General features: G+C 33.4%; 2 protein-coding genes and 1 non-coding gene across 18 annotated transcripts; all 3 read right to left on the reverse strand.

Moving 5' to 3' along the window:
* Positions 1 to 22,007: 22,007 nt before the first annotated feature.
* LOC114266691 (large ribosomal subunit protein bL12c-like) lies at positions 22,008 to 36,748 on the reverse strand. Of its 15 annotated transcripts, none has more exons than XR_014347880.1 (4): positions 36,151 to 36,748; positions 31,794 to 31,853; positions 31,090 to 31,215; positions 22,008 to 22,491 (listed from the first exon to the last, which is right to left on the reverse strand). XR_014347880.1 is itself a non-coding variant. In XM_082900506.1 (2 exons), the coding sequence occupies exon 1, from the start codon at positions 36,703 to 36,705 to the stop codon at positions 36,178 to 36,180; it is 528 nt and encodes a 175-aa protein (XP_082756632.1). In that variant the 5' UTR covers positions 36,706 to 36,748; the 3' UTR covers positions 26,255 to 29,949; positions 36,151 to 36,177. The 15 variants fall into 15 exon arrangements, 2 of the variants coding, with proteins under 2 accessions (XP_082756632.1, XP_082756623.1); XR_014347874.1 differs by lacking the exon at positions 31,794 to 31,853 and adding an exon at positions 29,883 to 29,949 and having other exon boundaries at positions 36,151 to 36,747; XR_014347876.1 differs by lacking the exon at positions 22,008 to 22,491 and adding an exon at positions 26,255 to 26,747.
* A 146-nt stretch (positions 36,749 to 36,894) lies between these two features.
* Positions 36,895 to 36,966, reverse strand: TRNAP-UGG (transfer RNA proline (anticodon UGG)). The gene has a single exon. It is a non-coding gene; the product is annotated as a tRNA-Pro (tRNA).
* Positions 36,967 to 37,569: 603 nt separating this feature from the next.
* On the reverse strand, positions 37,570 to 46,465 carry MDAR4 (monodehydroascorbate reductase 4). Of its 2 annotated transcripts, XM_082900516.1 has the most exons (8): positions 45,696 to 46,312; positions 45,177 to 45,512; positions 45,032 to 45,083; positions 42,948 to 43,028; positions 41,557 to 41,675; positions 39,396 to 39,615; positions 38,645 to 38,763; positions 37,570 to 38,458 (listed from the first exon to the last, which is right to left on the reverse strand). In XM_082900516.1, the coding sequence occupies exons 2-8, from the start codon at positions 45,324 to 45,326 to the stop codon at positions 37,730 to 37,732; spliced, it is 1,470 nt and encodes a 489-aa protein (XP_082756642.1). In that variant the 5' UTR covers positions 45,327 to 45,512; positions 45,696 to 46,312; the 3' UTR covers positions 37,570 to 37,729. The 2 variants fall into 2 exon arrangements, with proteins under 2 accessions (XP_082756642.1, XP_028078432.2); XM_028222631.2 differs by lacking the exon at positions 45,177 to 45,512 and having other exon boundaries at positions 45,696 to 46,465.
* Positions 46,466 to 72,089: the final 25,624 nt, after the last annotated feature.

Below are 72,089 nucleotides of genomic sequence, written 5' to 3' on the forward strand. Positions count from 1 at the left end.
TGGAAAACACAGTGAAGAATGACTTAGCAAGAATAGAGCATTTATCCTGAAATCCCAAAAATTCATTTTTTTCGAGCTATCCAAAGTTGCAATCCAATTTGAATGTTTTTTGGCAAAGAATGGCTCCAATTGTGGTAAAAACAGAGCTGGAATGAAGAAACTACGAAGTCCCAGCTTTTGTAGAAGATAAGGCACTGAGTGGAAGACAAGTGGCAACAATCTGGAGGTCCTACACATTGATGGCCGACCGGCTAGTGGTGATGGCCAACAAGCCACTTTTGTAGCCAACCGGCCACCACTGGTGGCCGATAGCCACCACTAGTGGCCGACAGTCTCTATGTGTGGCCGATGGCCTCTTGGTCTATCTTGTCATCCACCTGTATATTGAGAGTGCTAAGAACTTGTGCTTTGTTTTGATTTTTGCACATTTCAAGGTCTTGTTTTTAGTCCCTTTGGGCTTGAGCATGTTCATTTGAGTTGTATTTGTCTTGTTTTGCTTATCGAGTTGTGTTTGTGTTGTTTATCAAGTTGCTGTGTTGCTTATCGAGTTGTATTTGTTTTGTTTTTTCTTGTCGAGTTGTTGCGTTGTTTATCAAGTTGTTATTATTAGTTATTTATCAATTTGTATTGCTTTGTTTGTTAAGTGTTGGTCGGTTCATTTCCTGATTAAGAAAGTGCCAACATAATGTGCAATTTTTAATCCAGATCAATCTTGTTTTTATGCTATGCGATGTTATGCGGTGCTCAAAATGCAAAATATAACACTTTTTCATCAAAAAGCTGTTTTCATTCTGATCATGGTTACTTTTTACAAAAGAGTATAAGTTTTAAAGAAAAATAAAATCCGTCTAAAGCTGTACAAAGCGCTAACACCACTAATAACAAGAAACAAAGCCAAAAAAGAAATAAATCAACGCCAGCTATCTCAGGCTCAAGAGGTCCTTTTCGTCATTTTCCTGGGCAGGGTCTCAGAACTGTCTCCGCCAGCGCCGCTGTCTGCACCTCCCTCTGAACCGGAGTCTGAACCAGAGTCATCACTGCTCTCTGCCTCAGAGCCTGACTCAACATCATCTCCACTAGCAGAACCCGAGCCAGCGTCATCGTCTCTATTCTCGGATGACTAGGCGTGCTGACCCACAACCTCCTTGGTCTTGCTAGTCTCAACATCGTCATCGCTCAGAGTGGGCTCTGAAGGGCTCCTCCAGTCTCGACCACGATGTCCTCCTTGACCGTGTGTCGGAGCCTGTCTCTCTCTCCTCCCTGCTGCTGTAGGAGGTACTACTGGTGCAGGTGCTACTGGTGTTACTAGTCCCATCGGTACGGGTGGAACCTGAAAAAGACAATTCATATTAGTTATAACATGAGTATCAGATGCGATGCAGAAGTCAGAGACAGTGTGTGAATGCAGGGTGTCAGATGTGGTCTACAAATGCAGTATATCAGTGCAAATATGGAAAGTTTTGAGTTGAAATGTCAGTGTCTGTATGTCATGGGAAATTTGATGCCTGGAATGAATACCTAAATACCGTGAAGATTGAGTAGTGCCTCTCTCCTCAATTTCATCCCCTTGAATGAAGCGACCAGCTCGAGCAATCCCTCGGTGTACCTTGCCGGTGCCTGCAAATGTATTGGGAATGATCAATGTCCGGAAGGAATGAATATCTTAGAGAGAATGAAAAATGAAAACTGTGGTACATACCAGAGGTGAGTCAAGAGCTCTGACATATCTATAACCAACCGCTGAAGGCTCAATCGGAATCCGGTATGCCTCTCTGATGTACTGCCAACATGTCAACTCGGTCGGAAGCTCTGGCCAACCGAAGCACTGTCTAGCAGGGGGCACCCCTCTGGCCTTACCCCTCGATACTCGAGCCTTGTTCATCGAAGGGACGTCTGCTACCCTCTTTGTACGAGCAAGAGTACCCGTCAGGGGAGGCATGAGATGCGTCTGGATAAATGTCGCATAGTCCCTCTCTCCGAGAAAGTAGTCAGCGTCCACGTCTCGAGTAAAATCAATTACCTCTTGAGGGGAGAGGCACTCTGTGGCTCGCATAGATGGCGGAGGCGGCATGGGAACTACCTGCTGTGGTAAACCCAACATCTGGCGTATGAAGCGCTCACCTAAGAACCAGGCTCGACAGACCGGGCCCTCGAGTACAAGTCGACAATGGGAAGCCCCCTGAGTGTTAGCAAACTGGTCCCTGACTCCCTCAGGCATTGTCGCCCAGGGCTACCACGAGATTTGCAAACAGAGAATGCACAGATTATTAGTTGCCATTAGATATACGATATGAAGCAAAGCTGAAGTAAAGTAGCAATAACCATGAGTTTGAGTTACCTCTGCCGTGGTCACGGTGTCAAGGTAACGGCGAAAAAACGGAAAGGTCTACTTGCCGTCGTACCGATGAGAGTAAGGTACAACAGGAGGCATCTCCATCTCCGGCTCTGGGGCAAGGGTGGAAAAATATGCATATACCTACAGCTGCAAAAAGCAAAAGGGCAACAGTGAGTATATAACAGATAAACACAGGCAATGCAGAAAGCAGAATATGTGTGCAATGTGCAGAGAATACAGAATACAGAGAAAATGCAGAAAGTAGAATGTGTAGTGCAGCGTACAGAAAGTACAAATGCAAAGTAAAGATCAGACTATGTGTGTGCAGTGTACAGAAAGTGCAAAGTAGAAAGCATAACAGGAAATGCAAAGCAAGAAAGTAAAGCATACCTTCCAGGCTCTCCAGTAGCCATCGACTCTGTTCCCGCTCCTGCGGGATGTTGAACTCATGTATCCGTATAAGGTGGCCAGGCCAGCGTCGCCCAGTCGTAAATTCGAACCTGAGACAAATCCACCAAGGCACTTAAGAGATATAGTTCGATAGTCTTCGCCCGGTCAGCGAACAAAGTGATGTCAAAAGGGAACATTAAAAAGCCTCGGGCGTACTGCTCGATCTCCTCTAGGGTCACTGGGTCTGTCCCTCTGAAATGCTCTGAGAACCAAGTGTATCGCATCATCTCCAACCGGAAGATACGCGGACGAGCCCCCAACAAGTAGATCCAGACGGCCTTTCACTCGCCCATGTCTACATTGTAAGGGATCGGACGACCCTTACCTCTATGCCAGTGAGCATGGTGAAGTCATGAGGAGTCATCGTCATCTCCCCCGTGGTAGAGAAGTAGAAAGAGTTAGTGGTATCCCACCACCTCTCTACCAATGCGCCAAGTAAGGGCCTACTCGCTATGAGGCGCGATTGCCCCATACAGAACAAGCCGAAGTTGACCTTATCGATAATTTGGCAAATGCCGATGGGAGCTCCATGTACTACTCCCTCGTGGATGTGGCTCCGTGTCCTCTGATAGAGTGTGAGTCATTCTATAATCAGAACAAACAGATGAAAGGCAGTGTAAGAACTACAATGCAAGAGGATGATCTGTGCAAGAAATGCAAAGTACATTAAGAAAAATGTAAGAACACAGTGTAAACCTCGGTGGCACCGTAGGATAAATGAGACTTCGGCTCTCGTAGCAAGAGATCCTCTGGCACGCCTCGTGTAAACCCTTTGAAATGATGGATGATGTCGGGCGGTAGTACATGTGTCTCAAGATGATATGTCTCTGAGTCAAAGGGTCGAACCCTGGGTGGTAGTGGTATAGGCTCGGGATCCGCCTCCATTCCTGGGGAAGCTATGTCATGTGGTATGTCGTCTGCCATCTGGAAAGAAGATGAGAAAGTGGGCGAAAACGGAGAAAATGGGTGGAAAATGCCAAAAGTCAACCCTAATAAAGAGAAAATGGAAGAAAAAGTCAAAGCCCGAGAAAATGCACCAAACCCAAGAGAAACTTGAGGTAAACAAGCCTCAAGTGGTGAAAATGAAGAAAAAAACACCGAAATCAAATTTCAGTTGGTTCAAAACGAAGGAAATTAAGAGGTTTTAGCGAATCAACTTTGCGTGGGGCATTGGAAAACACGTATAAAGCTTGGATCTGGAGAAAAGAAAGGTCTAGAGTGAGAGAGGGATGAATTTCGGCTAGGGAGGAGTGAGGAATTAAAGTTTTGGGGGTGTAAATATAAAGACCCAAGGCAAAAAGACCAAAATGGCCCCAAATTGCCATCAGTGGCCGACAACCTTCAGGTGTGGCCGATGACCTCCCCTTGTGGCCGACAGGTTCCCAGTGCTCCTACATTAGGTCTTGATGCTGTATTATGTCTTCATTTTTCATGAAGTGCAAGAAAAGTTCACTTTTGAGTTCAAATTGCCACTGCAGAAGCTCCAAACCGTGTCTTCGGCGCACGATGGTTCATCACTGACCCACATCAACAAGGTGTATCCTTTTTTAATATATTGCAACTTTTTCGAGAGGTAAATCAGGAGTTGCTGAGTTGGTTTTATCAAGTACACTTTTGCCACTGCATAGAATATGCATTTATCTATTTGCTGCATAGAACATGCACTTCTCCATTATTGCATAGAACATGCTTCTATTTTTTCATGCATAAAACATGCATAGGACATGTTTCCAATTCATCTCGTATAGAACATGTGTCACTACATTTGCATAGAACATGCTTTGTATTGTGCATAGAACATGCACTCTTACTATGTTATGCTTGTTGAGTTTCTTTTTTATGCAGGCACGATATTGTATGTACGGTTCATTCAGAGGAGTTCTAGGTGAGTTCTTTCTTGTCCTTCGATCACCTTGTATTGGTTAAAAATATTTGGATGTGTTCTGATGTTTATCACGACCCCTGTTTTGGTTAAAAACATTTGGATGTGTTCTGATGTTTATCACCACTCCCTGCTTTGGTTAAAAACATTTGGATGTGTTCCGATGTTTATCACCACTCCCTGCTTTGGTTAAAAACACTTGGATGTGTTCCGATGTTTATCACCACTCCCTGCTTTGGTTAAAAACATTTGGATGCGCCCCAATGTTTATCACCGCTCTCTTTGGTTAAGAACAGTCGGGTGCGTCCCGGTGTTCACACCATCCCTTCTCTCCTTCCGCGTGCAATGCGTTACGATCTTGTTTGACACCTCGGATGCGCCCGACAGTTGTGTTATTCTTTGCCTTTCCTGCGTGATGCGTAGTTAAGTTTGTATAATTTTCTTACATCCTTTCTGCATGAAATAGGATTTGGCTCGTGATTCTCACGCGTGGCGTGTTTGATTATTTCTTTTCATGTTAGAGGTTGCTATACCTTACTTCGGTTTGTTTGACTGTAGCATTTCTTTGCATAACATTTGCATCTAGATGTTTCATTACAGCTTTATTGTATGATCATAAGTTATGTTTTTGCATCGTGCATATCACTTGCATCTTGCCCCAGAACTACGCTGGTTTGATTCCTTGCAAAGGGATACGTAGGCAGCATGCGGGAGCAACCGTCTTTGTCTTGCTTGTCTGTTTGTCCAAGTCTTTGACCTTGTCAAAAATGGGTCATCTCTAGACTTTGACATTCACTCCCGTCATTTCATGACTTCCAAGTTCTATCAAAGAGGGGCAATTGTAGACACCCCATTTTTGACCGTCCTCAAGACTTGGACGTCATCGTTTGTGCACTCGATGATTGTCCTTGTTTGTGTTCGTTTTGAGCACCTGAAGTCCTCGGCGGAACGCCCTGACTTTGAGCCTTGAAACCTTATATGTTTTGTGCATGTTTTTGGACCAAGAGCTTGTTGCCTCCAGTCTAGAAGAGTGGGTGACCTGTCGGCCAGCCCCGTAGGCTATCGGCTAGGGCTTGTTCTTGTCAGCCACCAGTGTTGGCCGATAGCCATTCGTCTCTTTTTCCAAATATTTGTTGACAACTGTGCCAGTTGTTGCTCATTGAGCTGCATCTTCATACACGTGTATGGTGAGATGTTCACAAGCTCAAGACTTGTTTTTCTATATATAAGGGGTGTCCTCTCCCATTTTTTAGGGTGAGCATTTTTAGAACAAAAAATATATCTCTCTCTCTCTTGATTTTTTATACATCTTTGCCTAGTTCCTCTTAGCTTTTGCATACCAACCCTCAATCAAACACTCTCACCTTTGGACTGAGATTACTTGGAACCTCCTTTGAGCTTTAGAAGGTAGTTTAAGCTCAAATTTGTGTCTATTTTGTGCTTTGCTTCAAAGGTATAAAACTTACCCTATTTGAGCTTGCTTTGTATACTTGTTTTGTCATCATTTTTAATTGTTTTTGGGGCTGGTTTTGACATGAAAAAAGTTCTGTTTTGGTGACCTAAAAGTGGTGGTTAGAACCCTTTTGAGTTAGGGAGTTATCCACCCTTTTTGCTCCTTAGCTTGTTAAGCTCTTTATGCTATTGTTCATCACTTTCAAATCAACTTTTTTGGACCTTTTAACCACTGAATTTCAGAAGTTTTTCAGTGGTAAAAATCAATTTTTGAAGTCCAAAATTGGAGGGGTTAGCCTCCCCTCCTTGTGTCTTGTTTGCATGCCTAGTTAGCTTCATGTGTTAGCATATTTTTTTAGCCTAACTTAGCTTTAGTCCAATATCTTTTTGCCTCTGTTTTGATCTGTTTCAGTTCTGTTTCTGGCTGTCTAGGTCATTTGAGCTTTGTATTGTATAGTTGTAGTGTAAATTCCTTCACTAGCTTGGTGTTTTACTGCTTTAATCACCGTTGTTTTGAGTTGAAAGCATGTTTTAGTGTTGTTTTGCACTTCGTTTCAACACTTTAATCTGTGCAACCTCCCTCCATTCTTCACTCTTTTGTTTGCTTTGAAAGTGATTTTAAACCCTTTGTTTGCCTAAGTGTGAAATGGAGGTGCTACACCTAATGGTTTAATCCCTTAGGGGGTTCATTACCAACAGTGTAATGCATCTTTCATACCCAAAGTAACTTGTGGTTTGAGCCATCTTTCCATTAAAGGACACTCACTTTTGGACTTAATCGATTAAAGAATGAATCGGTAATGTAAAATGAGTAAACAAAATGAACAAGTAAAAGAAAAAAGATAAGCATCTTTTGTGTCGCATTGCATGTGTTTGAATCGGACGTTAATTCGAACACTAAGGAAAATGGGACATTTCATACTCAAAAGTGATGAAATGTACCACTTTCCTTGGTCACCATTGCCTTTGATCATGTATGATAGGGTGGTCATCATTTTGGTCTTATTTGTGCATTAATTAAACTTGTACAAACTTGGTTCTTTGACCATCACGCATGGAAATTGCTTGGTTGATGGTTTGAGAGCCAAGAGTTTCACTCATTTGAGCTTGTTTGATGATAAGGGGTGTAAACAGTACAAACAAACCTACAAAAGTACACTGTTTTGCTCTGTTATGCTCTCTGTTGCAACAGGGAATTCCAAACCAGTGGTGGCCGACAACCACCACCAGTGGCCAACCGGCCACCATTAGTAGCTGACCGGCCCCCTTGTCGGTCACTAATGAAATTCAGCAGAATGTTCCTGAGGCAGAACGGATTTGATCTGGAGAAGAGGAAAGTGTAAGTGCTTCTATACAACAAAGGCTTGCAGCAGCAAAGCAGTGGCCACTCGGGTGGAGAAACTGAGCATGCATGCATCCCTCGCTTCTCGAGGCCATTTTTGCTTTGTTTAGTTAATTAGCGGTAGCTAATTAATTAGTTTAATTGCTTTGTACTTAATTAGCTTAGTATTTAGCTAATTAATTTGATTTGTATTTAGCTAATTAATTTGATTTGTAATATTTAATTAGCTTAGAATAAGTTAGTTAATTCGTTTCAATTATTGTAACAATTAGTTAGCTTAATTAGCGTAGCTAGTTGGTTAGTTTATTCATTCGGACCCTCCTTCTCAAGAGTATAATGTTGTAATAAGTGTGCGTGTATGTGTGTATGTCTTCCAACCCCACATCTTCTCCCTTTTATTTAATCGCTTTTGATGGTTAGATTAGGGATATGTTTCGATTAGCATACCTTATGCTCGCATATTTGCATCCAATCATTTGTCTTGCATGCACCGAGACTCAGCGCGTCATTTAAACTGCATTGTTATTTCAATATCTTCTTTGAATATGTGTTTAATCGCATGTTGTTCAAATTGATCCATATGCCATACTAGTAGCCGAGCCTATTAATTACATTATTGCATGCGTTGCATTAGACATCTTGTACAGTTAGGCTTATGCATTTTTCTAACTAGTTTATGTTTTGGCATGGAGTATTAGATGAGTTTTTATGCTTTAGCATACTTGCATAAGTGTGAATGTTGCCATGATTAGCATGCTTACCATGAGGCTATGTGATTAAATGCTAAACTGCTTGATTGCCTGTGGATAAAGGCTTATTGTTTGAATTGGAACAATTCATCAAATGTGTGTTTTAAGCCCACTTTGTTGAGTAGCAAATCTTGTTTTAAACCCATTATGTTTAGTGGCAAATCCGCATCTTTTAAGCCTACTTGAGGGTGGCAAATTCAAATCATTTTTGCAAACAAATATGAGTTGAATTGTTCCAACTTGAGCAAACTAGTCTATACTTGCGTGTGTGCGTCCAATAGTAAGCTAGTTTAATAATCAGAACAAGAACACATAATGTTTATAAAAAATCATATCATGATTAGTAGAGGCTGATCTTTGATCGGGCGAACGGGGGTGCTCAATTCATGACCTTCCCCTCTCGTACCTAAGTTCCTGAGCCGAGGCAACTTTGTTGATGACAGTCCAATTTTGGCATTTTTGATTCAAAATCGATTTTCCAAAATGATTTGCTGGATTTAGATTTTTTGGTATTTATCAGTTTCACATTGCACTTGTGAGACTAGATTCAGAACCGTGGGAGTCCGAATTGTGAAGCCTTCTTTTCAAACCCTTTCTGAAAGGCGGGGCACGAAAAAAAGCGAGTCCACAATGTGGTTGAGTTCTGTACTGTTTTATGCAAGTATGCTATTGAGGTTGGTTTTCAGTTTACGTATGTTAAAAATGACAAGCTGAGGGTTACGATAGAATGTGCATATAAGGAATCAAGGGGATGTATGTGGCATGTACATGCTTTAGTTGAATAAACAAATGGGTTCTTTTACATAAGAACTTTGAACAATGAACATACGTGTGGTGTGGCGGTTGGTACTAGTAAACATACTAGGATGACTTCCAGCTTAGTTTCTAGGCTGATACTTGAAGAGGTAAGTGCAAAACCTTTAACTCGTCCAGTGGATGTTGTCAAATAAATGAAAGACAAGTATGGGGTCTCAATCAATTATAACTGGGGTTGGTTGGGGTTTAAAAAAGTAAAATGTAGTACATATGGTGATTCTTGTTTGTCATTCGATCAATTATGGTGGTATTTGGATGAGGCATTGAAGAACAATCCAGGTAGTCGTTTTGAGTTAAATTTTGAAGATAACAAGCGTTTCAAAAGAGTATTTGTGACTTTTCATGTATGCATTACTAGTTTCAAATATTGCCGGTCATTGTTGTTTCTTGATGGAACATTTTTGAAAGAACGATATAAAGGAGTTATGCTTGCTGCGATGGAGAAAGATGGGAATGAAGGTAATTGTAAATATATCTAATTTTTTCTAAGTATGTAAATTTTCTATACATGTAGGAATTGAGTGAATTTTCTATGGTTTTGGCAGCTGTTTGAATTTTCTCTGGTTTCGGCCACAGTGTGAATTTTTTCTGGTTTTGGCCACTGTGTCAATTTTCTTTGGATTTTGGTTAGTGTGTGAATTTTCTCTAGATGTTGTCATTGTGTGAATTTTGTCTATAGTTGGTCACTAAGTGAATTTTCTTTGGATATTGTTATTGCATGAATTTTCTCGGTAGTTGGTCACTAAGTGAATTTTCTCTAGATGTTGCCAATGTGTGAATTTTCTCTGGAGTTGTTCACTAAGTGAATTTTCTCTGGAGGTTGCCATTGTGTGAATTTTCTCTAGATTTGGCCACTGTGTGAAGTTTCTTTGGATGTTGGCAGTGCCAAATTTCTTTGGTTGTTTATTGTTCTAATTTTCTCTGCATGTGTATATCTAATATGCTTGTTCCTATTTGTTTTGTAGGTTTTTATCCTATAGCTTTTGCCATTGTTGATGCTGAGAATGAAGACAATTGGTGTTGGTTCCTTAAACATTTATGTGAAGTATTGGGTCAGAGAAGGTGATAAGTTTCATATCAAATCGACATTATGGTATTGTGGAAGGAATTGCTAGGTTTTTCCCTAATTGCTATCATGGATTTTGTCTTGAACATCTAAAGAGAAATTTGAGGGATAGGTTATCATGTAGAAACACAAATTTGGTTAGGGAGACGATTGTGTCCAATTTTTTAGAATGCACATATGCGCTAACAAAGGCATCATTCCATTTCAAGTTAAATGAATTAAAAAGTGAAGGAGGAGACATTATGAGTGTTTTCTTGAGAAGTTTACCATATGAAAATTAGAGTGCTGCATATTTTGAGGGGAAACGTTATAGTGAGATATTTTCAAATGTTGCTTAGTCATTCAATTCATGGATACCATAAGCTTGGCGCTTGCCAATAACAAATTTGGTGGACATGATACGGTTACAAATCATGAACATGAGGTCTGATAGAAGGCTGCTCTATAGTAAATGGAATAAATTTCTCTGAATTTTCTAATAGCAGTGAAAATTACTTTTTGTATTGTGTTTTTAGAAACATACTTTCGGAGTGCCTTTATAAAACCAGTCAAATTCATCTAGAGAAATTTCCCAATAGCAGAGAAATTTACTATGGGCATTGTTTTTGTTGAAATGTGCATTGTGTTTTATGAGGTCAAATTCATCCAGAGAAATTTACCAATAGCAAAGAAAATTATACCGTGCATTGTGTTTGTTGAAACATACTATAGGCAGTGTGTTTATAATACCAGTCAAATTCATCCAAAGAAAATTGCCACTAGCAAAGAAAATTCTCTGTGCATTGTATTTTGTGAGGTCAAATTCATCCAGAGAAATTTGCCAATAGCAGAGAAAATTACTGTGTGCATTGTGTTTTTTGAATTTGATGATTGTTTTGTACTAACACAGTGCATTACAGATTACATGATCATATAGGCACCTTCTTGGCACGATACAAGTTAAATTTCTTTGTGAATTTCTGGTAACTTCATACAAGTCAAATTCATCCAAAGAAATTTTCCAATAAAAGAGAAATTTACTATAGGCATTGTATTTGTTGAAAGGTGCATTGTGTTTTGTGAAGTCAAATTCATCCAGAGAAATTTGCCAATAGCATAGAAAATCACAGTGTGCATTGTGTTTGTTGAAACATACTATAGGCAGTGTGGTTATAATACTAGTCAAATTCATCCAAAGAAATTGTTACTAGCAGAGAAAATTCTCTGTGCATTGTGTTTTAAAGCTTCAAATTCAGGCAGAGAAATTTGCCAATAGTAGAAAAAATTACTGTGCGCTTTGTGTTTTTTGAATTTGATGATTGTTTTGTACTAACACAGTGCATTACAAATTAAATGATCATATAGGCACTCTCTTGGCATGATACGAGTTAAATTTCTTTGTGAATTTTTGGTAACATCATACCAGAAATTTCTACAGACAATTTTCTCTACGTGGATTGTGTTGACAATCACCACTTAGTATGCATTATAAAAAAAAAATATATTTAACCATTGATAGCTATGAAATTTACATTAGTCAAAAAAAGATATATACATATATGTCAAACATCATTATTCCTTCAATGTATGAAAAAACAAACTGAAGGGTTATTCCTAATTACATTGTGTGCATTGTCTTCCTTTTACTAGTGTGCTTTCACTAGTGTGTTTTCACTATTATACTTTTGGTTCTTCTTTTGGTGGTATTTGAATTGGTTCTGTCCATGACCGGCCAACTTTGGTTGTAAATCTCTCTATGATTTCTGTCATCATCAACCTTACGTCTTGTGTCAACAATTTTAAACAATTTTGAGCCGATAGGTTCATGGTTGCTATATTGTCTCATTATGTAGCATACAAATAGGCCACAATCCATATTGTATACAAATTATATATATAGTTAGTTTCAAGAAACATTCAAATTAGATTATCTTATTTATAGATGTATGAAACTTACGAATCACTGTCTTGTTGTGGAGCATTGTTAACATATTCAAAGTCATAATTTGTGTTTTGTGAGTCTATCAATTTGAAAGAGGGTTGTGATTGTGCCTCTCTTTCAAGGCAAGCTTTCAAAAAATTCTCCACATAATCTTGCTGCAAAAAAATAATTTTTAAATAACAGAGAAATTTACACACAAAATAATAGGATTCTATGAAAATTATCATCAGATAAACATTATCATGGATCAGAGAAATTTACATTCGTTACTAATTGTTTTGCATCTTTGATATATTTATCTTGTGCATCATCCCTCCTTGGCCTTAGTGAGTTGTAGTACCTCCATGAATTGTCTTGTTTGTCCAAAGACCCAGTGATTTCTATCTGTTGACTTCTTATTGCCCCCGGTATTTATTGGGAAATGGAGGAACCTTTAGTTCATTCATGCTGTTTCAAGATACTTGTCAAATAATAAGACTAAAAAAGTTTGATTTTCTGTTCTCTTGATGAAGTTCTACGGTCAGAAAAAATCAAAAAATGGTTATAAAAAAGTTGAAATGACAGGAATTTCAGAAATATACACACAGAGAAATTTTAAATGCACACAACTAGCCAAAGAAAATTAGACTAATGACACAACTGGCTTCAAGAAGTATCTTAACAAGAGAAAGTAGTAAGTAAATTCTAGAGAAAATCAAATAAAAGAGTAGTAACATACCAAGATGAAATTGGTTGTTGTCCTTTTCTCCTTTGGTCAGCAAATAGGATCTCTCCATAGCCATCAATGACCTGAAAAATATCATGTGTAATTGTAACATTGGTTTATAAAGGCTGATGGAACATTGTAAAGAAATTTTGATGAAAGACTTACATTGTTGGCAATTTCTTTTTCTTTTATTAGGTTTATAATATCTTCAAAGGTAATGAGATTCAATTCACTTGTCTAGATTAAAGCCCTACAAGATGACAAATAAGGGATTTAATAATTGTTAATACAATATCAGTTAGTAAATTATTGTTTGTTATCTTATATTTTATTTGGTGTACTTACTCGAGTCCAAATACATTTGATATGTGCTGCAAGATGTCTTTTACATGTTCTTTTACCAATTTTGCAACTGGTAAAGTTTGTGAAAAAACTCAAGATTTTTTTATGCTTGTTAGTTGAGGCAAGACGTACTCGTCGACATCAACTGCTTCTTTGTCTTTGGTGGTTTGCTCTGTTTGTTTTGCAGCTTACTTTGAACCTCTAATCACCTTCACAACTTTGGGATATTGAAATTCTGGATCTTATTGCTTTTCTTTCCTTGTTTTTGCCTTTAAATTCTTTGTCATTGATGTAGGATCTTTTTTCACTGTAGACAGTGAAAACATCAATAAAAGTTAAATTTCTTTGAAGTAACAGATCATATTTCAATATGTAAATTAATTTGATTCAATATTTTCCAGTTACCAAAGACTTTTGTTTTTTGTTTTGGTTATTGTTTGTGTGCCTCTTGTTCTTGCTGGGTTGTTGATTGTTGTTCCACTTCTATTCCAACTATACACAGTGAAAATCAAACAAAGCCCAAAAATCAAATAAGTAAATAGACAGAGAAAATCAAATAAGCAGCAGAAATCAAACTGGCCAAACTAATGTGGTCAGAGAAATTTAACTTCTAGAGAAAATTACCATTGACAGAGAAAATTGTAATAAATAGAAATTTCTTTGAGTTATGTTGACACAAGAATATAACTTTTTGTGGCTCAAGATTTTCACTGACCTTGGGGTTGAACTTGTGTTAGTATTCGGTAAGGTTGTGTTGCTAGTTGGATGGATAAATCTTGAATTTGTTCATGCAATCTAGCATTTTCAGTTTTAAGCTCTGAAATTGAATATGTCAACTGTTGAATTTTTTTTGTATCATCTTCTTTTTGAACCTCCAACATCTTTAGATTCATTTGGTTTGTTCTGTCTCTTTCATGAAGTTCCGAGTTATATGATGTCAAGGTTCTTATTGCAATGTCGTTTTCTGCAAGTAATTCATTCCAATTTTTCTCTTTTTTTATTTTGGATTTAGAAAGTGCCTTTAGTCTTTGATGTAGATTAGCAATTTGAGCATCCTTTGATTCCATAGATTCTTAAGGCTGATGCATTGTTAAGCCACAAATGCTATCATGATATTGGTCGATCGACTCATTATGTTCTACTTCGTCCCTTTCCTCATTGTTTTCTTATTCCTCTTTAAATTCAGTGCCTTCATCTTCTTCTTTCTATTCATTTTCTTTTTTGTCTTCTACTTCTTCATTTTCTTCTTTAGCTTTCGCTTCTGCACTGCTTGCTTGATCTTCATCTCCATTGCTTGCTTCTTGTTCTTCTGTGTTGCCTTCTCTTTCTTCATTTCCCCCTTCTTCTTCAGATGAATCTTCTAATGTCTCATTGAATTTGACCAATGCCTTTTTTGATTCTTTCTTCTTCTTTTTACCAAGACAAAACTCTTCTGATGAGTTTTTAACTAGCTCCTTGTTATCTATCTGTAACAGGGGGCTCTTTTATTAGAGAAATGTTAAAAATTCACTGAGAGAAAAATTCAAATAAGGTAGATAAAATTTATCTAAATCATACTAATGGGAAACAAACTTCAGAGAAAATTATATGGGCCTGAGAAAATTACACACAAGAAGACATAATTTTATGGGTTAGAGAAAATTATGAAACAAGCAACATAATTTAGATATCAAAGAAAATTAATCAATGCAGATAAGTTAATATCACTATAATTGTGGTTAGAGAAATTTAGATTCTAGAGAAAATTCATTACAAGGGCAGAAATAAACAGTGTTAATCAAAGAAGCAACATAAATTGAAATTTCAGAGAAAATTGACCTCAATCAGTCAAAGCACATAAGTTATGAGCCAGATAAAATTACACACAAGGAGAAATAATTTTATGGACCAGAGAAAATTATGAAACAAACAACACAATTTAGATATCAGAGAAAATCCATCAAGGCATATAAGTTAATGTGTTACAATTGTGGTCAAAGAAATTTGGATTCCAGAGAAAACTCATTACAAGGGCAGAAATGAACCAGTGGTAATTAAAGAAACAACATAAATTGAAATTTCAGAGAAAATTAATGTCAATCAGTCAAGGCACATAAGTTATTCCATATAAGATATTGCATCGTAGAGGAAATTGATCTCAATCAATTAAAGCACAAGGAGAGAAACAAAGCAATGATCAGAGAAATTTTGGAATTTCACTGAGAATGCAGTGGCGATAGAAATCTAATTTGTCGAGGTGCAAGAGAGTGGATTAGTGTTTTCTACAACTGTTTGGTCAAGCTTTGTAGGTTCCACTTGGTACATCTTGGGAAATCAGTTGTGTTATTATCTTCCCAGTCAATGATATTCGCATGTTCACATAGCCAATACTGTTATGGAAATTGAAGTAATTAAATTTTGCTAAACACACAAATTTGTAAGTATCATAATTGTAAATTTGAATGGAAATTCTACTTACCAACAATGCAATGACACACCCCGTAACTTTTTTTAGAGTTTTGTGCAATACCGTTATAGAATCGATCAATGTTGTTGTGATTGCTTCTAGCCAATCATACCACTTCATTGATTCAAGAGGCTCCACATACTTGATATAAACTCACCCTATTGAATTCCCATTTGTTGCAAAAAATAGGATGAGACACAAGTACAAGATAACAATGATTGCTACATCTTTAAAGTCAGTTGGTTGCTTGCCTTTCATTGCTTTGACCAACACATTCTTAAGAACAGGACCAGTGAGCCTTGTGTCCTTTGGGAATGTTCGCTTTAGAAATGCAATCTTTGGTTTTTTTGAGTATCTTAATGACATGGCTTCTTTACCATCTTGCAAATCAAAAATTAAGGTCATGTCATTGGTTGTAAAGATCAAGTTCTTTTTACTAGCTGTGAATGCTTTCGTTTTTTCATTGTAACGTTGGATTATTGCACCTACATCATCATCAGATTTCCTAGACTTCCTTAGATCCATCCTTCCAGTGGTTAGAGCTTGGATCAAATACCATAATGGAGTCTTTTGAAGCTCTACAAGTTGGTTTGAATTGAATTTAAGGGTTTGAAAAAATGAGACAATAGATGAGAGGTTGGATCGGTATTGGATGTTGTAATGAGCTCTCATTTTTTGGAGTTTAACAGGTTTTTCCCCTCTTGAGCTTGAGTCTTTTGAAGTTGGGGTATTCATCTTGATTCTTGTTGCTTCATCACCTTGGACTTGTGTTTTTTGGCAAGGAGTTTGTGGTGTTTTGTTGCCCTTTGATCTAAGATCATAAGAAAACTCAGAGAGTTTCTATTTCTTTTGTGGTGTTTCTAGTGTTTTGTTGCTTTTGCGTTTCGCCATTTCTAGACAATGAAAACATAAAGATGTCAACATTAAATCCCAAAGAAAATTAAACATGCTACAAAAAATTGAACATGTCAGAGAAAATTACACATAAGGGAGAAAACTAAGGTGGCTAGAGAAAATTATACATTGAAAGTTAAATGTCACAGTACTAATTATTTTCCTGTGGAATACATCTAGCCACAGAAAATTTTCATTCCTAGAGAAAATCAAAAAAGCAACATAAACATGCCAGAGAAATCAACATGGGATAAAAGTAGTGCAGCTAGAGAAAATTATAAATTCCAGAAAAACTTAGATATAGGCCAAAGAATACTAAGTGTTTTCGTGTGGAATACGTGTTACCACAGATAATTTCCATTTCTAGAGAAAGTAAACAAAGCAACATAAACATGACAGAATTTTTTTTAAAAAATTGATAAAAATTACATATAGATGTAAAATATAGCTAGAGAAAATTCAAGAAAGAAACATAAATTTAGCAACCACAGAAAATGAAAATGCCAAAGAAAATTCAAACACATTCTAGAGAAAATTTTCATTCCATTATATTAAAATAGCAGAGAAATTTACATACACAACCAGAGAAATTTAAATATGACAGAGACATACAAAGGAGAAAAGTGATGTGGCCAGAAAAAATCAAAATGCCAAAGAAACTTAGCCACAGACAAGAGAGTAATATTACATATAGATGTAAAATATAGTCAAAGAAAATTCAAACAGATTCTAGAAAAAATTACACATTCAAGAGAAAATTTTCATTTCATAATATTAAAATGCTAGAGAAATTTACAAACAGTCAGAGAAAATTAAACATGACAGACACACACAAGAGAGAAAAGTGATGTGGCTAGAGAAAATTATAAATGCCAGATAAACATAGACACAGACAAGAGAGTAAAATTACATATAGATGTAAAATATAGCCAGCGAAAATTCAAGAAAGAAACATAAATCTAGCAAGCATAGAAAATGAAAATGAAAATGACACATGCTAGAGAAAATTAAACATGACAAGCCAGAGAAGTTTATAGAGTAGAGAAATTTGAATGAATTGTATTTGAAAATTACATGGAGAAATACAGAGAAATTAATCATGCCAGAGAAAATAGGGGAATAAACATGCCAAAGAAAATTCAAAAAAGAAACATAAATCAAGCCAATACCAGAGAAATTCAAATGACAGAAAAATTTGTAGACAAAATCACACAAACATCTTTAAGATTAAGTTCAAAATTTAGAGAAATAACATTTTTCAAATTCATGTAGCTTTTTATTACAAAATTGACACCCCAATAAATAGAAGGCTAATATAATATGCAATTAATTGTATTTCCAGAGAAAAACTCGTTGGATTGTAGAAAACTTACCAGAGTGATGATGAAACCCTAATTACGAACTGATATGCCCTCAGATGAAAATACAATGAGATGAAGATGAACTGAGAGGACGATGAACAGTGAAAACAAGTTAGAGAAATTTGTGAGGAAGGAATGGAAAAGATTTTGACAGAAGATAATGAAGCTGTAATGTCGATAATGAAGATGATTGTGAAACCCTAATTCTCCTGTTCTCTTGCTCATGAAGGTGGTTGGATTTTTGGAATGGAACTGAGTCGTCGAAATCCAATGGAGTGTTCTTAGTTGATTTGTGAAGGGTATTTTGGTCCAAGAAAGAATTAAAAATGTGTGCGTTCCAGTTGGGGGATCTGATGCATCATCCTTTTTTTTTGGTGTCCTCTATCCTTTAAATTACTATTATTAGGGACCTCAAAAAAAATTCCCCTTTTGTTTTTTGTATTTTTTTATTTTTAGTGAATATTTTTTAAATTTTAAATAATTTTTTAACCAATTTAGATGCACCTTACTTAGATGTATTTAAAAAGTAAAATATTTATAAAAATCAATAAATATACAAGAATATAAAAAAAAATGTACTAAATTCTCATATATTTTTTTATTTTTTGGTATTTAGTGAATTTTCTCTAGATTTTTTCATAAATATTATACTTTTTAAGTATATTTATGTTAGGTGTATCTAAAAATTTTAAAAAATGTTTAGAATATTAAAAAAATTCAGTAAAAACAAAAAATAAAATGAAAAATAAAAAATTTTAATTTTTTGAAAAGTAAATCCTGAAAATCCAAACCAAACAAGTTGGATATTTGTACCCTTTTTTTTGTGTGCCTTTTTAATTTCTCATAGAAAAAGAAAAATAATCTAATAAATTTAACAAAAAATTATGAGTTTATCTTTTATTATTGGAAGTTGTTTTTCACTCAAATTGATGTATTTTTTTAGAATAGAAAAAATAATGTAAGAATTTAAACTTTAGTTTGAATATTATATTAGTTTTTATTTTTCATTTTGTGTTTTTAGATTGACAAATATTGAGTGCATATAGTATACTGGAGTAAAAATATTTTAAAAATAAATAAAATATTATTGTTATTATTTTTTGTTATTTTTTTTTAGAATATCTCCAACTCTTCACCTTTATTTTTATCTATTTTAAATCTACAAATAACTGAATAAAACAATTTTGCATCTCCAACCCTTTTACTAATATATAAAATAGGAAATTTAGGATTCGTTTGAAATGTGGATTGACTTTTTGAATTTTTGATTATTTTAATTTGGGGCTAAAAAGTCTTATTTGGAATGAGTATTTTCATTTTTTTGACTTTTATATGATAAAAAATAAAATAATTATAATTTCGATGTGATATTTTATCTTATTAATTTTTTTAACTTATTTTATTTTTTTTAAACTATTTTAGTCCCGTAGCCACTTCCCAAAAGAAATGCTTACACATCAAGTGTTTTTTGACAAAATATTTTCAGATTAATTGAAAAAAAATTATGTATTTAATTATAAATATTTAAATTACGTATTTAATTATTAATATTTATAAATTTTATCATTGGTTTGACTTTTTAAAAAAATATATACTGATATGTAATTATCCCTATAAAATAAAGGGTGCTCAAAACCACGGGTAAATGGGATTAATATTGTCACGACCCGCTTCTCATATCCAAGGGTTAAGTATCGTGATGGTTAGTAACTGAGGTTACTTACGGCCAATTCATAAACAAATCAAATAACACGAGCGGAAGTAATATTTAAGTAAGGGTACCAAAATAACCATTAGAGCTTTTATTTTTATTACAAAAAGTATTGATCAAAAAGGTCGATATTTACATATAAAAAAGTGTTATGTATGTCTATTCCGCAGTCTCGCATCTAAGACTTTCCAGAAGTTATTTCAGAATTGCATGTTTCCTGAAAATTGGTAAACAACTATAAGCACATTGCAGAATGAGAAATATTATTCCAAGAGTATAAGGGACACGAAATAACCATGGATAGTTAATTAGGCCAAAACATTTATATAAATAAATCCTTTGAGTAGCAGAAATCATTTGAATAGCAGAACTGAAATACATAGATTATGTAAGTAAATAGCCATAACCACGGTACAGAACAGAACAGAGGTCACAGAAGTGACAATTAGAACAGAGGTACGGATTCAAGAGGTGGCTCGTACGGATTCTAGAGGTGGCTCCCACAATAGTGTAGCACTTAGTTCCGCACAGAACTTTGGTCCGCACAGAACAGAGGTACGGATTCAAGAGGTGGCTCGTACGGATTCTAGAGGTAGCTCCCACAATAGTGTAGCACTTAGTTCCGTACAGCACTTTGGTCCGCACAAAACAGAGGTAAGTGGATCCATGACAAACAGAGGACCACAAAGTGGTCAAACAGAGGCCAATAGTTATTTAAGTCCCCCAAAGCGTAGGACTCCCGTGGTGGTACTTACAAAACATAATTGTTTATAAGGTTATAGTCAAATATTTTTTAAAATATAAGCAAACATATCTATGGGTTTCCTTTTAAACAAATACGGTTCAAAAATAAAACCACGTAACAGAAACCTTTATAAAACATAACTTTTATTAATATACTAATAAAGCATAACTTGTGTAAAACAGATTTTAGTAAGTCAAAACATATGTAAAATACATTTTAGTAACTCAAAATATAATATAACTCACCTTAACTTTAATACCTTACTTTTTCTTTTCACTATTAAAGATTCTTTTAGCTCCCACTATTTTTTACTTCTTCCACTCTTTTCTTTCTTTCATTTCTCTTTTCTTCTTTCCTCTTTTCGTTTCTTTATTTCTCTCATTTCTCTCCGGGTGAAACGTCCCCCTTAAATGAAAAATACTTGGGAGCATTAATTAGTGCTCCCACTAATTAGGTGGCAGTGGGTCTCGCCATTAATGATGTGATGTTTTGGTCTTGGAGTTGTATTTTTTTTTTTTTTTTTACTTTTTTAATGCATTAGTGCTATTAGTGGTGATATTTTTAGTGGGATGAATCATTATTACCCTTTAAATAAAGAGGAGAACCCACTCTCTGACTAACACACGTGGCCGATCCTCTCATCATTTCACCGATTCGATTATAATTTCATAGATTCATTCCTATCGTCAAATATTTAAGATAATTATCTTTTGACTTAATATTTTAATATAATTATATAAATTAATTAATTCTTAATTAAATTACACATTATCACATATTAACAAAAAATTAATTATTTATTTTATTATTATGTCCATTATTATTATTATTATTTATATTTTGATCCCTAAACTTTTAATAATTATATTATTTTATAAAATTACACATAGTAATATATAATAAATTATATATTTTTCGAATTGAGAATAAATAATATTAGTATAAATTCCACAGAATAATTAAAAATCTGGGTTGTTACAATCTTCCTCCCTTTTAAAATTTCGTCCTCGAAATTTGCCATAGGTGTAAGTTATCCGCTGCGCACTCTGATAAATATATATTAGATGATTAATCTGATAGAAAATAGTATCTCAAAAAAATTTTTATCAAAAATAACTCACGGTCTAGTTGTCAAAAATTAGTTTGAGCCAAAATGAGAAATAAGAAGCGACTTTAAAAACTTTTCACTCGTTTATTTACGATAAAAATAAATAAAAATGAGAACACAATGACAAAATTATATTCAAGAATTGAAAATTTTGAGATGAACTTTTCATTGATGGGAAATAGTTTCAAAATTAGTATCTTTATAAGTTAAACCCACTTTTTTAAAAAAAACATCAAAATAAATTTTTTTTTTGAATGCTGAACTGAAAATTATCTGTATTTAATTATATTATAATTTTGGTGGGTGTTTGAGCCCGACATCCTTCTTTTTTGTCCTTTTTTCTACTATAACAAATATAAATTATATCAAATATCCTTCACAAATTAGGCACATTAAAAAAAAATATTATTATATATATAATCATATAAAATTATAATATAATTAAATCGACGAACAAAATATAATAATTCGGTACTAATTACCCGTTATCCCAATTCTTAAATGTGCGCGTGTCCTATGCTCCAATGATGATTTTATTTTTTATTTTTATAAACTATTGCTCTGATACCATTTGTCACGACCCGCTCCTCGTACCTAAGGGTTAAGCATCGTGATGGCCAGTAACTGAGGTTACCTACGGCCAATTCATAAACAAATCAAATAACGCGAGCGGAAGTAATATTTAAGTAAGGGTATCAAAATAACCATTGGAACTTCTATTTTTATTACAAAAAGTATTGATCAAAAAGGCCGATATTTACATATAAAAAAGTGCTATGTATGTCTATTCCGCAGCCTCGCATCTAAGACTTTCCAGAAACTATTTCAGAATTGCATGTTTCCTGAAAATTGGTAAACAACTCTAAGCACATGGCAGAGTGAGAAATATTATTCCAAGAGTATAAGGGACACGAAATAACCATGGATAGTTAATTAGGCCAAAACATTTATATAAATAAATCCTTTGAGTAGCAAAAATCATTTGAATAGCAGAACTGAAATACATAGATTATGTAAGTAAATAGCCATAACCACAGTACAGAACAGAACAGAGGTCACAGAAGTGACAGTCAGAACAGAGGTACGGATTCAAGAGGTGGCTCGTACGGATTCTAGAGGTGGCTCCCACAATAGTGTAGCACTTAGTTCAGCACAGCACTTTGGTCTGCACAAAACAGAGGTCAGTGGATCAGAGGGCCACAAAGTAACCAAACAGAAGCTAGTGGTTATTTAAATCCCCCAAGGCGTGAGATTCCCGTGGTGGTATTTACAAAACATAATTTTATATAAGGTCATAGCCAAATATTCTTTAAAATATTAACAGACATTTCCGTGGGTTTTCTTTTAAGCAAATAGGGTTCAGAAGATAAATCACGTAACTGAAACTTTCATAAAACATAACTTTTATTAAAAACATAACTTGTATAAAACAGATTTTGATAAGTTAAAACATATGTAAAATATATTTTGGTGACTCAAGATAAAATATAACTCAACTTCAATACCTTACTTTTTTTTTCCACTATTAAAAACACTTTTAGCTCCCACTATTTTGTCCTTCTTCCTCTCTTTTCTTTCTTTCATTTCTCTTTTCTTCTTTCTTCTTTTCGTTTCTTTCTTTCTCTCATTTCTCTCCAGGTGAAACGTCCCCTTTAAATAGCGACGAGAACCCACTCTCTGGCTAACACGTGGCCGATCCTCTCATCATTTCACCGATTCGATTATAATTTCATAGATTCATTCCTATCTTTCATAGATATTTAAGATAATTACTTTTTGACTCAATATTTTAATATAATTAATTAATTCTTAATTAAATTACACATTATCACATACTAACAGAAAATTAATTATTTATTTTATTAGTATGTCCATTATTATTATTATTATTATTATTATTATTATTTATATTTTGACCCCTAAACTTTTAATAATTATATTATTTTATAAAATTACACATAGTAATATATAACAAATTATATATTTTCCGAACTGAGATTAAATAATATTAATATAATTCCACAGAATAATTAAAAATCTGGATTGTTATAAATACTAAACCATTTGTCAAATCTCCAACTATTATATATCACCTTGTTCGATTCCATTTTTTCAAAAACAGTTTTCAAAAAGTTTTACTTTCTTATTTTTCGTATTTTTTTATTTTTACTAAATTTTTTTAATATTTTAAGATTTTTTTTACTTTTTAGACACACCTAACATAAATACACTTAAAAAGTAAAAAAATTATAAAAAAAATCTTTTAAAAATTCACTAAATACCAAAAATATAAAAAAAAATACAAAAATTCAGTGCATTTTTTATATTTTTATATATTTATTAATTTTTTAAAATATTTTTTCACAAATTTTTTACTTTTTAAATACATCTAAGTAAGATGCATCTAAAAAAATAAAAAAATGTTTAAAATTTTAAAAATAATCACTAAAAACAAAAAAATACGAAAATAAAAAAACTCAATTTTCAAAAAACTTAATCCAAAAAACTCAAACCAAATACACTGAATAATGTTAAAGACTCACATTTTGTTTTCATAAATACATTTATAATTATATGACAAAGATATAAGTCACATATAATTAAGTATATAACTAATAAAAAGTTGATACTTATCAAATCATATTATTATGGGTTGAATTGTAAGAGATTTTAAAATGTCTCAAACATTTTTTTGTACAAATGACTATTTTGAAAAAATAGTTGAAAGAAATCTTTTAGTTTTTAACTTATTTTAGATTACATCATCTCTCATATTTTTTATTTTCTTTTAAAAAAAATTAAAAAATTAACTTTTAACTATCTTCTCAAAATAACTTAAAATTTAAATATTTTTCTGCTTAGATTGTGTTTTAAAAGAAGAATTCTATTATACATATAAAATAAAATAAAAAAATAAAAACGCAACGTTGTGCATAGAAAGCGCTGGTGATTTGGTTCAAGCGCCAGGCATGGATGGAGAGCTACTAATGATGAGCCTTTTTTATTTAATTTTTACTTTAAAAATGTGATGAAAAGTTTGATTTTAACTGTTGGATTATGTCAAATCAAACTTTCAGTTCTAATTTTTACTCAGACTTAATTATTTTTTAAACAAAGAGGAAAATATTATAATTTATAGTATTTTTTTTAAAAAAATTTAACCTATCCTCAAATTGAACCTTAATAAGACCATCTCCAACGGTGAACCAAACCCAGCATCAAATTTAAATTTTGATGAAAAACCTACTTTTTCACGCTCCAACGGTTGCACCAAAGTCATACCAAAATGAGAATTCAGCAAACAAGACATCAAACTGAGATCAAGACACAGATTTTACCAAATCACTGTTACTGACCGTTGAAAATGGTACACCGGTCAACCAACCGGTTGCCCGGCCGGTTGACCAACCGGTCAACCACTAAAAGATTCAAACAGTTCAGCAAAAAAAGTTCAAACCGTTAAAAAAAAAAAAAAAAAAATTGCCTAACCGGTCAACCGGCCGGTCGACCGGCCGGTCAACCACCCCGGTTGTCCCGAAAAAAGTTCAGAAAGTTCAAAAAAAGTTCAGACAATTCGCGAAAAAAAAAAAAAAAAAATTTGCCTAACCGGTCGACCACCCGGTTGTCCCGGGATAAATTTGGTGAAGGCGAACTGTTGGAGCCTGAAGCATCAAATTCAGAAAATGGCCATTTTTTAACTCAGATTTGGTGAAATTTTTGATTCACCGTTGGAGATGCTCTAAAAGAATTGGAAGTGGTCTTTACTCATCCTTTGTTCTTTTATTTCAAAATAATTAATTGCACTTCAATTTCTACTTTCACGTGATGGAGAATTGGAAATGGTATTACTAATCCTACATTCTTTTTTGGTTTTAATTTTTTAAATTTAATTTTATAAAAATTAAGTTTTTTCTTTTTTCTTTTTGGTGAATGTTTTTAAAATTTTAAGTAATTTTTTTACTTTTTTAAATGCACATTACTTGAATATATCTAAAAAGTAAAATATTTATAAAAAATATTTTAAAAAATTAATAAATATAAAAGAATATAAAAAATATATTGAATTCTCTTATCTTTTTTTTATACATATTTTTGGTATTTAGTGAATTTTTTAAAGATTTTTTTTCTCAAATATTATACTTTTTAAGTTTATTTATATTAGGTGTATTTAAAAATTTTAAAAATTGCTTAGAATGCTAAAAAAATTCAATAAAAACAAACCAGAAAAAATACTAAAAACTAAAAAAATTTAGTTTTCTAAAAAGTGGATCCTAAAAATCCAAACCAAACAACCTAATTAAATTTTAAGATTTGATCCTTGTAACAAAATAAAATTTTAATTTTATCTATTTAAATTTTGAATTTTTGATTTGATTTTAATTTGAATCATTTTTTTTATTTTTGTTAAGTAAAATCGAAAGAAAAACAGATATTTTAATTATTAAACTCAATGAAATGTCTAAAATACTCATTTTCATTGAGTTTAATGACTATAAATTTAATTAACAAAAATTGACAAACGGTTTTAAAATAAATCAAAAATTAAGATTTAAACTAATACAATTAAAAATGCAGACTTATTTTATTAAAACGATCAAATCCAAATTTATTTATTTTTGTAATTATCTCTTGCTCTTTCCCCCCACCCTCCAAAAAAAAATTATTACTTTACACTTCAATTTATGGGTATTGTGTAAGATAAATTACACTTTCTACCACGTTTGGAATAGAAAAATACTATAGATTCTAAATAATTTATCAAATTTTTTTATCAAAACTCTCACATGGATGTAAGACCCACACAAACCCACATCTGTGTAGGTCCCAGACTCATGTAAGAAGTTTAATAAAAAATTTGATAATTTATTTAAGATCCCTAATGTAGGTGTTAGTTCTACTATTTGAAGAAAAAATTACACGGATAGTCATAATCAAAATCTGTCCATCAGTAAAATACTAGAAAATTTAATATTACATAATTGCACTTGCGATACGAGGAGTCATGACACACAATTGAGTACTAGGGAGGGGGCCGCAAGCACGCTTACTAATGTCCAGTTAGTGCCCATTAGATTTTTTGTTTCCAGTTAAAATTTGCAAACATATTAAAACTAGAGTTGGAAAATATATGCAGACAAATGTGGCTATGTGTAGCATGTACTTTGTCTAGGTACCTTAGTTTAGTCATGCATACTGTTTACAAAAATGACATATATCCATCAAAAGGTGTTCCATATCCCACTCCGTTGCTTTCCTTTCGTTAATACTCTGAACTAATGGACGGCAATCTGTAGGTATAATAGCTGCCTTCACATTGCTGTGCACACACCACCTCAATACCTCTAGAGATGCTGGAGGTTGCAATAAAATAAAAGTTCTTTTTTACAATTTGATTTCCCTTGTTATGCAAAGCTATGCAGGCTGCACCAGTTTCGGATATGAGATGCGACCACACCACACCAATTAAAAACTTGAATAAAAGAAATTGAGCTATCTGTTTAGTGAAAAATACTTGCAAGAGAATTTCTCTCTAAATTTCAATATATCGCAAGAGATAAACATAACTGATAATACTGGATAAACAATAATGATCTCTGAAAAGATAAACCAACTCAAAGATCGCTGAAAAGATAAACAATAACATAACTAAGATTATTCCACACATAATAACCAAAACGACAAAAAAAGAAAAAGAAAAACATGATTGAAGAATTGATCTAAATTGATTACTAATAATATGGAAAACTTAAAACAATCTCAATAATTTTTAAAAATAAATAAATAAAAAATAAAACTAACAAGAGCATAATAGTACCTGTAACACTGGTCAATCAAAACACAAAGAATAAAGCATAAAAACCACACATCCCTTCAAAAGCGGAGAACAAAAATGTTGCAAAAGTAAAGACTTGCACAAATGAAAAACAAAACTTCAATAAAAGTTTAACATCAAAGGTGGTCTTAAATTTTTTTGATTCATTGGACAAAGTAAGGTTGCTTTGACTCTGGATATTTTTCCAAGTGAATTTATAATCGTTTATCTCTAATACTTTATATAGCATTAGTATACACAAAATTAATGAGCTTCTCACCTTGGGGAAAAGACAGCATAAGCATATTACTTGGGCAAGATTGCCATAAATTATAGGAGAGGTATTACTTAGGCATGACTGACATGAAAGATTCTACTTTTTTTAAATAAATAAAAAAAAATTATAGAAGCAATCGTAATAGTAATTTGCCAAACAACCAGAATGCAATAACACAATGTATGATGGAATGAAAATAATGAGGAACAAATTGTTTTCTGACTTAAAAGTAGTCCACGTCATAAATGGTTACATTTTTTGTCGTATAATTTATTCAATGCAGTTTTTGTTTTGTCTAAGGCCTCGTTTGGGAATAGGCTAATTTAGTAAATTTTTTGGCTATTTGACTAAAATATGAGCTAAAAAAAACTAGTATGTTTGGGATGACTTTTTGACTTTTTACGAAAAGATGTGCAAAAAGTAGAGAGAAAAGAGAATCTTTGACTTTTTGGTATGGGTTATTGGCATGTTGGCTAATTTAGTAACTTTTTAACTTTTTGGCTAAAATGAGGGTTCCCAAACGAGGCCTAAGTTGAAATACTGAACATAATGCTTGAGATCATTATAACATTATCTGAAATATCAGGTGTGCAAATTATCAAGTAACAATTACCTTTAATTTGTGGTTCCAGCAATTTTGATAGCTAAAAATTACAATGTATTCACCTTGATCTTGTTAATCCTATGTTAATACAAACTATATTGTTGTCACAAAATCCATTATTCCCTGAAATAGAGATAGACAGTATAATTTTGGCCAACAACAAATCTCCCAATACCCATATTTATGCACACAAAACCAAAGAAAAAAGAAATTACCTGAAATATTAGGTATGCAAATTATCAAGTAACAATTATCTTTAATTTGTGGTCCCAACAATTTTGATAGCGAAAATTAGAATGTACTCATCTTGATCTCGTTAATCCTACGTATTCAAAAAAACTATATTGTTGTCACAAAATCCATTATTTCCTTGAAATAGAGTTTGGATTAAAATGATAAAAGAACGCATACTTTATAGACTAAAATTTTCTTTTACCCAATAAAATTTACTCCAAAAATTTTTAAAGCATTTTTTTTTATCAAGGAAAATGGTTAAACCAAATAAAAAAAAAAAAAAAAAAAAAATTGAAGGCGAAGAGGGAAATGAGAGTTTTGAAAAGCTCACATTTCTATTTAACCCTCTATAGTGGCTCAAGGCATTGACCCCAATCAAATTAAAACATGATTGATACTAATGTAATATAATTCTCTTTTATGATTGAAACTCAAACAAAAGTCATTTCCACACCAAAACAAAACAATGAAAAGAAAAAATTGGATCTTTAACACAAATGGACGTTTAAAAGTTATATTAAGAAATTGTTGAGGTTTATTGAACTTTTCACATCAATGATATATTTTCAATTCAATCAAAGAAATAAAATTAGTAATAATTTTTTTTAAAAAAAGTATGGGGACTTTTTGCAAGCCCATTTCACAAGGGACACGTAATGAGGCAAAGAAAACCATTGGCCAAGACTACGAGTTATACAGTTTTTTCATACTCAAAATTGAACACCATTCAACCTAAGAGTCAAATAAATAAATAAATAAAATTTTAAAAAAAAACCCCACCACCAAGAAAGGAGAAAACTTGATAGAATAACAATGAAAGTGAAATTTTGTTGCCCAAAACAAATCCCAACACCAAAGCATAATCAAATATGTATAATCTCATAGGTATAATAAAACATCCTAGTTAAAAAAAAAAACAGGTTTGTCTACTACATAATATTTCAGTAGGTTAGGGATTTCACTGGACCAAAAATTACTATTAAAAAAAAAAACTACTACAATAAACAAAAAATAGAAAAAAATAAAAATAAAACCTAAAACTACTAAAATAAACAAAAATCAAAACAAATAAACCTCAAAATAATGCAATAAGTAACAATCAAAACAAAGAAAAATGATAGTCACTAAACCTTCCTAAAATGTTGTAGGCTTAACTTCAAATGATATTCAAAATTAATACTTCCACAAACGGAGAACAAAAGAGAAATAAAAAAAATAGAAAACGAAAATCTTGTCCAATAAATATTTTAAACTACCAACGAAAAACAAAAATAAACAAATAAAGGACTATGTAAAGGAAATAATAACATAACAACTGAAACCTTTATTACCTGAACATAATGAAGCAAAATACCAAAACAACGACACGATCCTTCAAAACGGAAAAAAGAAAAAGAAGGAAGTAAATAAAGAAATAAGAAAGAATGAAAACACGGTTCATAGTTTGGCTGAAAATACTATTCACAACTCATCCATGGTTTATATATATTGTATAAATATAATCGACAAGGATCACTGACTTGGTAAAATAGAAACTTCAGTGGAAACAATATCTTGTTCAGAGTTGATTCCTCTCCTTCGTTAGCAAATATAAGTCTAAGATTAAGAAATAAACAAGAAATTGTTTACCTCTAAAGCGGGATGAATATTTGATTGTGATGGAAGTTATGCCTATCAAAATAAATTGTATTTTCCTCTGTATTATCAAAGTAAAAAAGATCAGGATAATAATTAATTATGAGATCAATATTCAAAAGAAACAACATTAACGAAATTCATAAGAACTGAAGTGACTAACGAAGTAAGAATAAAATAAGATTGATAACACTGAATTATCAAATATAGAAAACAAAACAGGAAAATCACATAATCCTGCACAATTAGAAGGGGGAAAAAAAACACTAAAAAAAAAATCCCAACAAAATTCAAAACGCCAAAAAAGAAAATTGACAACACAAATATATAAAGCCAAACAATATTAAAAATCTAAAGAGGTTTTTTTTTATTTTTTTTTATTTTTAAAGCTTTGACAAAGAGAAAAGGGCTTGATGCAACTAAAATATAGTCTAAATATCCAAAATGAAGAACATTAGAATATTAAAAAAAAAGAATGATATCATGACAGAAGAAATTATACCCAGATTTTTAAAAGTTACCCTCTAAAACTAAGATTTATAGAAAAATTATCCTATTTTTTATTTTTATTTTTTTACTCTCATTTTTATAGTTTCTACCTGCAGATCATACAACAAGAGCATGGAATTCTAAAAGCACTGGAGACATTCATGAAGATAGAAAAATCGAGCCAAAAAAAATACAACAAAATTGACGGTTTTTTATGGGTAAATTACAAACACGTCTCCTAAGGTTTACTTAAATTACAAATTGTCCCTTGTGGATCTAGAAATTACATTATGGCTCCTAAGATTTCTAATTTCATAATAAATAGGTCATTTTATTAATAAATTATCAAGTTAATTAACAGTTTTTAATAATGTTAAAATTCTATTTCAATTAATAATTCAGATAATTCTATTATTGTATAGGTAAACAGTTAAAAATTTCACTTTTTCAATTAATTTTGTTAAATAAAAAATTCTTACAGTGAGGTATTTGTAATTTTCTAAACCACAAGGGTAATTCGTATTTTAAGCAAATCTTAAGGTGCATTTGTAATTTACCCTTTTATTTATTTATATATTTATTTTTCATTTTTCAGAAACTCAACAGTACTTGAAACAAGAAAACAACATGTTTTCTTTCTCAGCAATTTAGATGTTAAAGTAACAAGCAGAATTAAAAAATACAACTCTAGAGAGAGAAACGTATTTGATACCTTAGGGATCTAAAGTGATACATCCCCTCCCAAACACAGGCGCAATGATCCACGTCAAATTGTGGAAATTACAACACACTTTGTCTCCATGGTTGAGCACAGCTTGATAAGTTTTGGAGAGAGAAACTGAGGGATAACAATAAAAAAAATTTGGAAAATTTATAAATCAGTGTTTTCTTCCCAAACAACTCATGGAAAAGTATATGATTTTAATTAGTAAAATTTATCACAAATTTGAATTTTTCTTTTACAAATATACACTAAACTGGTAATTCCCCCCCCCCCCCCCCCCCAAAAAAAAATCCATTTTATGAAAGAAAAGAAAAAAAGATACACATGGTATTGAACACAACTACACTTTCTCTTTCAAAGAAAAAGGAAAGAAAAAATAACAAATTGAAACTAACAAAGGACACAACACATGGTATTGAACGCAACTACACTTTCTCTTTCAACGAAAAAGGAAGGAAAAAATAACAAATTGAAACTAACAAAGGACACACATGAGATGCCTCATAATCTTCTTCATAAATATGAGGTTTATATAAATAAATAAATAAACCATAAAAAATGAAATGAATTTAGGGTTTTAGAGAGAAGCTATGATGAAGAAAAAAGGGAAAGAAGGGATCAAACGATAACACAAAATCATTTTAGGGTTTTGAGAGAACACGATCAATTCAGGGTTTTGAGAGATATTGTACCATGGATATATTGAAAGCTCCATTCAAGCTCGGGAAGTTCAATCTGGTTCTTGCATATTGCTGTAGCGGAAAGGGGTGAAGAGAAAGGAACCAAAAACACAAAATGAGAGAGAGAGAGAGTAGTTCATTCATTCAAGAGGGAGAGCGGAGGAACAAAAAGACTTGGTAAATAGAGAAACATGTGGAAGCATTAGCAACCATATATATTCTTTTCATGAATTTCCATTACTAACCCCCAAAGTTACAATACAAAATATTAAAGAAGGGCAAAGTAGACTTTTTAACCATTACAGAAAATACTGTTCATCAAAGGTTGAAATTACTATTCACTTCCTATCCATGCTTTATATATATTGTATAGATACGATTGCTGGAAACAAGACAAAATATAAACCAAAGAGGCAAATATGAATATTTTGAAAAAACAGTTAATGATACAATGAATTTAAATAGACAACATTCACATTAGTTTTTGACATTATGTGTTTTCAACCACGACATTTCAATGAATATGAACGCGATTCCAAGACAATAAGTTTATCAAAGAATTTTTCTTTCACAATGTGAAAGAAAAAAGGAAAAAGAAAAGATAAACAATTCATTCCTATGTTTGGTTGTACACTTTAAAATACACATTCATTCCTATGTTTTGAACACATTCATTCAAGTTTTTTTTTTTTTTTTTAATCAAAACCAGTCCACCAGTGTAACAGCCCATTAACAGTCCCAGGTATGACCCATTGAACCCCCAACATCTCATAATTTCAGACCAAACCACCCATCCAAAGAATTTGGATATAATAAAAATAATCATACGATATACATAATTCATCTCATATCCTAAACATATCATATTACATTATATCCAAATCCAATCTGGACAATTAAACAGGGCCTATATGGTTAGAACCAACCAACCAATAGAGTAATCTAGTTTCCAACTTAATTATTGGACTACAATTAACTACAAAACAAAGTTAACAATGCAATTAGAATTCCATAGCAATGAGAATAAATTTGCAAAAGAATAAGGCTAATCTTGGATTTCAAAAATAATAATTTGAAGAATTCTTTTCAAAATATAATAACTATTATGAATGAAGAATTGTGTATTCCTCTGTTATATGAACACCTAACATGCAAAAGGTAGTAATATTATGCCTCAAGTTCAACTGAACAAACAACAAGGGAGATTGAAGAACTACATTATCCTAAAGTTTCTGTTCTGCTTTTCTAATTGATATTTTGAAGTCATATTATGCCTCTGTTCTCTTCTTGTTGTTGTCAATGATGTTTCAATCTCACTATTTTTCCCTTCATTTTACAAATGAAATGAAATGATAAGCAAAACAAATTATACTAATGTGAATTTAGTATATACTAATGTTAGTATATAAATGCTAATGTTAGTATACAAATTATGCCCCTGTTCTCTTCTTGTTGCTATCAATGATGTTTCTAATTTAGTGTGAATTTAGCATTTCATTGATCCAGAGGTTGTAGATATACTAATGTTAGTATATAAACAAATTATAAGCTAAAAATAGTGAAATGAAATGAATCATTCCCTAAACAGCTCTTCTCATGGGATTTATACAAGTCCAATGCAACAACTATCCTAGAATTGTCAAAATCCAATTTAACCATAGTAAATGCTCGTAATCGACAAAACCAATAAAAAATAAAAACAAATCGTCTATTATTCAAATATTCCCTTTGTATGCAAACTTAAAAAGTAATGGAATAATCTTACCCAAAATTAAAATTATTATTTTTTCTAGAAAAAAGAAAAAAATCAATATGAAACCCTCTTTTACCCAAAATCAAAACCCACAAAATCAAACAAAGTGGCACAAAATATACACACAGGAAACAATAAAGAGACCAAAACCCTAACAAATTAACAGAACCAAAGAAAATTAAAACACTTTACAAACCCTAACTGGATCAAAAGGAACCTAAAATCGAAATACCTAACATTCTTTATCTATGTCTTTATCTTAACAGAAGCTTGGGGGTATTTGGTAGGGCTTTTTTTAGCCAACTTATGGCTTCTGGCTTTTAAATAGTTATTTTGGACTGTTTGGTTAAACTTATTTCAAACAACTTCTGATTCTAACAACTTATTTTAAGTGAAAAAAGCTGATTCTGAAAAGCTGCTCACCCCTTACTTCTGATTATCAACTTCTGCTGTGGACATATTAATTCACGGTTATACTCTTAGATTTTTTTATTTTTTATTTTTTTAAAAATAGAAAAAGACACAAATGGACTATAAAATATTATTATTATTTTTTATGAGAAATGTAGACAAATAATGAATAATAAAAAATAAAAGTTAATTAAAAAAGCTACTTTACAGCTTATTTAACAAACACTACTCAACAACTTAAATCTATAATCCAACAGGTATACCAAACAGATTAACAGCTTCTGATTAAAGTCATAATCTATAATCTGTTAAGCTATAATCTATAATCTATTTTAACAGCTACACCAAACAGCACCCTTGTGTCGTATTCTTCCATCCATGGGCTCAATTTCCGTTTGATTTGCTGGTGAACACTATGAATACCCACAAAATCAAACAAATAGGCACCACATAGGATATGTCATCGGCGGTCGCCAAAGAAGAGATGAGGGAGGAGATCGGTGAGAAGAGAGAGGAGGTGGTCAAATATAGTGGTCGGTGGAGGGAGATCACCGTTGGGAAGAGAAGGAAGGGTTCTCTGAGACAAATATAAAGAGATAGTGGGTATACATGGATCTTTTTTGTCAGTTTTCCATCAGTACCCTTGCATCTAAAGGAAAAAAGCTATAAAGCACAAGGGCAAAATCGACTATTCACTCATTGAAAAAACACTATTCATACTTGACTGAAAATACTGTTCACTTTGCATCCGTGCTTTATATATTTTGTATAGACAATGATAATGGTGGTTGTGATTTTAGTCCCTCCCTAAAATGAAATCCAATTGATTTTTCAGAAATGATACAAACTCCACAAACATCTCATCCCTACAAACCCTACGCACACGTGTCAGAGAGAGGAAAAAAAAAAACAAAATAAAACAAAAGCCAAAAACACACATGACCAATCACAATCATTTTTTGAGAGTCATGAGAGTCTCCAAAATGAGAGTCCAAAGTATTTTCCTTGATTTTTACCTAAAGAGTAATGAGCAAATAGAAAGTTATCGAAATTATTCATATCCGGTACTACTTTAAATGAATAATTATTAGTTTAAATTATCATATCATGGGGGCAATTTGAAAAGAAGTTAAAAATGCCAGTTTTTTAGCTTTTTAACTTTTTCATACAAAAAAATCATTTTTTTTTACACAAAAAGTCGCTAAAAAGACCAAAAAGTTAATTTTTTACCAATTTCTCAAAATATCACATAATTATTAATTCAAATAAATAATTAATTAATTTGTAAATAAAATAGAACATTATTCCAAGTGCATTGAATATTTTTGAAGGTTCCCAAACAACGCATAGCCAAAAAAGTAAAATGACTTCTCAAGTTAACTCTGAAAACCCAGCACGCTCAATAAGACGCCAGAAGAAGTGATGGTTTCTCTCCAACTTTCTTTCTCTAGAAAATTACTCTTAAAACCCTGGATCTTCCAAGAAAAATATAGGAAGATTCAATAAATAAGACACCCCCTTGAAGGATTTCCATGAACAATTTTAATTCAGCACTACTACATCTACCACCGAAATTTTTTCTATCCGAATGAGTTTCTTTCCGATCAAAATTTCACATTCAGTGAATAAATCATTAATCATTATAATTTCACTCTCCAACGGCCCACCGCCAAGAGACCGCCAAGTCTATTTGAGGCCTAAAAAGTTAGTACGTTTATATTTATCTCTGAATTGTCCGAATGAATGAATGAATATGTTATAGAGATATTTATTTTTCAACAACAATACATCTTTCTAAAATTAAAATTCGAATTGAACTAAATTAAAATTTGAATTGAGCTTTACTGAGGTGAAAAAAAAAAATAAAAAAGAAAAAAAAAAAAAGAGGGTTAAAACATCACATTAGATAGGTCTCACATAGACATTTGAACTCACAAATTAGACCTCCAAAACATTTTTGTTCATTTGTATCCGGTGAAAATTTAGTGGATCAAACATTTTTGCTTGAAAAAAAAAAAAAAAGGGATAAGTGAAGCTTCTATAAAATTTTAAATTATAATTCTTTATTTTGATTTTTTTTTTCCTTGTTAAAGATGCAAAATAAAATTTTCTGTTCAAGTTTTGATAACAATGCAATGCCAATTAGGATTCAACCAAAAAAAAAAATTAAAAATTCAATTCATTACAAAAACTAAGAAAATTTACCCCAATTCAATCAATTTGAATTACTGTCTAAGCAATGGCGACCTTGGCTCCAGCAGCTTCAAGCTGCTTCATGGCCTCATCAGCCTCTTTCTTCGACACACCTTCTTTAAACTTCTTCGGCAACCCCTCGATCAACTCCGTGGCCTCCTTCAAGGCCAAGCTCGGCAATGCCCTAACCGCCTTAATCGTCGCAATTCTCGCATTGCTCGGTACATCCTCAATCACCACATCGAACTCCGTCTTCTCCACGGTGGCGGCCGCAGCATCAGCGGCGGGGGCCAAGGATGCGGCGGAGACGCCGAGCTTGTCTTGGAGATACTCGACGAGTTTTTGGGCGTCTGATAGGGTTAATGTGGAGATTTCGTCACCGATCTTTGAGATGTTCTCCGGGCTTCGACGGCGGCGATTGGGCGGAGGAAGGTGGCGCGGTGGGAGGTTTGTGGCTGTCGGAATGGGAAATCTAGGGATTGGTTGGGGAAAGTGACGGAGGGGGGAATAGGATAAGCAGAGGGCGGTGTAGGATAAGAGGTTGAACAAAGAGTGTGTGGAGACCATTTGCTCTGTGAGAGAGACGCGAGAGAGAGAGAGAAGAATTGAAGATAGGATAAAGTGGGTCGGAATAAATATGGAGGCTTTTATTGACAAAATTGCCCTTCTAAATTATCAAAAAAACTAAGCGGATAGATGGTAAAAGTGGTAATTAATCGGTTTCTCACGAAAAGGGGCAAAGTTTATTAAAAAAATGGGGCATTCCGAGAATCGAACTCGGGACCTCTCGCACCCAAAGCGAGAATCATACCACTAGACCAAATGCCCTCCTTTTAATCAATTTCCAAATATAAAATATTAGTAATTAACCTCTTATTAAGCACCACTTCCAAAATAAAATTACATATAATTTAAAGTATTTTCAAGTAAATTTAAGCACCACTCATTTGATTTAGTTGGAGTAACTATTTTTTTTTTTTTTTGACAAACAAATAATTAGAGTCTATATTATAATATTTTTAATACAAATGACACTAAATGAATATAAATTTGAAACATTGAAAAATGAATTATATGTTAGGAGAAAAACAATTTACTATTCTTGTGTTTTTGAAATGTGACACCATATGGTTTAGAAAGTTGGTGTAAAATTCTACAATGTCAAGGATTTGATTCCAAGTACTGAGACTTTAACAAATTCTATTTCAATCCGGTCACGCAGGATAACATATGGGCAGATGAAAAAAATTGAAAGTAGATTAGGCAAGCAAATATTTGTAGTCAGTTTACTGACCAAAAAGATGTGTATTTCGAATTTATTTTTTACGCTCGTAATAGAACTGTTCAGAATTTGATCAAGAAACAACAACAAATGATAAATATGAAGAAGACAACGCAAACAGTCTAGTAACAACATTTGCAACTGAGGTATATCTTGAATAATGTATTGATTCCTTCATTGCTTGAATAGAAATGATCACATTAGATGCAAGTGTTTCAAATCCACTATAGCCCTAAGAATGCTACAACATGGATATTACACTATCCAACCATCAAAATCCCAAATCCACAAATCCCAATGCTAATTTTCTTACCACCTTCGACGCCTCCTTCCATACCAGTAGGCAACAGCCGCTATCGATGCCGCCACCAAAACACCAGCGGTTGCGTGCCAAGCATACAACGGTTTATCCAGAGCAAGTGGAGTACCGCCACGACTAAGAGGTGGCGGTGATGGTGGCTGCTTCTGACTTGCCGCCAAAGCAAATCCCAAACCCTGGTTCTCAAGCTCAGCCAAGTCTTCAACTGCTGGTTTGAGCCTTGTGGCCTTCGATATCGCCTCGTACTGTTCTTTGGTTCCGCCTTCAAGAAAAGAACCCACAAGATGACCCTTACTAACCCAGTAAGCCCCAAAAGTGTTTCCAGAGAAATCGCCAAAGTGGACTACCTCCCCTGCATTGTCTCCGTAGAACTGCCAAGACAATGTGAAGATTCTGGAATAGAAGAATGGGAGGTAGTCGAATTCGCCTGTTTTTTCTGGCTCCATTATTGCAGCCACAGCGTGTCTTGCTGATTTCCTAGCAGAGTCAACGTGTTCGAGCCTGCGGATTTCCCCAAAAAGTTTGACTGGAAATGCAGCAACATCACCGATAGCATAGACCGAGTTGTTGCTTGTCTGCATTCGACCATTCACTTTGATCCCTCCTTTCTCAAGTGTTAGTTGGCCTTCAAACAAGGCGGTATTTGGACGGATTCCAATTCCCACCACAACCATATCAGCGGGAAGATGACTCTCATCCCCAAGATTAACTCCTGTAACCTGTACAATGAGTTGGTCCAAATTTAGCAACCAAGTTGGCCAGTTTCATTGGAACATAAATAAAATAAAATAAAAACTCCACTCCAGCTCTCCCCAAAAGAGAAAAGGACAAAAAAAAGCAGAAGAAAGCAAAGAAAAACAAAGAAAGGCATAGCCAGCCCGAGGTAGTATAAGAGTAAGATATACCTTTCCATCAGAATTCATGTCGATTGATGACAAGACAGTTCCTTTGATAAACTTGACTCCTTTATCCTTGTAATAATCTTCATAATAACTCGCAATCTTGGGGGTAAACAAACGGGCCACTGCAAAAACAAAAAATAATGGATCAATATTAGAAGAAAATGCTTCTGAGTTTTGTCAGTGCTGCAGGAATTACAACACAGAAGACGAGAACTTCAGCAAAGTAATACGCTCACAGAAAATTTTGCTAGAAAAAAGAAAAAGAATGCAGATATAATACTTTTTTTGAACACAGGTATATATGCTAGTGAAATATACAGATTGAAAATGCATCTGTACATTTCATGAAAGTAAAACCAATTAATTCCACTTTACCTTACATTTAAAAGGGACTACGCATATTTCAAAGTAAGTAACCCTGCTTCATGTTGGTTTTGGTACTTGCTTTGAAAAGTAAATGCCAGAAGTGTGTTTCACAGAAATCACAACAAAATAAAGGCACTCTGTCGGGAAAAAAATTTAGAAGTCTACAAAACGATGGATAATCCTCCATGTAGAAAAAACTGGCACTGCCTAAACTTAAATAGATTTGTCAGGGTCATAGTATATATATATATAGGGTAATTGTTAGATTGGAAAGATGGACCATTCCATTCATATTTTTGGGCGAACCTTATTTATTCTTGTAAAACCTTATTCTGAAGAATGAATTAAGATTACAAAAGATAAAACAGTCCAGACATTAAATACTTACTGCAGTGTTCCTCTGGGAAAACCATGGTGACGTTTATCTTATTTATCACCAAAGAAGCAGCACACTCCATTCCTATGTAGCCACCACCAATGACAACAGCATTCCCACCGATACCAGATTGCATCACATCAACAATTCTGGTTGCATCAGCCAAATCACGTAAATAACACACATTCCTAGCATCTGATCCATTAAGTCCAAACTCTTCAAGCTTCAAAGCCTATACACACACCAGATGCAAATCAGAGTCAATGAATTCAATCAATCCTTAATTAGATGGCCATTATCCTTGGTAATAAAACCCTATTAAACTATGAGGACATTCACTCTAAATCCTTAAATTGACCTAAACATTTGGACTTGGGTCAGACAAAAATATTTAAGAAGCCTTTAGAAAAAAACCATCTACTGATCTCTTCTTATGGTAAGTACTTTTTCAGTCATATGTACTCAAATGTAAACCATATTTTGAAGTGCGGTAATTTAAGGACTACATTCCCTCGACTCAATGTTGTTAACCCCAGCTAGCAGTAGTGACTCAGTTATAAATCAGTTGAGATGCAGTTATTACATCACAGTGTACATTCAATCAAGAGTTTAAAATTTTCAGGCCTTAAACATTTCATATGGGTGTTGAAAATTACAAATACTTCTGGCATACAAAGTATAAAGCACCCTCTACAAAATTTTGCTAATAAATTTATGGTTTCTTTCTTGTATTTCATTCAGGACCAAAGCTAAAATCGGAATCAAAATTCAACCTTAGCCTTGGTCTGCACACCCACATCATGCATTGCCGCAGCAACCTTCACTGGTGGCAAAGCAAACAATGTCATTGTTGAGGATTGATGTTTCCGCATAGGAAGATCACTTATCCTCTTTAGGTTTATAAAGCATGCATTTAATTATCATTAAAAACCTCTTATTTACCTTTGTAATGTTGTATGTCTCTCACACATATACACAGATTAAAAAGATTAACTGACTATTTAACGCAATTAAGGTATATAAACAATGGGAAAGACTATAGTACACAACCCTTAAAGGGTGGGTACCATATGTACCTTATAACTAAAGAATTAAATGACATAACTCCACATTTTTTGAGTCATAACTAAAAAAAGCCATAACCAAACACCATATGAGGCATTACCAACGATCTCATGAGTCATAACCAAGGTTCTGAAAAGTGGTTGCGGTCGCCGTAACGGTGGCGGTGGCGCGGTTGCAGTTACGGGATGTAAAGGCCGTAGCATAACGGTTGCGGTAACCGGAACCGTGAATTTTTTTATTTTTCGCACAATTTGAAAAAAACTTACCGATTCGCATATTTTTTTCCCATGATCATATATATTGGGTTTAAAATAAATATTGATCAATTTTTGTAAATTTTAAAGTATGATCCATTATATTTCATATTTTTAAATCACTATAAATTGAGTTTTTTACATTTTATTTTCATAATTAATGACTTTATATTATACAAAAAATCAATCACTAACTATTATATATAAGATAAATAATGACAAAAATAAGAGAATAAATAAGAGTCTAAATATATATATATACATATTTTAACCAAGCCAAATAGATAATGATCACAATTATTATTATTATTTTCAAATAATATATAGATAGACACACACAAACAAAATAGTTGAGTGATAGCAGCTGAATAGAATGGCATAGGTCTTACAGCTTCAACAAACCAATAACATGTTCTTCATCTTCCCTCTTCTCTCTCTCTATCTCTTGCTCCTCCATCTTCTCTCTTTATCTTCCCTCTTCCCCCAATTTCAACTCTTTTTGTGTGTGTGTTTTCTTTGAAAGAAGTAGTTCAAAACCATTACATAACGGTGCATAACAGGCCGTTATGGCTGTTACGAATGTTACGGCACCGTTATGACCGCTACGGCCGACACACCTGTGAATCTCAATCACACTGCAAAAGCAGCCGTAACGGGTGGCGGTAATCACTACAACCGTTACGTAACGACGTTACGTAACCGTTGCGGCTGCTTTTTAAAACCTTGGTCATAACTAAAATAATACCATAACTAAAGAAGAAAATGACATAACTAGGGGTGCATATGGTACACCCCATTCAAGGGGTGTGTATAGTAGAATTTCCCATAAACAATTACAAGATTAGTTTCAGTACCCGAGCACCTGTTGCAATGATGAGAATTTTGTAGCTTATAGTTTCACCGGTGGCTGTTAATAGTGTTTTCCGCTTCACATCTGCTGACTTAACCCGTGTTCCAAGAACCAGTTCAATCCCTAGAGATAGATGTTGACTGCATGATCAGTGATTACACCAAGAGATAACAGAAATCAAAATAAACAGGTATCTAATTCCATTGATTTTATTGGATGATATGCAAGTACTGCTAACCAATGAGCTATCTCTGCCAGTAAAATTAATTTACCATATTAGAATGATTGTGAGGAGCCTTAGCTAGTGTTGATGCAATAAGCATGAACCCAAAACTATTCCATCAGGCAGAACACTCAGTTATTTCTTGTAAATTATCAGCAAAAGTAAAAGCAAGTGGGTGAAATATGAAGAGGCATTCCTAGAGCCATCAAGGTCAATAAATTTTATATAAGTTTCCATTTTCTTCTAAAACAGTCTATGAAATAACCACTGAAGTCATGCAGAGCTGCCTTTGTGCAACTCATGCCTTTTTTTAGGTAGAAGTGCAACAAATGAGGACTAATCGATATGTTACAAATATTTCTCACACACGCAACAATATTACCTACCAGAAATTCTGAATGCAGATCTCTACACAGAATCCTACCAATAGCAACAGTAATTGTTAAGTGAATTGGAAGAAGCAGACCCCATATGGGAAACTACTATCCTAACGCTTCCACAAAATTCAGTACTATCTGTGCTAAACAGATAAAACCTATTCGAGTTTTCAAATATGTCCCTGCATATAAGATGTAATTGCATAACCTTTTTCTAGTCAAGCCAACCTCATTTGGTGAACTGCTTCCGTAAAGCTTCCACAAAATTGAGAACCAAATGTGCCAAAGTATTGTTGTTAACCCATTTTAATTCCTCCCATTTAAGGTAAATGTAATGTATCCTGTCGGTACTAACATTGCAAATGGCTTTCAAAAAAATTGAATCCCATCAAAACTGTGCTTTGAACAGAGCAAACATGTGTAAATTTTCAAGTATTGATCCAAGAGCATCTTTTTGAATGATAGAAACCTTAATCAGAAATGTATGCTCAAAACCATAATAGTGTAAACATAAGTCAAGTTTTTGTTACTACAGCTAACATTTCAGTAAATGATTTATCATTGACATTATCAGCCATTGATTCAAATTTGATGCACACAGATCAAGGGTGAAAAGTTGGGGAACACGGTGCTTGCGGAAAGGTTGGGAAGCAAATTTTCAATTTGACAACGATAATTAAATTGCTAGCCATTAAACACATTTGACATATAGTTGAAAATCCAATACAGATTTGTGCCTTTTATCATTCTCATTAACACTAGTAATAAACAGAGTATGATATGAGGAACAATTACCATGTTCCTTGTACCATTTTGGGGTTAACCTTTCCTCATTGGCACCAACACAGGTGTGAAAGGATGGGAGGCGTGCTGGAGCTGCATGTCATCACAAAAATAAATATTTTAAATTACAAATGACGATAAAATTCAATACAGAATGGAATGGAAGCAGGAAATGATCAATCTACTCAAACTTTCACACTGCCCTTATAAAGGCAAGAATTCAGTAATCTCTTAGGAACATACTTCTAAAAGACCAAAAAATGTAAAGTGAAATATACACCGGTTCAAGCTCTTGATGTTCTTAGGGTCTTTACAATCAGTCCTACAGTGAAAAAGAATAATGGCAAGATTTGGCCAAGAATCCATTAAGAACTTCAAAATTCTACTTCGTTATATCTTTCTCAGCCAGCAGACACAAGGATTTAACTGGACTCCTTGTCCTGTCCATGTCTGAATCTGAACTGCTAAAAAATTCTCACTTAGCTCAGGCTTTTATACGACTTCCACAGATTCTCAAAAAAAAAAAAAGGAGAGGGGAGGGGAGGGGTGGGGTGGGGAAAGAGTATCAGAGAAGCATTTTTTACAGTGAATTTATTTCATAACTGAAGGATAACAAACTTAAGAAACTAATGGAGTTGTTCTTCCTATTCAACTAAAGAAGAAAGGAAGAAAGAAAACGACTGGGGTATTCCAGAATGCAAGCTCAATACTTGGATACCTGAGAGATTTGTCACTTCTATGGAGGGATTAAAATGTACCAATGACATAAATGGTCACATTGTTTAGATTCAAGTGGAATGTGTTTCACAGAAGAATTTTTTTCTACCTTCTATAGGTATGAATGTCGTCGAGCTGCCTTACACGGCACTGCCACGTCAATCTCCATGTTGATATCTCCTATGGACATGACACAACATATCATCCTCATAAGGTGATACGTGTGGGCCAATGAGGCATCTCCACATACTCCCCTACGGGTTTGAGTTATACTCGGTCGAGACTAGTGCACACGATGCCCTAGATTTGAGCCTAAAAGGACATAGAACTTTCCGGGATGCTTTAAGCACCCTGGCTCGGCCAAGGTCTCTCTGCATATCGCCTCCTCACGCTGGGATCCACTCAATACTCACTTGAATTGGTCAAAAGGATTTTGGTTTTGGGGGGGTAAAAAGGATTTTGGTTTTGGGCGCGGGGGGGGGGGGGGGGGGGGGGGGGGGGGGGGGGCCTGGTTGGGAAGCAATAAAAAAAGGATCGGATCAGGCAACATCGTTTAGTCTAATTGGTCCTTCAAAATTAAAAGAGATAAATCTAAACATAAACATATGCTATGCATAATGAAAATTAGTTGAGTTGAGATAAGGAACATAAGAATGAACATAAGCCAATGGTAGTTGAGTTGAGATACCTTTGAATTGTCAAACCAAGGGGATTGAATCACCTCTCTAGAGGTGAGCTTTCCCTATGGTTCAGCTAACGTATATAAGGAGACATTATCTATGCATGAAGACAAGAAGTCTCACCACCTTATCCTCACTACCAATCTCTCTCACCTAGGATTGCCTCTACCCTCTCCTCCTTCACCTACAATGATCTAAAGGCTCTCCACTACCAGTCTCTCTCTAACATAAGGTTGCCTTCACTCTCTCCTCAACCTCTAATGATCCTGTGTCATCATTGTGCCTACTATCTTCCCAGAGGGCTAACCCCTAGCCATCTCACCTTCCACACGTTCAAATGCTATGGAAAACAAATTGTGACGTTAATTCTGACAGACTAGGTAATCACAAGCTTGAGGTAAGTAGAACCTCAAAAAGGAAATCCCCACATACCCTACTTCATAACATGATGCCAATATATTTTTCACATGGGCTGTTACTGACCCTCTAAGACTAAGAAGAAGCCATGCGGTGATCATGAGCTTGCACAAGTGAAAGAAAAGAAAAGTAAGGCAACAACCATACTCCAATATGCATTTAATAAGGCAACAACCATACTCCAATATGCATTTAATTGGATGTCTACCAAGTTGGAAGCATCATCCGTGATGGAAGAACTGAAACATATCTACACCCATGAATCCTGAGGCAAAGGGATACCTTCTGGAAGTAAAAAACCTTTGCTTAATGCGGGTCTCTCATAAGGTGCAACCTGCAAGAATTTATGAAAAATAATGACAATTCAGTTTTGCAAACTCCTCTAAAATTTACAAAATCAAAAACAGTTGTGAATCATATCATATACCTGACTTGAACAACAAATGAGGTGGAGGATTATGGAAATTCGCAGGAACAAAAAACAAAGAGAGAGAAATATATAAGAATGTAAGTTTAAAGGTCTGGGAAGCATGAGATAACCCACGTACATGCCCAGATGATGTGCAAATAAAAACATAGGTGTAGAACAAAAAAAGAAGTAAAATCTTCTTCTATGAACTAACAATTTAGTAAAACAGTGATAAATCTTATTAATTGGAAAAATCAAAAGGTAGACATTGGGTCACTGGGTTTTTACAATGACCAAATTCCAATTCAGAAAATAACCCTGCAGAAATTCCAATCATATGCATGCGATTAACACCTGAAACCAAACATAATAATAATATCTTGAACAAGCAAGCCATCATTTTTTAACAGAAGCTTTAATAACAAATTAAAATGAACAATCAGAGCACATACCCGTAAAACATAAGAGCACATACCCATATAACAGATGGAAAGAGACAATGACATAGAATGAAATAAAGAAAGAAAGAGAGCTAACAGGTTCTTCAGAGATGATGCAGAGTTCACCGTGAGAGACTCCTCTCTTAGTGAATTCAAGAGCCGCGTATCCAGCTCCAACCCCTCCCCCTAGTATCACATACACAAATGCTCTTCCCATCCCCCACCCTCCTCTCTCTCTCTCTCTCTCTAAAACACCAAATTCAATTCCCTCTCCCTCCAGAATGTTTTTGGGACAGTCAGACTGGTTTGGTTTTGAATTGAATTGAACACACTTTGAGTTGAGAAGAAATTCTGGAGATCAATTTTGTACCAAATGTAAACGTGCGGATGAAGAGAAAGATAGTGCGATCTTGTGTTGTTTTACCACATTGCCCCTTCTGGTAAACAGAATTCAGTGCTGGCATGCGTTCGATGCGTGATCGGAGGACCGTTCAGAGTTTGGACCTAGGGTTTGATGAACGATCGAGGGGGGGGATGGGCGGGGGGGATTGGCATCAGGGCTGGTGGGACCGACTATTGGTTTGTTCAGCCAGTCATATTGTGCCACGTGTTTTGAAGAGAGTATTGGGATCTGTGATGATTATACGACGACATGATGATAGGAAGAGAGGGTGGCGATAAAGATCAAGTTGGGGAAGTTGTCAGATTTGTTATGGCGGTTTGACAGTCATCATAGACTATTATTCACTTTACAATACACACGCCACGTCTAACTGAATTGTTGATAAGGAAATTCAATCTTGCTTGCTTGGTGTCTCTACCACACAATTCCCTTTTCTTCTTGTTTTCTTGTGTTTTTTTCCCTTCAATTTATCCTCTTTTGTCAAGTGTTTTCTAAAATTCTTTGCTAATTCTATTGAAAGAATTTTTTATTGAATAGGTTTTTTTTTAAGGAATTATTATTCACATTCCTCTTTTTTATAATCACACTTTAAATTTTGTCAGTGTCAGTTGAAGATTGTGTCATGTATAAATTTTAATGTTAAAGACAAAATACTAGTGTAATTATAAAGAAGATTAGCGCAAATAGCAATCTTTGTTTTTAATTCATAAGAAATCATATATATATCTATATAATAAGAGAAGAGGATTTTTGAAAATATATTAATGTATGAGACACATTTTAATGGCTGAGATTAATCCCAAGTTTATATCAATGGTTGAGATCAATAGATCTCCCGCCCAAGACTTCTCTCCCTAAGCATCATTGTCTTTTTCACCTACCCACGTCTGCCTTCCCACCTTCCCTTTCAATCTCTCTCTCCCTCTCACCTACATCTCTCTTTTACAGATACATCTCTCTCTTTCACAGATACACCTCTCCTCTCCCTTGCCGGAGACCCAAACTCGAACCCTCTATTCCTGTCTTCCTCCCATCATCTCCCGCTCCTTCATCTCTCTTCCCCATTTTAGGCCTTTGTTTTGCAACAAACCCATACCTTCTTCGATTCAGTGAGAGGAGAGAAAAAGGAGGGCATCGTCGTAGTTAGGGTTTCAGTGGAAGCGAAACGAAAGAAAGAGGTTTTGAAGAGGCCGCAAAAGCCAAGTAGGTTGGTTTTGGAAGCGACGAGATCAATTGTTCTGAACAATTCGTCACTGGACAGTACGAGCTCTTTGGAATCTTCCTCGGGTGGTTCTTCTGTGAAAATGGTGAGTTCCAAGAGGAGAGTGAAGCCCAATGGGTCGATTTCTGTGAAGGTTGTTCCTGACGGGGTCGATTTGGTGTCGCTCTCGCTGCTGGTTTCAGGTCCGGTGAAGCGGTGCGATTGGATCACACCAAACTCTGGCAAGTTTTTTAAAAACTTCACTTTTTTGTTTTCCCGAAGCATTTTGTATCATTTTATTTGTACTTTGCTTTCTTCTTTTGTTGAATTTGTGATTGACTTTTATTTTCTTGGAAAATTGCCTAATGATTTATGATAAGTATAATGTGTAAGTATATTTAATTAGGTTCCAGGCAAGAAAGCAGGGTAGCTATTAAAATAGAAAACTATCATTCGGTGATAAGTTCAAAAACTTATTACAGATACATGAAAACCTTTATAATTTTATTATTAATATTTATAAAGTTTACTATTTATTTGTGTTAATTTTTCAAAACATGGACTGAATTGAAATTTCCATTTATTAAAATTGCAAGAAAGAGAAGAGTACAAGAAGCATAGTTTGGACTGAATTGAAATGTTTCCATTGGGTTGTTTTATTTATATGCATTATTAATTTTCTGAATCTGTTGGGTTCCATTGTATTCAAAGTTAGATTTTTTTGTAATAGAAAAGTATTTGTAGAGACTGAGATTTGCAGTAAGAAGTTGCAAGTTTTCGATGTTTCGATGAATAGATTGAACGGGGAGATCCCATTGAGCATATCAAATTGCAATGCCCTTAAATTCTTGGATTTGGGGTTTAACAGTCTGAATGGGAGTATTCCAATTGAGGTTGTGGGTTTGAAGAGGCTTTTGGTTTTTCGATTGGGGAATAATTCAGAGCATTGAATTGCTTTTGGCTTTTGGTTTTTCGATTGGGGAACTGTTCCAGCAGGGTTTGGGAGCATTGAATTGCTTAAGGTTCTAGATTTGCATAATCTCAAACTGGTTGGCAACATTCCTGAAGAAATCAGCAATTGCAAGTTTCTTCTTCAGTTGTGAGTCCAATTTATTGCCTTTTCAATGTTCTATATCTACATTTCTTTTTTAAGTTTTAATTTCATTTTTTATCCTCTAAATTATTATCTTTTTTATTTTTATTTTTTATCTATATCATTTTTAAACTATTAATTTCATCTATTTAGTTCCTAAAGTTTGTTGTTTCAGCTAATGTGATTTAGTTGGAGATATTTGTCCAAATCAATAACAACTAAAGCATAATTTGATAGCAAAAAGCCATTTCAAAGTTTGAACATCTTAAATTATACAACCGAACATTCATTTTTTTAAATTAACTGTTTTGAAATGAGAGTAAAAAACAATATGAGTGTTTGGTTAAGAGTGTAAGTTTTCTAATTCAGTGTGATTAAAAAGATGGGTGTTTGGGCAAATTGATTGTAATGTTGGATTATTATCGGGAGTACATAACATAGTTTTTGGTTTACTGGGCAAATTGATTGTAATGTTGTTTCAACATCATTTCATCCTAAAATATGAGATCCATAGATATAAATCTACATAACCAAACCTGCGCCATTTTCCGATTCAAGATTATTGATTAGATAAATGGTAGGAAAGAGTTGAGAGGGAACTGCATATAAAGTACACATCATTAGCTGCCCCAGGGTTAAAGCAGAAATAATCTTCTTCACGGAAAAGCTTCCTTTCCAAATTATGGTATAACTTGACATAATCCAATATTTGTTTAATAATGTGTCTAACTCGAAGACAATTTGGTAAAAAAATCACTTCCATCGACCAAATGGAGTTTATCAAAAGTAAAGCTACTAGAGTTCTATTAAGAGCACAAAGCAATTGTCAATTGGTGTTACACCAAATTCCAATACATGCCATAGTCAATAACTACCCAACAGTAACATGTGCTTCCTTCCAGGGCCTAATCAACAAAACCCCTCAGCACCACGAAATCAATTATTAGCTGGCACAAATAGGAGGGAGAGAGAGAGAGAGAGAGAGAGAGATCAATAAATGGCAAATCAAGCGCATACCTCAGAAGCCATGTAGCCAAGGGTTCCAGTTTCACCAGTCATGATTTATTTTCATTTTATATTATTAGGTATGAGTTTTCCAGAATTCTCTCTAACGCGTTGTTAATAGGTTATTTCTGCTCTCCTCTCTTTTTGCTCTCATTGATGATTGAGATTTTGTCCTTTTGATTGCCTAATGACTTAGTGATTAGGGTTTATTGATTTTGATTGTATAGTGGTTTCGAAACTTATTTGTGCGTTAATTTGTGGTTGAGAAAACAATATTGTTCATTATTGATTTCTAATAGCGATTAGGTTCTACAGTTTTTTTTCACATGTATGGAATGTTTTTTTTTATTTATTTATTATTTTTTTATTTGGATAACAAGAAGAATTATGTTACAATTGGGGAATTATTGATTGTATTGATACTGATGTTATTTAGACTCTTCCCATTGTTATTTTTATGTCCTAAAATGCTTAACAAAGCCAAGATAGTTAGATTTGTGTGAATGCATTTAACAGATTGAAACTTCTTAATATATTGAACGTTGAAAATTCTTAATATATTGAAAGTCAATTTACTTATGTGTTTATGGGATATTTATGTGTTTGTTTGGTTTGGAAAACAAGAAGAATTATATTAAAATTGGGAAATTATTGGTGAAATTGATATTGATGATATTTACACTTACTAACAGAGTATGTACACCCACCTTCTATTGTCGTTTGGGATGTCCCAAAATAGTTAACCATCTTGAAGAGCCAAGAAACTAATACTGTTACCATCATTTTGTTAAGTTTGAATGCATTTAATAGATGGACAACTTTGAAAATTCTTACTATACTGTTAAAGTGTAAACATATTAACTCATTTGTTTTAAATTGGGATATGTACGAAATTAGATGCATTCTTTATTTGTTTATTTATTTTTAAATTGATGAGGGGCCGGTATTGTGATTTATGGGTGAAAAATTAAATTTAGGAAGGTGAGTAATCATTTAGTTTGTTGATCTGACATCACAATAATTTATAATCTGCAAGATATCTGAGAAATTATTGAGATGAGTTAGAATTCCATAAAGAAACTGATGGATTCGCAAAAATTCTAATTTATATCGCTTGGAGAACAGGAAAGTAGGTACTTGCAATTTGTACATGTTTGAAATGATTTGGCAATTCTAGACATAAGAGAGAATTTTTTATGATGAAGATTAATTTAGCTGATTAAATCTCTTACTGTTGATTGGAAAATTAGTACATTATTGAATTAGTATCCAAAGTTTGGTAATGAGGTGCGATGTTGCCTTTGAGTCAAACTTGGTTCTAGATCATGACACAATGCAATTATACAATTGGATTTGTTATTTTTATAACTGCATTTTAATCTTAATATTATTTATACCGTGCCTTTAGGCACAAGCATACGCTAGTATATATATATTTCAGGAGTTTTTGTTTTTTTTTTTTTAAATATCACATCAATACATATTTTTTATTTACATGAAAAATTTTATACAAATCTAAATTCAATTTAAATTATACTAATTTTAATAAACTCTATTAAAAAAATATTTCATTTCTATATATTTTTTACCGTAAATTCAGATAATTCACAACTTCAATTCATAAATTCATTTTTTCTTCCTCTTTTAACCTAGTATTTGTTAACTGTAAAGATTTGATAAGTGGCGTGAACACAACTACTTTAGATTCTAGACTGTTGAAAAAAAGTTTCTGAATTTTTTCTACCAATTCTCTTGCCCCTTCTTCTGAAAGCAACAAAAACCGGTGACAATTTATTAGTAAAAAATTGCAACGCAGTCCTCAAATCCAAAGGATGATGCAATTTTGGTTGAATCCATTGAGCAATAAATTTAAATCATCTAGACTACCACAGTTGCTAGTTTTTTTACCCGCGTTATGTTTAAAATTTTTTAAATAAAATAATTAATATAAACAATTACAAACAAATATCAATTAAAAATTAAGAAATTGTGAAAGTATAGTAAAGTAATCATACAACAAAATTATAAAAATTCTTCCAAGTTTAAAAAATAAACAAAAGAAAATGACTTATAAAAAATGTGAAAAAATAAAACTTATAAAAAATAGTCTAAATTACTACAATTTATTCTCTCAGCCAAAAAGAAAAACAAAAATTGATGAAGAATTGTACAAAACTTAGACAAATAACTTAAAATATTCAGTATCTATGAATACATCAAAAAAATATTTGCAAATCATTTTAAATAGACATCAACCATAATTAAATTGAGTTTACAAAATATTGTATCAGTAAGTTTCAAATAATTTTCCACTTTTGATATCACATATGCAAACATAAACTTAAAAAAAATGTGTTCATCAAATTTATAAAGGAATTAAGTTTTATAATGTATGCAGATAGAAAATGTAAGTTCATTGTTATTACAGTTCATAGGTTTGCATGCAAGTAAGAAATCAGAACAACAACTTAATTTAATATTGATACAAAATTGCAATGATAAAAACACAATTTATTACACCATTTTAGTGTATTTTCAAAATTCTTTTGGTTTTCATTTTCAATATTTGATTTTATCATTCTTGCTATAAAAAATGAGTGAAAGTTTACAAATACTAATGTTTTGTACCAATTTCATTTTTTAATTCAATACTTTTTTTAGAACTCCAAACATAGTTTAAAATTAATTGAATTTTTTTTTTCTAAAATAGTTCCACAAATGCATTTTAGGCATTGTTTTGATGATTTTTGAAATGATACCAAATGGAGCCTTTTTTTTATTATTATATAATTCCTATTCAAACTGAAAATAGTGTCCTTTTTTTTTTAAAACTCTTATTTAAACATTTTAAGCTACAATTTCCCCATAACACATGCAAAAAAACCCAAAAATAAACTATAAATTTTTATAAGGGAATGGCTTTCCTCATTGGACTGGAGGGTACTGTTGGGTCCGTGGGGGCCCATTATAGGTCCGTTTCGATAGTCTGAATCATTCAATGTGTAGAACTCGTCGAATACTATATGTTTGGAAAAAAATTAAGTTGATCGGATATCAATAGCTATGTGATCAAATCAGTTTTGTATGAAACATAAATGGATGGTGAAAAATAAATGGCTTACAAAAATCTGATTTGATCACATAGTTATCGATATCCGATCAACGTGATTTTTTGCAGGCATATAGTACCTGACGAGTTTTACACATTGAACTGTTCAAATTATTGAAACGGAACCCATGGTGAGCCTTTACGGGCCCAACAATATCATCCAATTCAATCACAGATTAGAGGGAAGCAATTCCCTTTTTATTAAAATATTAAAGGGTTGTTTGGGATGACCTAAATAAGTGCACTTTTTATCTTTTTACGAAAAGATGTGCAGAAAAGTAAAGAGATAACGTGATGAAAAAAAAATAAAAAGATGAATTATTTTAGTGTTGCCAAACTTAACCTAAATTTTGATTTTGTGTATATATGATGAGTACCCAATAAAATACAAGAAAAGTACCATCAACAACTTACAAAGTAGATATGGAAGAGACCTTAACTTTATTGGCCTGAATGATAAAAAAAAATTCATTAAAAATGAGTGAAGCAGCAAAATAATAATAACAATAATAATCAAGAACCTATACTATGTTGGTATTTAGAAAGTTACTATTTTAGTAACTTATTTTAGTTTTTTTGTTATTTTAGTAGGTTAAATTTTTTTGTATTTGAAAAGATAGTTAAATTTTTTTTTATAATTAGATGTGATGTTTATGAGAAAAAAAAGTGAAATAATTAATTTGATGTGACATTTTATCTTATTGGTTATTTTAGCCTATTTTGTCTTTTTTGTAGATTTTAGTCAAAAAAGTCAAAAAATAGCCTTTGCCAAACACCCCTATATGTGCATAAAAATAAGAAAAAAAAAATTAGAAGACCAAATGAAGATCAAAATTATAAATAAAATAAAAAAGAAAAACAAAGAAAAGAGAAGACGTTAATTACTTGGGCACTCAGTCTACAAATTCAATTCAGATATTTTTTGGTCTAAACATCCACACTTTAAAATACTTTGTCTATAAAGACAAGCTCTCACGAAATGACCAAATTACCCAGGTGTATATATCCAAATCAAACCCAAACTACTTGTGTCTCTCTCTCTCTATCTTCTCTCTTTCCAATCTACCGTTATCTCCTCCATCTCTTCGTCACCGTGTTTACTGGTGGCTCTAGCGACACAGATCTACACAAATTTCATGAAATGAAGACGGAAAGAATCTATGAATCTAGCCCTGACCCCACGCCATCGACGTAGTACAACTGTGATAACCCAACCCATACTATTATACTTAATTATGTATGCGATTATGTGTTTGATATGAAATTGCAAGTTTAAGTATGGAAAATATGTGAATTTGAAAAAATATCTATTAAAAGTAGGAATATCTGTTGCAATTGAAGCTTTGAACTAAAATTGGAGGCCGTAGAGGCGTGATAAACAAAAACCGACTTCATAACTATGATTAGCATGATTTTTAGAGCCTTTGGTGAAATTTTGAAAAAATATAATTCGTAATGAATAAATCAAGAGTTTTGAGTTAAGTTATATATATTTAGGCCTTTGTTCTTCATTTGTTGGGAGATGGCTCCAAAGTGTGAGTTAGAGAGAGAGAGGAATATGAGAAAGCTAGGGATTTGAAGGGAACCAGGGGGCAAACCATAGATTTGAGTTAAGGTATGGAAATTTACTTACAAGCTTTGTCTCTAACTCATCTTTGTTAAGAAATCATGAAAAAAATAGGAATTTTGAGATAGGGTTTGAGTTGTGTAGTGGCTAGAGCTAAAGGCATGAAATTGGACCCTAATCTCTACACCTTTGTTTGATTTGAGTTCATTTTTATGATTGATCCATGAAACAAACCCTAAATGGTTCATATAAACAAGATTTGTGAGAAAATCATTCATGAATTTATGTATTTTGAACTTGTGTATGTAAAACCATGAAATTGTGAAAAGATGAGACTATGAAGTTAATGTTGATGCGAGATTTATATGTTTAATGTGGAATTACACTTGTATCATGCTTATATATCATGTTTTTTAGTTGTTTTTGCATGGATTTGGGCTTGGGAATCAGATGAAAATGTTTGCATCTTTGAGCCATTTTCGAACTGTTTGGGTGTGCCTAAACTACTCATGCGACCACGGGCTCCACATAAGCGACCCATGCTTTGAACTAAAACTGGACAGTGCTATGTGCTCGAACGGCTGCAATTTTCGCACGTGCAAAGCCAGATCGGTCGAGCGGTTGGACCGGTCACACGTGCGGCCAGGCAGGGGGAAAAATTCTATCTTTTTATATTGATGCTCCCGACCTCCAGAATACATTTCCAACCTTATTTAAACCCTTTTGGGAGTGAAATGATGATTAGGAACCATTTAAAAGGGATATGAATCACTAAAAGAAAGTATATATGATATGAATGGATTATTTATCGAATATTTGTGTGACATGTTTGCTGTAGGTCGTGTGCCAGAGGAAACGCCTCAAGATCGATCTCACTGTGAGTAATAATACCATATTTATATGTTCATTATTGTGTACCTCGAACCATGAATGGTGATTGGTGCCGACATTGTGATTTGTTTGAAATGGAAAACCTCATTAATATTACATGACATGTGCAACTTTGGGCTGAGGCCATTTTGTTATATGTTGAGGCCGCTTTGAAATATGATTGGGCTCGAGGCCGTTTTGGAATATAATTGAGCTCGAGGCCGTTTTGATATATGATTGAGCCCGAGACCATTTTGTTATACGTTGGGCCCAATGACGTTTTGAAGTATGATTGGGCCTAAGGCCGTTTTGTTTATACAATTTTGGGTATTGTGAGAATCTTATAACTATCTATTTATATTGTTTTACTGGATTATTACTCATTAAGCCTCGCTCACCCAATTTTATGTATGCATATGTAGGTAATCCGCAGCATGGAGCACACCACTAGAGTCAGCTTCAGGAGCCATTCTTTTTTAGACCCAATCGAGTCATGTCTTCGAAATGGAGTTTTGTCTTTGACTCACATCATACTTTGACTTTACTTTGTTTTGCTAATGAGGCTTTGGGTTTGTAAACGTTATGCACAAATTTCTTTCGATACTTATATTCTTTTTGCATGGGTATGTAAATAACGTGGATGTGTTACATTTTGCTCATATTAGTATAGCTCAATGGACTCATTCTATTGTTGTATACTTCCGTTTTTGGCCCCATTATTATAATTACTCTGTATGTTGTTTGAGGCCAAAAGTATCAAGTGATTACTAGCCGGTTATGACCCAAACTTTTAGGGGTGAGTTCGGGTCATGACAACAACTTGAATCTTATCTTCTCTCCACCGTCACTATCAGTCGAACCACACAACACGACGTCGTCGACTTTATCTTCTGTAGATCTGAAATACTCTCACGTCTGCTCTCTCTCTCTCTCTCCCTCTCTGATAGAGACTCCACGGCCAACAGAGACAGGGCGGCTTCGACAGATCAGAGACTTGTTGCCCTCAATCTCACATTTCAAAGTTTCTCAATTTTTGTTTCAAAAGGTTCGTTTTTGCTGCTAGTCCTTTATTGATCTCTCTCCATCTTACTTTGTTTCCATCTCTATTTTAATTGCAATTGTTATTGTTTTTTTCATCGATCGCGTTCTTCACGATTTGATTTGAATTATTATTAGTCAATTGATCTAAAATATGTATTTTCTGTGTTTGAATTTTTAAAAAAACCATCAACTATGGGGAAGTGTTACCAACTATAAGCGAAGAGTACAAAAAGGCTATTGACAAAGCCAAGAGGAATCTCAGAGGCTTCATCACTGAGATCTGGATCTGTTGTCAACAGATCCGAACAATTTTTTTTACTTGTTATTGTTGGTTATTGTTGTTGTTCATTTGTTTTTGTTGTTGTTGTGGTGGTGGTAGTGGTGGTAAATCTTGGGAGCAAAAGATTCCAACAGATAATAGATTCAAAAATATTTGACATATATTTTTAACAGATATGAAAAAAATAAAAAGTTGAACAGATAGCATGATAGGGCTAATATGTTCAAAATTTGAACAGATAAAATATTTGAACAAATAATTGAAAAAAATGAACAAATAATAAAATTTAGACAGATATTTTAATAGATAAGGAATTTTAGATAAGTTAAAATGAGAATTTCAAATGATAGATAGATAGAGAGAGAGAGACATAGAAGTGTGCAAATTCAAGAAATTGGTTGGTAAATTTCAACCGAGAGCAAAATTTTAAATAGATAAGAAAAAAAATTAAACAAATAGTAAAATTTTTGAATAGATAGTTAAAAATTTTGAATAGATATATATAAATTTAAACAGATAGGAAAAAAAATTTAAATAGATAGTCGAAAAAGTCAAATAGATAATAAAAAAAACAACATATAAATTAGACAAAAAAAAGTCAACATATAAATTAAGGGTTAAAATTGAAAATAAAATATCTTTCAAAATAAATAAAATAATTTCTCATCAAATTATTTTACAAATGGTGAACCTCTCACCAATAATAAATTTTCACTAAACCTAATGATTTAGACAATTACTAAATGGACTTTTTAGCAATTTTCTCTAATTACTTTAGTAATGGAATTCTTTTATCTCTTACATACATTTTTATATATTTATATTCTATCAAGTGAAATAAGTACATATAAATAAAAAGAGAAATACCATGAATGAACATATTTATTACTATTAAACAAGCTTAAAAGAAAATTAAAAGACAATAAAAGTCAAATAAACTCGATAGAAGGACACATGGCAAACTTTGAGCATGCCACGTGACAAAATTATAGAAGATGCCAATGACTCATGACATCTTTTGATTATGGATTGGATATAATGTTTATTTGACTTTTATGGGTTTGACACGTGACAAACTTTTTTTGATGTAATGTTTATTTGACATTAGAGAAAGAATGTAATGATTATGGGTTTGATGTAATGTTTTGTCTTATTGAGCTAAAAAGTTTATTTTATTTTTTGTGACTATTTTAGCCAAAAAAACTCCAAACCTCTCTTCCCAAACGGAGCCAATTATATAATATGATACCATATATGATCCAAAGATCAAAAGTTAGTATTCTGTTTTTTATTTTTATTTTTGGGTAAGTAAAACTCAGAACTCATTTACGTTAACCCAATTGAATTGTAATTATATATAATATGAATTAAGATTATTTAAAATTAAAAAATATAAATATAAATTACCCAATCATAATATACGTAAATTTCTATACAAACATATATAAAGGTTTAGTGTGTATGAAATGAGTTATGATATGTCTGTTAAGTAATAATGACCATGGCGAGAAAAAAAAAATACATATTGTGAAATTGTAATTATATAAATCATTTTATGCTTTATGGTAAAGAATTTAAAATATTTTAATAAAAAATATTTTACAGCCAAATATTTTTTAATGTATGATTTATTAATTATTATTTTTAATTGAAAAACTCATTGTTTGTTTGATTGTAAAGAAGGAATGATTTTAGGCATGAAAAATGTATTTTTTGTTTAAAAAAAGAAGTATTTGAGTGTGTGATTTATTAATTATTTTTTTAAATTGAAAAATTAAGAAATTTAGATTGAGGACTTGGAGCTCTCATATATTTTTCTCACTACAAATCCTATTTTACTTATATAATGTATATAGATAGCTATGATATATGATTCAAAGATCAAAACTCGGAATTTTTTTTTTTTTTTTTGGGAGGGGGGTGTGAGAACCCATATTTAAATTATTCTTGAAAGAAAATAAATAAATTAATTAAATTATTAATTTTTTAAATTAACCCAATTCTATCGCTAACAAAGACCCTATTAAGAATAAAAATGTTGTGGATGTTCAATAATTATTGTTAAAAAATAAAATAAATAAATAAATAAATAAATAAATAAATAAAATATATATATATATATATATATATGTATACAAACAGACAAACCGTGGGCAAACAACCCACAGTTCCTACCAAACCCACAATCTCTTAGAATTTAGGAAACCATAAAATTTAGGGAAAGCTTATTCTTAGAACTTGGAGAAAGGTAATGGCAGAGAGAGAGAGAGAGAGAGCTAGCCTCGGAGGTCTATATAATGCACATAATAGTCATGCATAGAAGGGTAGGTTTCAGTGTTTGCATGCATGTATTCCTTTTGACGGGTGAGGAAGAAATAGGGAAGAAGAATTCAGCAGAAGGAGAAGAAGAGAAGAAGGTTTAGGAAACAAATTCTTCTATCATTTCATCACCCATTTCAATCCTACTACTAGGTAAGAAGACCCTCTCAATCCTCTCATTTTTTTTTACATAATTGAAATTTTCAGATTGTATACATATGATACATTGTCTAAACTGTGTTGAGGATAATCTGTTTTGAATCTACCAGCATGTTACCAGAATTTTTAGATAATTTTATACTCAAAATCTCAAGATGATTTCTTCTACAACGTTGTTGATAATGATGTCTAGTTTATCCAAAAAATTTTGGTAACAATTTTTGAGCTTTCTATGAATTTATACAAAATTTTAACTAAATCTGAAACTGTGATGAAAATAGTCTATTTTGAATCTGCCAGAATGTCACTCGAATTTTTAGATAATTTTATACTCAAAATTTCGAGATGATTTCTTCTACAAAGTTGTTGATAATGATGTCTAGTTTATCCAGAAAATTTTGGTAACAATTTTTGAGCTTTCTACGAATTTATACAAAATTTTAACTAAATCTGAAACTGTGATGAAAATAGTCTATTTTGAATCTGCCAGAATGTCACTCGAATTTTTAGACAGTTTTATACTCAAAATTTTGAGATGATTTCTTCTAAAAAGTTGTTGATAATGATGTCTAGTTCATCCAGGAATTTTGGTAACATTTTGTGAGTTTTCTACGAATTTATACAAATTTCTAACTAAATCTGAAACTGTGAGACAGATTTTACCATGTATTTGAAAATTTATTTAAAATTCTATACTAAGCCAAATCTGGTAATTTCTAACTAAAATATGAGATTTGAGAAGTCTAGTTTGATGATAAATTTTTAGATTATGGGTTTGATCTATAAATTTAAGCATGGAATTAATGTAAGGAAATGTGACAAATCTGTGTCAAAAACTCCCTTGGAATTTGTTTAGAATTATTTATAAGTTATTTTTGGAAAATACTTTCTGAAAAATAACCATAACATGTTTATTGAGTATCCTGTAGATTGATATGAATTTTAGAGTTGTATAAGTAATGTATTTATAATTTTATTTGCAAGATATATACTCTGAAAGTTTTTTCTGGACAGGATAAAATCACCACTTTAATATTATGCTAGTCTAATTTTGTAAATCAAAAATTTGTGCATGTGTGTATTTATGGTTTAATTCTTGTATCTAAGTTATTATTTCATACCATGGTTTAAATAAATTGTTTATTTAAATTCTGTACTTTTATTTAGTATTGTGTGACACATGCAATATTTTATGATTGAGAATTTTAATGAGTTGGTATAACATTACTTGTGATTAAAAATTTGGAATTATTTGTGATTAATATCAAAATTAACTGAAATGATTAACGGCATATACAAAGTTAACAATTGACGGTTAATACCAGTTGTTCGGGGTGAGTCTTGGTTTAAAGACTGTACGGAATTAAGGGTTGACGGTTAACACCGGTTGTTCAGGGTGAGCCCTGGTTTTGAGAATTCTCACGTAAATTGTGTTGCGAAACTCTAAGATGGCACGGGACTTATTTGAACCCTTTTCAGTATTCGGTTTTGGAATAAGGGTGGATGTGCAGGTGGCACACAGGGAGGTTACTTACCCCTGGCAGACCGTTTCCTTGGGGCAGACCACGGATGCCACTACTTGGGTATGTAACTCCGGACGTGGGCATCCCTGGTAGTTACGGTTGGTAACACTTAAATATTTGACCAAGGGAGGGTTTCAAATTAACCGTTGCCATGCTTAGTGGTTGGTAAGTTAAATCTCTTTGGTGAGATTTCGAGTGTCACCTAATTTATAAAAAATTACTGAAATTATTCTAATGGTTGTAAATTCTGTGTATAATTATATTGTTATCTCATGTTTAGAATATTATTATTTTTCTCTTAAAAAGAATGGTAGGTTGGTTACGTTTTCTTACAGTGTTGCAAAACTCATGGCATATATTTTGTTGCCCTGGCGTTTCATGGCAGATTATGTCGAAGAAGGGACTGAGGCTGAAATTAGAGCTGCTGCCAATATCGAACCTTGGCTGACTTAGAGTCAAGATTTTATCAAAATAAAATCCTGTTATCCCTTGTATTAGGATTTAACTATGTTGTGACGTTGTGTGTGAACTTGTAGTTTTATTTTGTCGTTGGACTTTAACTATGTAAGAACTTAAAAGTTCCTAATTAGTAGTTAAAACTTTATCTAGCAAGTTATCGTTATTTAAATCTTATGACGTTTCAAAAAAAAATTTGGGGCGTCACAGCTTGGTATCAGAGCCTAGGTTTGAACCTTTGGGCCATGGGTAGAAGTTTGTTTTTAAGAAAACCTTACATTAATTTGTATTTTGAGGTGACTTGACTAAGTTAGAACCTTTTTATTTGTAGGATGCCAGGGTCATCAAACATTAACTCTAACGAGGAAAATTCGGTGGAAAACTATGACATAGAATCTGACCCAAGTGAAGAAGTGGAGATGCCTATAGAAGACTATGAAATTGAGCTTGAGCTTGACCCTGAACCTGATCCTAGACTTGAGCCTGAGTCTGAGTCTGATGAAGTTGAAGAAGTTGTACCAATATACAACCCCCCGAAGGTTATTGTGATTGAGTCAGACATTGAAGATGAGTCTATGGAAGGCAATACCGAGGAGAACACTGGAGATATAGTAGCCACGTTTGAGAGTTGGGATGTGCGAAACGGGTTGCAGATTGGCTCTTTTGTATATGTCAGACTTTATCCCCTAGGAGGTTGTGCTTGGAAAACTGAGAGTTGGGTGGGTACCTATATCAGACCTGTCCAGATTCTAAGACAAAAGACTCCCTGGGTATATCAATTAGGCCCTTTCCCGGATGGTTTCACTGATAGGGTGGGCGACCTTTTTGACTTTTTGAGCCTTCAGTGTATCATGCCCGACCCAAGCAGAATTGTGAGGAGAAATGGGTCAATGAACTTCAGGGACTGGAGGACTTATCGAGAGGAGCCAGTGCTGCTGCTAGGGCATTGTGTGTGCGAAACTGCTATCTTCGTAAGGGTGCTGTGGCGATTCATGGGACTTTTCCAAGCCACATGGGAGCCGGAAGCCCTGGTGTGGAGAGACTTTCCTTGGCTATTTTAAGGGGTCTTAAGGGAATAAACTAGGCTAACTGATTGTTTTGTATGCTCACATGTAAAAAAAAAAAAATTGCCTAGTTTAGAATTGTGAGTGTAGGAGTTGACTCGGATTGTAGGGGCTATCTCTTGCCCGTAGTATGTTATTTAATCTTTTCCTTTGTTTTATTTGTATTTTGCTAATTGTAACTTATCTAATCTAATTAATGAAGTTTTTTTTTTTTTTTTAACTATCCTTGCACATAAATATAATAATAATAATAATGATAATAAATAAATGAATAAATCACAAGAAAATCCCATCATGCAGAATGGCTGGACGAACAAGAAATAATAACAACGGTAATGGTGATGGAGTGCCTGATGGCGATGTTGCTCGAATTATACGCGCGATTGCTGATAGGGTAGGCAATATACCACCCCGAAACCAAGATCAAAACAAATCAGAGATGATAGCAAAATTTGAAAAGCTACGTCCCCACAAATTCCTTGGTGGATCAAACCCCCATGAAGCTGAAGCTTGGTTAAGACAAATTAAGAAGTTGCTAGATACTTCCGACATCCGAAATGAACAAGATAGAGTGACCATGGCGGCATTTCAAATGGAAGAGGAAGCAGATCATTGGTGGGAAATGATCAAAAGTACTCGACAAGTAGAGACATTAACTTGGAGACAGTTTGAAGACCTGTTCATGGAAAAGTATTTTCCTAACTCGCTAAAACAAGAAATGATTCAAGAGTTCTTCCAACTGAAACAAGGAAAAATGTCAGTCGCTCAATATGCGAACCGTTTTGAAGCTCTTTCACGGTACGCTTCAGCCATAGTAGCAAATGAAGAGGATAAGGTTAGGCGATTTGAATGGGGTTTGGACACAAACATTAGAGGAAGACTGATCGCAGTGCAACTCTCTACCTATGCCCAGATGGTGGATTGAGCTCTAATTGTGGAATGAGAGTTAGCAGATTCGGAACGCATTCGAAATCAGCGATCAAGGAACAACAACCAACCACGCGGAGGAGGCCCAGTCCGCAACACCAGAAACCATCCTGCGCCAGCACCCTATGCCGGAGGAATGCAACAGTAACAATGGCAGAATCGAGGAAACCAGCAAGGAGGAAACTTTGTAAATGAGTGGAAAGGAAGATGTTTCAGATGTGGTCAACAGGGGCATCGCCGAAGTGAGTGTCCTCAAGGTGGGGAGTATTTTATGGATCAACGAGGGGCACAACAATACAACAAATGCCAACCTGGGCAAGGTTCTAAGCCTACTGAAACTACTCAGACCAACAAGGGGAAGCCACAAGCCTCTAAGAATGCAGGCCGACCAAGAACACAACCACAAGGAGTTGGAAATGGAAAGAAACCAGGAGAGACTAACAAACAGGCAGTAGGGAGAATGTATGCCCTCCAAGAAGAAGAAGATGTTGATAACCCATCAGTAATTCAAGGTATGTTAATCCTTATGAATTCTTGGGTTAAAGTATTGCTTGATTCTGGAGCTTCGCATTCTTTTATATCCACTGCATGTGCGACAAGTTTGGGTTTAGAACTAGAAGTGTTAGAGATAGCTATGAGTGTCGCTTCACCCTTAGGAGGTCAAACCCGAGTAAATCTAGTATGTAAATCTTGTGAGCTAGAAATCTCTGGTTCACATTTGATATGTGATCTAAGAGTTATGGATATGTCTGATTTTGACGTCATCCTAGGAATGGACTGGTTGTCAGTTTATCGAGCCATTATTGATTGTTACTGTAAGACCGTGACAGCATCCTCCCTTAACGGCACGAAAGTTCAATTTAAAGGGGATAGACAAGATTCTCTAACTCCAACGTGTCGCAAGTCGTGATGGCATGATCAACTAACAGGATGGTTGGCGAGCCTAATTTTGGAAGACGAAAATCGAGAGGATCCAGGATTACCCAATGTGGTGTGCGAGTACGTTGACGTTTTCCCTGATGAATTACCGGGATTACCCCCAAAACAAGACGTAGATTTCACGATTGAGCTTCAACCTGGGACTTCGCCGATTTCAATAGCACCACATTGTATGGCGCCAGCTGAACTTCGAGAATTGAAGGAGCAGTTGCAAGAACTGTTGAATAAAAAGTTCATCAGACCAAGTACGTCTCCTTGGGAAGTGCTAGCATTATTCACGAAGAAGAAGGATGGAACCTTAAGATTGTGCATCGATTATCGACAACTAAATCGAGCCACCATTAAAAATCGATATCCTTTACCCAGAATTGATGACTTGTTCGATCAATTAAGAGGTTCAAAATGTTTTTCCAAAATTGACCTTAGGTCGGGATATCACCAACTTCGTGTCAGAGGAGAAGATATACCCAAAACTGCGTTTCGAACCCGTTATGGCCACTATGAGTTTGTGGTAATGCCATTTGGTTTGACAAATGCTCCTAGGGTATACATGAGTTTAATGAACAAAATTTTTACCCCCTATTTAGACTAATTTGTGGTAGTATTCATTGATGATATTTTGATATACTCACGATCGGAGGAAGACCACGAGCAACATTTGAGAACCGTTTTGCAAATTCTAAGAGAAAACCAATTGTATGCTAAAGCTAGCAAATGTGAATTTTGGTTGAAGGAAGTAAAGTTCTTAGGTCGTGTTGTGTCCGAATCAGGGATATCAGTGGATCCTGCTAAAGTAGAAGCAGTAATGGGGTGGAAACAACCTAAGAATACGTTTGAGATTCGTAGTTTCTTGGGATTAGCAGGTTATTATAGGAGATTCATTCAGGATTTCTCCAAATTAGCCAAGCCAATGACACGCCTAACGCAAAAAGGAGTAAAGTTTGAATGGAACGAAGCGTGTGAGCAGTCATTTCAAGAACTCAAGAAGAGACTGACAAGCGCTCCAATATTAATCATACCCGAACGCGACGTTGGGTACACTGTTTACTGTGATGCCTCTAAAGAAGGGTTAGGTAGTGTGTTAATGCAAAACGGGAAGGTAGTGGTTTACGGATCAAGATAATTGAAGAATCATGAGAAAAATTATCCTACTCACGATCTGGAGTTGGCAGCTGTGGTCTATGCACTTAAGACTTGGCGACATTACCTTTATGGCGAAAAATTTGAGATATTTACCGATCACAAAAGCTTGAAGTACTTGTTCACACAAAGAGATTTGAACATGAGGCAGAGACGCTAGATGGAGTACCTTGAAGATTACCAATTTACCTTGTCTTATCATCCCAGAAAGGCTAATGTTGTAGCAGATGCACTAAGTTGAAAGACAAGGGAGATTGTAGCCAACATATCAATTAAAGAATGGGAAATGGTAAGCACTGTGAATGGGTTTAAGTTACAACCAGAGACTCAGAATGGGAAGGGTAGGTTGTTTACAATAGTTACAACACCCCAACTTCTTACCAAAGTGTTGGAAGCCCAAAGATTTGATCAGGAGACCAACTTCATCAAGGTTCGATTAGTGACCGAGGAATCTTCACCGGATTGGACACTCCATCAAAATGGTAGTTTAAGGTATTTAGGTAGAATTTTTGTGCCAAACATTGAACAATTAAGAGAGGAAGTACTTAAAGAATTTCACCATTTGATTTTTGCAGTCCATCTGGGAGGAAATAAGATGTACCAGGATCTTAAGCGGCAGTATTGGTGGAGTGGAATGAAGAAGGATGTTGCTTAATTCGTATCTAAGTGTTTGACGTGTCAGCAAGTGAAGGCAGAACATCAAAGACCGGCAGGGAAACTCCAACCTTTACCAATACCTAAGTGGAAATGGGAACGCATAACAATGGATTTTGTAACGGGATTACCCCGGTCGCCGCAAGGCCATGATGCCATTTGGGTGGTGGTTGATCGATTAACTAAGACGGCACATTTCCTACCAATAGGACCAGCAGGCACACTCGAATCTTTAAGCCGATTATTTATTCGAGAAATCATTAGATTGCATGGAGTACCAGTCTCAATAGTGTCAGATCGTGATTCTCGTTTTACGTCAAGTTCTGGCAAAGTCTGCAAAAGGCCTTAGGTACAGAGTTGTGTTTTAGTACAACTTTTCACCCTCAAACTGACGGTCAATCAGAAAGAACAATTCAGACTTTAGAAGGCATGCTTCGAGCTTGTGTGATGGACTTTAAAGGTAGTTGGGAGAAATATTTACCACTAGTCGAATTCTCTTACAATAACAGTTTTCAAGCAAGTATTGGTATGGCACCGTATGAAGCTTTGTACGGACGGCCTTGCCAATCATCAATATGTTGGACAGAAGTCGGAGAAGCACCTCTTTTAGGGCCAAAGTTAGTTCAAGAGACTACCGAGAAGGTGAAACTAATTAGGCAAAGGCTTGAGACCGCTCAGAGTAGGCAGAAAAGCTATGCAGATCAAAGGAGAAGACCTTTAGCATTTAAAGTTGGAGATCATGTGTTTCTGAAAATACAGCCTCGTTGAGGAGTTGTTCGTTTCGGAAAGAAGGGAAAGTTGTCACCTCGCATCATAGGGCCTTTCGAAATTTTGGACAAAATAGGAAAAGTGGCGTACCGTTTGGCTCTACCGCCTCAACTAGCTGGAGTACATAATGTTTTCCACGTCTCTATGCTACGGATACGAGCCACACCCTTCTCACATCATCAATTGGGAGGAAATTAATCTTGATGAAGACGTGACATTTGAAGAAAAGCCTGTCAAGATTTTAGATCGTCGCGAGAAGAAATTACGAGGCAAAACTATACCATTGGTTCGAGTTCTCTGGAGACACCGTGGGATGAAAGAGTCAACGTGGGAGCGAGAATATATGATACGTGTCAATTACCCTCAACTTTTTGAGTCTAAAGGTACGAATTAATTTCGAGGACAACATTCTTTTTAGGAGGGTAGATTGTGAGAACCCATATTTAAATTATTCTTGAAAGAAAATAAATAAATAAATTAAATTATTAGTTTTTTAAATTAACCCAATTCTATCGCTAACAAAGACCCTATTAAGAATAAAAATGTTGTGGATGTTCAATAATTATTGTTAAATAAAATAAAATAAATAAATAAATAAATAAATAAAATAAAAAATATATATATGTATACAAACAGACAAACCGTGGGCAAACAACCCACAGTTCCTACCAAACCCACCATCTCTTAGAATTTAGGAAACCATAAAATTTAGAGAAAGCTTATTCTTAAAACTTGGAGAAAGGTAATGGCAGAGAGAGAGAGAGAGAATGGAAGAGAGAGAGAGCTAGCCTCAGAGGTCTATATAATGCACATAATAGTCATGCATAGAAGGGTAGGTTTCAGTGTTTGCATGCATGTATTCCTTTTGATGGGTGAGGAAGAAATAGGGAAGAAGAATTCAGCAGAAGGAGAAGAAGAGAAGAAGGTTTAGGAAACAAATTCTTCTATCATTTCATCACCCATTTCAACCCTACTACTAGGTAAGAAGACCCTCTCAATCCTCTCATTTTTTTTTACATAATTGAAATTTTGAAATTGTATACATATGATACATTGTCTAAACTGTGTTGAGGATAATCTGTTTTGAATCTGCCAGCATGTTACCCGAATTTTTAGATAATTTTATACTCCAAATTTCGAGATGATTTCTTCTAAAAGGTTGTTGATAATGATGTCTAGTTTGTCCAAAAAATTTTGGTAACAATTTTTGATCTTTTTACGAATTCATACAAAATTTTAACTAAATCTGAAACTGTGATGAAAATAGTCTATTTTGAATCTGCCAGAATGTCACTCGAATTTTTAGATAATTTTATACTCAAAATTTCGAGATGATTTCTTCTACAAAGTTGTTGATAATGATGTCTAGTTTATCCAGAAAATTTTGGTAACAATTTTTGAGCTTTCTACGAATTTATACAAAATTTTAACTAAATCTGAAACTGTGATGAAAATAGTCTATTTTGAATATGCCAGAATGTCACTCGAATTTTTAGAACATTTTATACTCAAAATTTTGAGATGATTTCTTCTACAAAGTTGTTGATAATGATGTCTAGTTCATCCAGGAATTTTGGTAACAATTTTTGAGTTTTCTACGAATTTATACAAATTTCTAACTAAATCTGAAACTGTGAGACAGATTTTACCATGTATTTGAAAATTTATTTAAAATTCTATACTAAGCCAAATCTGGTAATTTCTAACTAAAATATGAGATTTGAGAAGTCTAGTTTGATAATAAATATTTAGATTATGGGTTTGATCTATAAATTTAAGCATGGAATTAATGTAAGGAAATGTGACAAATCTGTGTCAAAAACACCCTTGGAATTTGTTTAGAATTATTTATAAGTTATTTTTGGAAAATACTTTCTGAAAAATAACCATAACATGTTTATTGAGTATCCTGTAGATTGATATGAATTTTAGAGTTGTATAAGTAATGTATTTATAATTTTATTTGCAAGATATATACTCTGAAAGTTTTTTCTGGACAGGATAAAATCACCACTTTAATATTATGTAGTCTAATTTTGTAAATCAAAAATTTGTGCATGTGTGTATTTATGGTTTAATTCTTGTATCTAAGTTATTATTTCATACCATGGTTTAAATAAATTGTTTATTTAAATTCTGTACTTTTATTTAGTATTGTGTGACACATGCAATATTTTATGATTGAGAATTTTAATGAGTTGGTATAACATTACTTGTGATTAAAAATTTGGAATTATTTGTGATTAATATCAAAATTAACTGAAATGATTAACGGCATATACAAAGTTAACAATTGACGGTTAATACCAGTTGTTCGGGGTGAGTCTTGGTTTAAAGACTGTACGGAATTAAGGGTTGACGGTTAACACCGGTTGTTCAGGGTGAGCCCTGGTTTTGAGAATTCTCACGTAAATTGTGTTGCGAAACTCTAAGATGGCACGGGACTTATTTGAACCCTTTTCAGTATTCGGTTTTGGAATAAGGGTGGATGTGCAGGTGGCACACAGGGAGGTTACTTACCCCTGGCAGACCGTTTCCTTGGGGCAGACCACGGATGCCACTACTTGGGTATGTAACTCCGGACGTGGGCATCCCTGGTAGTTACGGTTGGTAACACTTAAATATTTGACCAAGGGAGGGTTTCAAATTAACCGTTGCCATGCTTAGTGGTTGGTAAGTTAAATCTCTTTGGTGAGATTTCGAGTGTCACCTAATTTATAAAAAATTACTGAAATTATTCTAATGGTTGTAAATTCTGTGTATAATTATATTGTTATCTCATGTTTAGAATATTATTATTTTTCTCTTAAAAAGAATGGTAGGTTGGTTACGTTTTCTTACAGTGTTGCAAAACTCATGGCATATATTTTGTTGCCCTGGCGTTTCATGGCAGATTATGTCGAAGAAGGGACTGAGGCTGAAATTGGAGCTGCTGCCAATATCGAACCTTGGCTGACTTAGAGTCAAGATTTTATCAAAATAAAATCCTGTTATCCCTTGTATTAGGATTTAACTATGTTGTGACGTTGTGTGTGAACTTGTAGTTTTATTTTGTCGTTGGACTTTAACTATGTAAGAACTTAAAAGTTCTTAATTAGTAGTTAAAACTTTATCTAGCAAGTTATCGTTATTTAAATCTTATGACGTTTCAAAAAAAAATTTGGGGCGTCACAGGGGGTAAGTAAAATTCAGAATTCATTTACATTGTGTTTGAATTATGAATTTGGGTAAAGATTTGAAAAGGAAAGAAAAAAAAAATAGATAAAATGCAAATGAGATATAAGTATTTTTCACATAATTTTTTTATTTTTCTTTCTAAATCTATACTCAAATTCATGAATCAAATACAGTCTAATTTTATTTGAAGAAAGTGTTTCAAATGTTATATTGGCATCGCTTTTTGTTTTCATTTTACAAAGGCTTTTGTGAAAATTTTATAGTTCTGTATTGTCAATGAAAATACAAGAAGTTTCCGAGTTTTAGTAGAATTACAATGTCCTTTCTTTTAGTTAGGGGTGAGTAGAAGATATTTCGATCCGCCTAAACCAACCAAATCAAATCAAGCTGTCGCATTTTGGACCGATGCGTGATAACGAGCAGGCGGTTGCGGATTGATTTTTTTAATCCGCCTAGTTTTGGACGGATGACGGATTTAAGGTTACTTTGGCCGCAACCGAACTGTCAAACTGTGAGCACCCCTAACAATTAGTAAGACTTTGTATTTTCAATTTGTTTAGATATTTTGTTTATATTTTTAATTGAAAAAGAGTTTAGATATTCTGTCGTATTTTCAATTTGAAAATCCTTTTATCAAATGGCAATGATTGATATTTTGTATTTTTGTGTAGAAAATATAAGACTTAATTTTGTATTTTTAAAAAAAAAATCAAATTAAATAGTTTTTGAATAAAAAAAATGATGAAATAGTTTTGATAATGCATGATTTTTTTATATGTATTTATTATTGGTATTTGACAATTTACTTGATAATTTTTTAGTTATGTTGAGTTAGATGTTATTCAAGAAAAAAATGTTGACAAATTATTGTATTATGTTCGAAATTTGTAAAAGTATAAAAACTGTCAAGTCGATTCGCATCAATTCGCCAATCCGCTCAATTTGCATCCATCAATTTAGCAGATGAATGCGGATTGATTTTTTCTATTCTATCAATCTGACGGACAGATGACGGATTGAAAATTCTCCGACCACAATTGAATAACAAACACGTCTACTTTTAGTCATGCTAGATCAACTACTTATGCACATAGTGTAAAATAAATAAACAAGTAAATAAAAACATATATTTTAGTATAAAATAAATGGCAATCTCATTTTATTTATTTATTGGTATGTCTAATAAATTACCGATACAAAAGACTAAACTGTGTCAGAATTAAAATTTAACAAAAACCTAATCTAATCATATTAAAATTTTGGAATTTATATGTTTTTTTCAAATTTCAAAAGAAAAGATGAGTGTAATTTATTTATATTACCAAAAATGTGGGTCCAAGCAGAAGCCCAGGACTCCAGCTGGCTACTTTATGTTGGGCCTAAAAAGAGTGGAAGTACCGAAGATGTGCTGGCGACCCATCATGTGATCTTTCGTCACCTTGCACATGCCAATTGAAGTAAACCACTTTGCTTTTGTAACACGTGACTGCAAAAAACGAGTGGCCCAAATTCGACTCTCGCTTATCATTTTGGGTTGAACTGAAAGCCCACAACAAACTTCTGTTTTTATATTTTTGCACTTACATCAATAGTACATATTTTAAAAATATATATTCAAAAAAACATATTTATATACTATAATACTTTTGATGTGGCCAACATTTTATAAATTTTAAACCTTCATATAAATAGACCACATCATTTTTATATAATATTTTTTTTTATATAATATCAAGTAAAATAAATTTTACTTGTACAACATTATTGTAGCCGTTGATGTTGTTATTAGTAAGTTAATTAATAAAATTCACCATGTGGCAATATGTAACATGTTTAATGAATACACGCTGAATGGAGAATATTATGCAAATTAATAATTTTTTGTTAATTAATGTGTCTTGGAGTGAAAAAATATTAATGTGCCATGTGACAATATATATGACCATGTGAAGAATTCCTTTTTGGGAACTTAAGGGTTATAGGCTCGCGTCGGAGTTCATATGTATGTTTGCAAAGCCAAGCATGGATAAAAATGGAACTTAGGGTTTCAGAGTTTTTGTTTAGAAAATTATCCAAAAAAGTTAAAATATATGGGTGAGATTGAATCTAGACCACATGATCAATGCCTATCTTTTCTGAAAATGAAAGCAAAATGGAATTTTCCTAGAAAATATATGAATTTTGCATTTCCACTTGCCTGTTTTCCAACGGGCTTGGTTAGGTATATGTTTTGTTAGGCATCTTCGTGCATGGTTTGTCATGTGTTCATACACATATACATATACATATACATATACATATATATATATATATGTATGTATGTATATATGCATGGCAAGGTCACTTCAATTGTTATTTTTTCTTCTTCTTCTTCTTTTTTTCTTTTTTTGGTATGAAATAACACAAATCTTTGAATGAAGCTATCAACTTTCTTATAAGCCAACAACTAATGTATGGCTTTGAATAAACGAAAATTGATGATTTTATTAATTATAAGGGAGATATGACATGACATCAAAAGTTGATAGTACATAAGACATCTTAGAAACAATGAAATAGACTTGTCATCCCAATTAATTAATTTTTTTTTTTTTAAATGTTTATATTTTGGTCTAAGGTGGGTTTTGGTAAAACAATAAGGTTGTTTCATCGTATAGGTGTAAGAATTCAAAGCACAAAAACACCTCTATAATGATAAGAGACTTGTGCACTTATCTGTCTTTTATTCTGATGACATAAGAACATAGAATAATCAAGATTTATGACCTCAAGCTCCTATAAAGTTGATTTGCAAGG

Source organism: Camellia sinensis, chromosome 1 (assembly GCF_055761805.1).
Source record: "Camellia sinensis isolate YWXY chromosome 1, ASM5576180v1, whole genome shotgun sequence".
In the NCBI taxonomy this organism is placed as follows: Eukaryota; Viridiplantae; Streptophyta; class Magnoliopsida; order Ericales; family Theaceae; genus Camellia; species Camellia sinensis.

Excerpts from the sequence above, each read along its gene's own strand:
- MDAR4 (XM_082900516.1), bottom strand. The coding sequence starts at position 45,326 with ATGTTTTTATTTGCACATCATCTGGGCATGTACGTGGGTTATCTCATG. Across the intron at positions 43,029-45,031 it reads AGGTTTTTTACTTCCAGAAG|CTCCAGCACGCCTCCCATCC; the intron begins GTATCCCTTTGC and ends GATGACATGCAG. Across the intron at positions 39,616-41,556 it reads TCATTGCAACAGGTGCTCGG|GCTTTGAAGCTTGAAGAGTT; the intron begins GTACTGAAACTA and ends GTGTGTGTATAG.
- LOC114266691 (XM_082900506.1), bottom strand. The coding sequence starts at position 36,705 with ATGGTCTCCACACACTCTTTGTTCAACCTCTTATCCTACACCGCCCTC.